Genomic DNA, 72,089 nt, shown 5'->3' with positions numbered 1-72,089 from the left:
GAAAACCCCTGGCACCTGGAACCAAGGAACATACAACCCCAAACACTCACCCCCTACTGTGGCTTATTGGAATTTTATCTGTCTAAAGATTGGGCAAGTTTACCTCATTATTTCTCCACTCTCTCATTGGTCACAAAGTTTGTAGCCCTTGATACATCTTTTCATGGAGCCATTAAGTGAAACAGCCAGTAATGAGTGTCTTCATAATGACTCATTTAGTTCCTTCCACTGGAAGCGATGCATATTACTTCTGCAACACTTCACCTACTCCATTCAAGAAGCCAGCAGCCCTGGTTAGTTCCCATTACAAACTTAACTTCTCTTGAAATTTTCTGGTGCTACAAAACGTTCTTTTAACATCCCATAATCTTGATTTTTAATATATGCTATATCTTGTTTATTGTGAAAGCAGTGAAGTGATTTTAGGGATCCCTATGGTTTTCATGTATTTATATTTATCCCAGACTCTTTCAACTGCCAATTGTTCATTTAAACTAAGTAAATTGGAGTCATTCATAAAGAAATAGAAGTACGTTAATGTTACACTACATCACTCTTACCAGGATATCATTGTGAAAATAACATATTTCAAAATAATTCTGAATTTCCAAATGATTGTTTAAAGACAAGCTTTCATTTATAACTACTGATCCTCTATGCCAATACCCACTTCTGCACCAGCAATAAATTCACACAGTGAAACTCTGAGGTTGGCATTTCTCATTTGCAATGCTATACTTCTGTTCCACTAACAAAATCGATTCCCTGAATTCAAAGAATTCTAGCAGACAAATGATTAGAAATACATAATTTTAGGTGACAACCATAGGCCCACAGTAGAATAATTTGATATTTGAATGGGACACATATCATAAGAAATATTATTGTGATGTGATTGGAACCACAGTAGGTACAAAAAAGAAGGGGGCTCATTCAAGACTCCCCAAAAACACTTTTTGCAGGACATGGGTAGTTTCAACTCTGTTTTGAACTATTACTATGGGATAAGCTTAAAATTAAAAAAAAGTTTCAAGTCACAGGTAAGGAATCTTTTCTGTCTTTCAACTGATAAATCTGTTTTAAGAGACCTTTTTTTTGAGAGGCACAGTGAGGAAGCGTGTACTCCCATCCACTGACTCACTCCCCAAATATCCACAATACCTCCTGTTTGAGTCTGAAGCTGGGAGCCAAGAACTCAATCCAGATCTTGCACATGGGTGACAGGAACTCAATCACTTCAGCCATAACTGCTGGCTCTAAGGGTCTGCATTAGCAGGACGCTGGAATCAGAGGTGGAGCTAGATTTGAACCCAGACATCTTGACCAGCATTTCAACTGCTAAGCCAAAACCTACCTGCTTGAAGACTTTTGATGGAAATAGTAAATTTATCCCCACATATATTAACATCTAATTTAATTTATGTAATTACTTTTCTTTCTGGAACCTCATCTAAAAAAAATTTATAGAGGAATTATGTATGTGCAAGTGGCAGGGGATTGCAGCATGTATTTTTTTTTTTTTTTTGACAGGCAGAGTGGACAGTGAGAGAGAGACAGAGAGAAAGGTCTTCCTTTGCCGTTGGTTCACCCCCTCAATGGCCGCTGCGGCCCGCGCACCGCGCTGATCCGATGGCAGGAGCCAGGTGCTTCTCCTGGTCTCCCATGCGGGTGCAGGGCCCAAGCACTTGGGCCATCCTCCACTGCACTCCCGGGCCATAGCAGAGAGCTGGACTGGAAGAGGGGCAACCGGGACAGAATTCAGCGCCCTGACCGGGACTAGAACCTGGGGTGCCGAGGATTAGCCTATTGAGCCGCGGCGCCGGCCGCAGCATGTATTTTTAATTTGGTCCATCTCCAGATGTCAGGAGCACTCTGAGGTTGAAGTAGGTATTCAGAATAATGCAACTTTCCTGGGATTCAGGGTCCCAAGAAACATCCTGTCTGCAACACTCACTAGGAGGGCAGAGGGATTTTCTTCTGATTCCTGACATAACTCTCACAGCTGATTACAAAAGAATGTCACCTGGTGTTTTGTTTGTCTGTCATTGGTGCCTATCCAAACATCTTCCAATGCCATGGAATATACCCTAAGGGGGACTCAGGGGCTGTATTTTTAAAATGGTTTGTCCTCAGCACAACTCATGTTCAGGGTTGGTGCCCAGTGCTATAGTTATTGAGAGTTGGTGAGGATATTGAGAGGAATTGATGTAATTCCCCACCTGGAGGTGAGAGTGGGTTGTTACACAGCATTCAGATCCCTTTCTCCATTCTTTCTTCAGCCCAGGCTGTTGCGCTTTTACATTCCCTACATAAACTGACGCAGCATAAGGCTTTCACCTGAAGCTAAGTAGATGCCGGCGCCATGCTCTTCTATTCACTGGGCTCCAGAACCATGAGCCCAGGTCAACTTCTTTTCTTTATAAATTACCCAGTCTCAGAGATTTTGTTTTAACAATAGAAAACAAGATACAGGATACAAAGCACGTGCTGAGTTAGGAGACCTGGGCACTTGCCTTGTTTCTCGTCTGTGAAATATGCAATTTTCTACAAATAACAACCTTGTCCCTCCAGTCCCATTTGCACCATAGTGTCCCTGAGTGTTCTTCCATCTCCATATATTTCCTATATGGCTTTGGTAGTCTTCCCCTTGCTGGGGTTATTTATCTTGAAATAATGTCACATGGCAACCAAGAGTATAGAATTTAGGCAAAAAGGGGCCCTGGATCGCAGGCAAAGATGGAGAACCTAAATGGCTTGTAAGTACATACTCTCTTGAGCTTGTCTTTCAAGGATTTTCTAGGAACACTTATCTTACAACATTGTACTCAGAGAGGGTCAGATTCATTCACCTGTAAAGAACCGACATCCTGGACATGTCCCTAACATTTGCTATAAAAGTGCTGGTGAATTTCTTCTCCAGGAGGCAGTTTTTTTTTTTTTTTTTTTTTTTTTTTTAGGGAATTTTACCTTCCCATTGTCCCCTTAACTTGTCACAGGAAAATAAAGCTTTCCTCTGTGCAATATATTCTTTTTTTTTTTTTTGGTTCTGCCTTTTTAAAATTCTTTTCATTATTTAATAAATGTGAATTTACAAAGTGCAACTTTTGTATTGTTGTGGCTAATTTTCTGGTGACACCCTAGGTGTCCAACTCATTGTTTCTGCTAACAAAATTGGCAAACCCAGCTGGTGCTGCATGTTGCCTAGGATTGGGGTGCTCAAGAACTGAGAATGGGGCAAGTGACAGAGGCAGCACCTCCAGAGCTTACCTGCTGTAGTGTACAATTACTGTTCCATTGGCAAGGAAGGTTTTGCTTGGTGCCTGGCGATCCCGAGTTCCTCACCTGAAGATCCCAAAGGGTAAAGTTGTCCCCTGGACCCTGTTTATTTCCAGCAGCTTCTTGTGGAACTTAGAGGCAACTTACTCTAGTAAGTGTCTTACAGTTGCTAAAAGTGAAAGCCAGGACAGAAGGTGCACTACCAGGAAAGAATTAGGAACTGGAGAGGGACAGCCGTCTGGGGACACCAGAATGCAAGTGCCAGGTTTTGCCCTGGGATCTTGAGGACTGCGAAATGAATGGTCAGAGAAATTCCTGAGCCAAGTTTGTCTGTTGGTCTGGGTTAGTCTTCCCCATCCCACAGATGTAGTGCTTTTTATATCCAGTCGTGGAAATATATATGAAGCAAGTAGAAAAGGACAATTTCATCTTTTAGATGATTTGAGTTTTGCCTAATTATTTTTTTAAGGTTTATTTTATTTATTTGAAAGACAGAGTTACATAGAGAGGTAGAGAAAGAGAGAGAGGTCTTCCATCCACTGGGTCACTCCCCAGATGGCTGCAACAGCTGGAGCTGCACCAATCTGAAGCCAGGAGCCAGGAGCTTCTCCAGGTCTCCCACGTGGGTGCTGGAGCCCAAGGACTTGGGCCATCTTCTACTGCTTTCCTAGGCCATAGCAGAGAGCTGGACCAGAAGAGGAGCAACAAGGACTAGAACCAGTGCTCACATGGGATGCTGGCGCCTTAGGCCAGGGCTTTAACCCACTGAGCAACAGCGCCTGCCCTGAGTTTTGCTTAATTATTCAAACTTCCTAGAAGAGAGGAATTCTACTGGGAGTGATACTGGTGCTATTGGTAAGCCAAAGAGTGTATCCATAACCCACCACTGAGTCCCCCTTAGGGTATATTCCATGGCATTGGAAGATGTTTGGATAGGCACCAATGACAGACAAACAAAACACCAGGTGACATTCTTTTGTAATCAGCTGTGAGAGTTATATCAGGAATCAGAAGAAAATCCCTCTGCCCTCCTAGTGAGTGTTGCAGACAGGATGTTTCTTGGGACCCTGAATCCCAGGAAAGTTGCATTATTCTGAATACCTACTTCAACCTCAGAGTGCTCCTAACATCTGGAGATGGACCAATTCCCCTCAGCTGGTGGAGATTGTCATTAAGACTGTTAGCAACTGAGACATGGCAAAAGATGAGGAACAGGGGAAAAGACAGCTTTGTTGGCTGTTGCACTCCAGTCTGCTCCTGGTAACCCAGGAGGATGAGGGAAGCCATGGTGGATGAGCAACTCTGTTCCCCAGTGTGGAACCACCAATGGGTTACCAGCCAGGTTAAAGACTAACCAGTGTGCATGCTGCCCACAGGAGGGCTGGTGGTAGCAGGAGTGGCCAAGCTGCCCCTGGAGAAGGGGACTCAGGGAAAATCTGATTCCTTTCATTCCCTGTCAAGAGCAGAAGATGATTGAGAATGACAGGGGCTTCGTGATAAACCTCAGCTCTCTCCTGAGGCTCCATGAGTCATATTAGCAGTATAAGGGGGAGAAGTTGAATTTTGTTGACGTTGGAACAACAAAGTCTATGTTGACTATTAAAAAGAGTTAGTGGTTAGGATTCGGCGCTCTCACTGCTGCTGCCCGGGTTTCGATTCCTGGTCAGGGAAGCCTTTCTTCTAGGCCGGTGCCGCGGCTCACTAGGCTAATCCTCCACCTGTGGCGCCGGCATCCAGGGTTCTAGTCCCAGTTGGGGTGCCGGTTCTGTCCTGGTTGCTGCTCTTCCAGGCCAGCTCTCTGCTGTGGCCCAGGAAGGCAGTGGAGGGTGGCCCAAGTGCTTGGGTGCTGCACCCGCATGGGAGACCAGGAGGAAGCACCTGGCTCCTGGCTTCGGATCGGCACAGCACGCCGGCCATAGCAGCCATTTGGGGGGTGAACCAATGGAAAAAGGAAGACCTTTCTCTGTCTCTCTAACTCTGCCTATCAAAAAAAAAGGGGGGGGGGCTGTTTTACTAAAAGAGATTATGGTATAAAATGAATATCAGGGAAATGAAGGGATTTCTGAAGCCATTTACTTGTGACGTAGGTTTTGAAGTCCTTATTCACTTGTCCCCATATCCTTGGGAATGCCCCATCCCACCCTTAGGAGTGGATCTTCCAGATAATCTAGGCTCTACAATGCATGTAAGCCAAGGCCAAGCAGAAGTGGATATCTCAAAGAGCCAAGGAGTAGAATTCTTGGTTTTCTTCCATGAAGTATTTAGGAATCATGAAACCATTCTAGAAGGTATTTTAGCCTAAGTTAACCCAGGGGTATATGCTCATGGTTAGATGGGATAGGCTATCAACACATAATCTTTAAAAATGATACTACAACAGACTCATTGCTGGTCCAGGGCCAAGCAATATCTACTGAAACTGGAAGCTGAAATCTTACCAGTTTTAAACATAGTCCCTTCATTTAAGATTAACCAAGCCCTGTAGGTCTCCTCATAACATCTTTTTACTATCAGTTAAAAAGCCCAGGTATGATGAAAACAGATTTATATAGGGCTTGGGAGGCCATGAATGAAGCAGGTTAGGACATACATCCCAGAGCACCCAATCCCTAGGCTCTGTTCACCATTTTTCCAAGAGAAACAAATATTCTTTTACATTCTTTGGACCCTGAGTCTCAAAAGCTATTTGCCTTTGACTGGGAAACCAATCCCTCAGAGGAAGCATCTGATAAAAATACCATTCAAACCCTGAATTATCTGGCAGGGAGAAGATATAAAGTATCAAAAGAAAATATCCCAGGAAAAGCAGAGTCTACTCCAAGACCACGAATTGGCAATTTGTAACTTGGCTCTGCCAAGGACCAGAAAACAATTACAGGGAATCCTGGAAATGACTGGCTTCTGTTGCATTTGGATACCCAACTTTGTCTGGGAAACAAAATTGACCTGTTTAATTGGATGAACGATGTGTCCAGCCTTTTAAACTGTCTCGGGACTGCCTGATCCAGAAAATCTCTTTGTCCTGTATATACTTGGAAGACAAGGAATCGTGGTGGAGATCCTGACCCCAGGTTGTGGGTCACTAAAATGAGTGATGTCTTCTTTATCTAAACAGTTAGATGCAGCATCCTGGGATGCAGCACAGTGAAGTGTGGGACAACCCCTGTGTGGACCCCACACTGGGTAGCAAAGGTTCTGGCAACAAAAGCGCAGCATGGGTTGACTGGTGGCTGGAGGGCGCAGTATCAAGCTTTAATGCTGTTTTCTCTGAAAACTCTGCCAGACTCTGAACCCTGCCCACTCAGGGCCAGTGTCTCAGGATCCCCAACACATGAGCTCTCTGAGTGACAAACCTGAAGAGGTAAAATCTCAGAAGTGAATCTATGCCTTCATGTGAAGAAATACAGTTTGCAGATAGTAGCGGTGTTATGGGAAATAGTCATGGCAGGGCAGGATATGCAGTTGTGCCTTTACCTGGAACTGTTGAAGTTGAGTCTCTCTCTGGAGACATATGTACAAAAGGACGAAACAGCAGCCCTGCCAAGGGCACTGGAGCTGGGAACAGGAGAGAACTTTAACAGACTGTAGTGACTCCATCAGTGTCTTCTCAGTGGCCCATGCTCACAGGGCCATCTGGAAAGAAGGCTCCTAAATGCTAACCACAAAGAAATTAATTATGGTAAAGGGATTCTCAGGCTGCTTCAGGCTGTAGAGAAACATAAAGAAATAGCTGTGTGCACTGCAGAGGACATCACAAGGGCGATTCTGCAGTAACACGAGGGAATAAGGTAGCTGCTCTTGCTGCCAAGCAGATAGCCCCTGAGGAAACCCTCCTTGCCCCTTTAGAAGCCTCAGCCTGCCACTGTCTCCCGGGGGTAGGTGGTAGATGAAACAGCCAAAGTGTGAATACACAGGAATGAGGCTGGGTTGTTAGCAAGCACTCACGTGATTCCACCTAGTATGGCCAGGCAGCAATGTCTAATTGCCCGCAGAATCAGAAATGAAGAACCAGATAGCTAAACAATGCACCTGCTGGCTTAAAAATAATAGGCAGCCCAAACTTCCTGTACCTATACCAGCCATAGCAGTATGGAGAAAGGATATCATGGCCAGCGGAGATTAAAAAAAGTTCCAAGATTTGGAATGTCTAGGACTCTTAAAAGTGACAATGGTCAGCTTTTATTTCAAAGATGGTGGCAGTGGTGTTCCAAGGTTTAGGGGATAAGATGGAAAGGATATGCCGCCTTGAGACCCCTTTCATCTGGAAAGACTAAAAACAAAATCTGGCCCTAAGAGTAGCCTCAGTGGATGCTTTCAAATGCCCTGCTGTGTTGCTGATAACCTTGAAGGCTGATCCTGGTGACCCTAAATTTCTTTTAATCTTGCAGGATTTTCACTCCTCTAGTCTCAGGGATGTGGGAACCCCTGTTCAGCAGGAAGTGGTTATGAAAAAGTGACACTTCTTTCTGAGTGTTCAAGAACTAGTGGGATTTAGGCCAAAGGTGGTCAACTGGAACACAGAGTGTCTGAACGTTGATTCTCTTAAGCTTGCTTTTTAGGGGACAGTCTAGAAAATCATCTATTGCAACTTTGTACTCAGAGGTAGTCAGACCACCACAAACAAGGATTGAGCATCATGGACAATCCCTTAACTCTTTGTAGAAAAACCCTAGCAAAGTGCTTCTCTGGGAGGCAGTTTCCTTAAAGAATTCTTCCTTCCAATTGTCTCCCCATGCGTCACAAGTGGATAAACCTTTTGTGGGAGCAGCTCCTACTTGAGGCTGTTTGTCAACACACCAAGCAAATGGACCCTTTCCATCTACCAGCATCACCCTCAGCACATTCAGTTCCCATTCTGGGTCCTGGGAACATAGTTGTCCTCATCAACACCTACAACCATGACTGAAGCATTCGCACCACTCTGGAACCTTTGGGCTCATCCATGTCCCTCTAATCTGTGAAGTTGGATGACACATGATTCCAGACAGCCCTGAGAATGAATGCTTGTGAGAAGAAATGGGGGACATTCTCAAGGCACTTGATGCTGGGGTGTACCTCAATCAGCATCTGCCAGGCTGTCTGATACAGAACTTCAGAGTGTGGCCCCTGCCAGTTATCTGGGTGGCACCCAGAGCAGAGCTTTTAGGGTGAGCCACGTGTAACCCAAGATGGAGCTGGAGGTGCAGAACTGGGGGGGGGGGGTACCTTCATTCCAGATGTGCAGCGCCTTGCATTATCCAGCTTTGAAAGAGACAAAGGCTATTGTGTACTTATGGCTTATTTTCCTCTAAGAGAAAAACTTAGTAAGCATTTTTGACACATGGACTAAGTATGTCTGTGTAGCAGCTGGAATGACACAATGGACCCTAATAGCTTTTTTTCAGGTTTTTTCATATGATTTCGCATACTGCAATTCCCCTCATCCCCCAGAAGATTTGTTTACAAATCACCTCCCTGGGTAACACTTGGATTTGGGTATTTATTAAGCGAAATGGAAGACCCAGGCAACTTCTACAGGTCCATCCCGTAGAAGAGAGACTTTGTTCTTTGCACATATTTTTTTTCTTCTGAGAGTCTAAATGCTGCATACATGGGAAGCACTTTTGCATTTTGATTGATGAAATAATTTAGGGTGCAGAGATACCACATCTCTGAAGTCTGTATTTGTACATCAAGTTTGTACCCTACCAGGTGAATGCCCCTATGTGAGCTGCCAAGGTGGTGATTTTTAGCAAGAGGGGCTGCCTGGCTGTGATTATGAATGAATTAACACATCAGCATTATGAAACTTTGAGGAAAACACATTTTTCCCTGTTGTGTATTTGTGGCTTGTAAGTTTGTAAATGGAAGAGATGAAACAATGACACACTCTCTCCTCTATGTCTCCTTGAATATTTGCTGCTTTATTTGCTGTGTTTTGGACACGGGGATATGAAAGACAGGTAGGAATGTATGTGTAGATGTTTATCATTTATAAATAGAGTGTAAATTGAACATGCCATTTCTCCATCAGCCGTGATATAAATGCTTGATGTTAGAATCCGTTTCTTCTCAAGTGATTGTCTTTGTGGCTTTTGTTCATGCCATCTTTTTTGCTTTTAGTACTGGTAGGGGGAGTGGTAGGGGGTGAGAAGAGAAAACCTGGTGTGAAATTGGAGAACTGCAGTGTTCTGATGGCAACTTTCTTTCTCTATCAAATTCTAGCAACAAGCCACAGGAACATTACTTAAAATAGATCCCTAACAAAGAGTTAAAAAAAAACACACATTAGCTCTTTTTGTTCTTCTGTGGCAAAATAACAACTTGAGCTTGTGTTTCAAGAGGCGTATTTGCTCTGTGGGTTCTGCAGACTTAAAAGTAAGGTTGAAATCAATCTCAGATGGATTATCTGTGTGATACAAACATGTGGGCATGAAATGTATAGAGACTACATATGGCAGCCCCATCTGATATAAACAAGTGGGGCTGAGAAATATACATCCCTGCCTTGATTGATTTGTTAACCGGCTATGTAAATGGAACTGAAAGCCCATTTTCAAGCATGACCTGCGATAAGCAAACGCATATAAATACACAATAAACCGAGATAACACAAGAATAACATCAATTAAAACAATTAGGACAACTTTCTAGTCATCAGGAGGTATTGTTTCAGTTCCATCTTAAAAACAGGAAAAGCTTCCAATTGTTCTTAAATTCACTAGTAACTGATTCCACATTTGTAGGGGCTTGACACAAAAGGGTCTTTGTCCCTTGTTTGTATTCATCTGAGGACATGTGAGTTCCAAAGCCTGAGAAGGGAAGTTTTGTATGGCTCTCTGTCAGACAGGGACAGGTTGAAGTGCAACCTACCCAGCAGTCTCTCCTCTTATTTCCTTACAGAAAATCTGCACTTTATATTTCCTTACCAAACCCAAAGGCAAATGTGTCTGCACTGGCATTTTTAACAACTGCCTTAATATTTACCAGCTAAAGAATGTGAAACCCACCATCTACACTTTAGTAAATCAATCTGCATTATTTGGTGACAGACTTTAGCAGGACATACAGTCACATATATTTAAATTTACAAAGGCAAAACTTACTAGAAATTCATAATGCCGAGACATGAAGTCACTGAGATGCAGGCAGGTGGGTAGGATAAAATCGATTCGGTTTGTGAGCTGGAAGACCACACCCCCTGTGTGATCTCATGCATACCTGACCCCATCTGTACGCCCACCTGCCAAATATGACCACGGAACCACTCCCTCTTTGGGAGTAAATATAAGGCCTGAAACATGGTAGGCCCCCCTTTGTTGCCCATGCCTTCTGGGCGCAGCCTTCTGGCCACTGCTCTCTTGCACTAAGCTACCTGTGGCTGCTCATAAATGTATGCTTGCTCCACGTGGCTCGCTCCTGGCCTGCTCTCTGCCTGGTATGGACCCAACATAGCTTCTAGACTTCTCTTTCTCCCCCTAAATAAAGCCCTTGCTCTCCTGCACATTTTTCTCACTGAATAAAATCCTTAAAAACCTACCATGTTGTCTGGTCTATTTGAGCCAGTATTCAGAATTCTTCTCTGAATAAGTGACAAGAGCCCACAGGTTTATTAATATTGAAAACTGTTAATAAGCAGTCCGACATCAATTGTGTTCCTGTGCCCAGATGCACATTTCTTCTAAAGACGCAAGTGTTACTGCCACATCCCCGGGGCTTCAGGACTCACAGTTTCAGGTGTATGTATTTGGTTCTTTGTGGGCACTTCCCTTCCAACTTCACCTGTTTTCCACCACCCTTTGAGAGACAGTTAAAACACCTTCTTTATAAAGTCCCAATGCCTTCCCACGGTAGAGTGGATTGCTTGTTCTTTCAGCCTCTCATCCGCTGCAGGGCTCCTGGCTGTGGCTGTCACCACTAGCCCTTGTCAATCACAGGTTAGAGATGACCCAGGATATAGATCTCACTCCCTCTTGAAGCTGTGAACTTGGGGAGAGGCAAATTTCTTATGGGTCTTCTTGGACCCATTTTTCATAATATGTGATATTGAAGCTTTTCAACAAGCAGAGACTGAATGGCATAAATCATTTTAGAATCTACAAATACTTGTCTTTGAATTTCAGACATCTAGGGGCCAGCATTGTGGCACTGCAGGTTAAATCAGGCATCCCACATGGGCTCTGGTCCAAGTCCTGGCTGCTCCACTTCTGATCCAACTCATTGCTAATATGCCTGGGAAAGCAGAGGAAGAGAGTTCAAGTCTTTGGGTCCCTGCACCCATGTGAGAGACCCAGAAGAAATTCGTGGCTTCTGGATTCAGCCTGGCCCAGCCCCAGCCAGTCATTTGGGGGAGTGAACCAGCAGATGAAAGATCTCTCTTTTTCATTCTCTCTGTAATTCTGCCTTTTGAATACATAAGTAAATCTTTACCAAAAAAAAAAAAAGAATTTTAAACAGCTAGATAACAACAGCTGGTCCTTATAACATAAAACAAATATGGCCACTCGGCAGTTGTTACATCTATTAAAAGATCAGAGCCAAATAGCCCTGATCTGTAATGTGCTGTTGCGGCTGGTGCTTGGGTGAGCAGTTAATATGCCTGTTAGGACCTGTATCTCACGTTGGAATACATGAGTTCCATATTTGTCTGGGCTCTTGACTCCAGCTTCGTGGCACTGCAGACGCCAGGATGCAGTAGTGATGATTCAAGTAATTGAGCTTCTGCCAACCACACGGGAGACTTGGATTGAGTTCCTAGCTCCCAGCTCATGACTTCAATCCACAGGGATATTTGGGGATTGAGTCACTGAATGGAAGCCTTCCCTCTCTTTCTCTCTACCACTCAAAAAAAAAAAAAAATAGTGTCTGCTTTTATCCCCGCAAGACTCACCCATGTGACCTCTATAAGCACATACATGGCCATAAAGACTGATGCAGGAATGACCGTTCTCCTCTGAGCCCTGTCAAGCGTGCAGCTCCTCCAGCCACCTTCCACTCAGACATTACACTCCAGAGTCAGTGTCCACAGGTAACTGTCTTCTCTCTTCCACTTGATTTTAAATCCTTCCCAGGAAAAGAAAATTCATGTACGGATTCTGCCATCAAAATATCAGAGTGATTATCTTGAATCCTCTATTGACTTCATTTATGAGGGTCTGATTGAACGCCAATGTAAGATGTAATCCTGGGTGTAAGTCCTCTTAGTCATAGTTTTACCCATTTGCAAAATGAGGAGAGCTGATGTTAAAATTGAATTTCTGTATGAGACATGATTAAGCAATTTCTCCTGAAACCCACAGCTTTCGATACCAACACAACCAAATGGCACTGCTTAGCCTTCGGTACAGCTATGCTCATCTCGTGTGGAGACTGACCACGACAAGGTGAGTTTGAAGAAAAAACTACAGTAATCTCCAGTCCTTTGTTTTTATATGTTTCTTTTTCCAAGGCTTCAGTTCATATCACAATAAAAAATAAAGCAACTCGGGGGATCTCTTCATGCCTGAGTCTCCATTTCCTCAACAGCCAAACAGAAACTGGACCAGGGAATGCCTGTGTATGCTTACTTCAACCCTCAACAGCCCAGTTGGTTCTACTCAGTGCCACCAGGTAGACTACAGTTGCCTCCAGAGTCTAACTGTAGGAGGAGAATTCTCCATGGAATATGTCCTCTCTACAGGGAAAGGGGATGTCTTCAGGGTAGTTGGTCCTGAGAGGCCTGATCAAAGATCTTTATTTTTAAAAATAACATCTTGTGCAGGCATTTAACCTAGTGATCAAGATATGCATGTCTTGGCTGGCGCCTCAGCTCAATAGGCTAATCCTCCACCTGTGGCGTTGGCACACCGGGTTCTGTCCCGGTTGCTCCTCTTCCAGTCCAGCTCTCTGTTGTGGCCTGGGAGTACAGTGGAGGATGGCCCAAGTGCTTGGGCCCTGCACCCGCATGGGAGACCAGGAGAAGCACCTGGCTCCTGGCTTTGGATAAGTGCGGTGCGTCGGCTGCAGCAGCCATTGAGGGGTGAACCACTGGAAAAGGAAGACCTTTCTCTCTGTCTCTCTCTCTCACTGTCCACTCTGCCTGTCAAAAAAAAAAAAAAAAAAAAAAAAAAAAAAGATGTGCATGTCTTACTTCATAGCATCCAAGTTAGATACTTGGCACTGGCTCCTGACTCCAGCCTCTCGCTGGTGCAGATCCTTGGAGAAGCAGGTAATGGCTGAAGTAGTTGGATCCCTGCCACTCACATGGGAGATTTGAATTGCATTCCCAGCTCCAAGGTTTGTCCTGGCCTAGTCCCAGTCATTATAGGCATTTGAGGTGTGAACCAGATGATAGAAGTTCTCTCTCTCTCTCTTTCTCTCTTTGATTCTTAAATGAATAATAAATACTTTATGAAAAGCAACACCTACCCAGAGTTTATTATTATAAGTAAACTGTGATATTCGTGATCAATTTTAAAAGATTCTCAGCTCCTTGGATGAGGCAAATCTGAGGTTGTTACTCCTGCTCAAACAATTCTTAAGTAGAAGAAATGAATTCATTGCAGAATCTGAAAACAGACTAAATGTCTATGATGATCATTTTCCATGGAATCACCAGGAAGGACATCTTTGAGCACAAATAAATTAGATTCACTGTGAATTAAGGGGAACACGGATGATTGCATCATAAGGCAGATTAAACACTAGAGAGTGTAGGCGATGAATCTAGGCATACAAGTAGAGTTAGGGTTCAGTACGGTAACACATCATTCTCCCTGAGGCTGGTGAGCTCTCAGAGTATTATAAGCCAGGAGGGACACGATGAGGCTGTTGTGGTTTGGATATGATCAGAGTGCATTCCCCAGTGATCCATGTGCTGAATTCTTGGTCCTTTGTGAGGCAGTGTTGAGAGATAGTGGGTCTTTTATGAGTGGGGCCTGGTGGAAGGTGATTAAATCTTTGGGACACCACTCTTGGAAGGAATTAATGTAGTTCTCTCAGTGTTGGGTGAGATCTCAAGAGTGCAAGGTTGTTATGAACTGAGTCCTCCAACCCAAGTGCTTGGCCCCTTCTGCATTAAGTGGTTGCCCTTTCTACGTGTTCAGCAAGGTGACCTTTGCCAGACACAGAAGATAGCGCTGTGCTGCTTTCCAACCAAATAAACCCCCTTTCCTTAAACATTAAAACAAGCTAAGACACAGGCTCCCTGAACCCTTGGTGGCCACAGGGTGGATAGGCATTGGCACACAGTGTTGTTCTCCTGGCCAGCAGCATGAGATTCCAAGTTCCTACATGCAGAAGAGCTTTGCAAGGGGCACGGCTGGCCTGGTCAAATTGGAAAAGAGAAATGGGTACTAATTTTGCAGAGCTTCAGTGAAGTTGGATGCAAGTCTAATTTGTGCTGTGAATCAATAAGGAGAGTAAAAGGACTAGAAGCTCTATTGTGCAAAACTGAAAAGTGAATTCTGTCATTATTTCCAGGACAACTTGTACCTAAGCAAGCCTCCTTGTTTGGAGTTCAAAGAAGAGCCTACGTTTCTCAGAAATTCTTCTCAGACAGCTTCTCTGATGCCCAGGAGAGGAACAGGATGCAAACATGGAAACAAAAGGATGTGGTTCTGATGATTTCCACCAGTGTCCACAGCTTCCAATCACCTGGAACAAGCACAGGGATATCTGAGGTGGGAGTGTTGAGAAGCAGATGTGAGAGGAGGATTTGTGTGCAAATGATGCATGAAGAAAGCACTCTCAGGGGAAACTGGTAAGAGGATGGGGTGAACAAGCCAGGGAGAAGGCAGAAGACAAATGAGGGAGTCATTTTGCGTAAAGTCACAGCCTCAGTTTGATCCTGTAGGGAGCTCCCAAGTGTGAGCCAAACCTGAGCATGGACTGACTTGAAGTCAGATAGGTGAGTACACCAGGATCCCAAAGGCAGTTCTCTGCAAAGAGGCCTCTGTGCAGGCATAAGAAGTCAGGCACATACCAGAAGGTGAGGAATCGAGTTACCACAGCAGGATGCAAGGGAAGCTCAGCTAAGCAGTGTTTCCTACACATTTTGTTTCCTTGTTGAGATGATCAGAGTTCAGAATTTTACTCTTGTAAAGTGCAGATAATTGCATTGCCTCCCTATGGAACTGTGAGGTTTAAAGGACACAAGCTATCTTTGAAGGCAGTTCGAGTATTTCATGGAATTTGAATTAAAAATACTTATGCTGGTGTAAAAATTTGAAATCCACACATAGTTTTTTCACAATATGCATTTTCTATAACTGAAGACCCTTTGAGTGGTAATCAACTAGGTATCTAAATGTAGTAAATGATTAATAAATGTTAGCAAAAATGAATATTTGGCTTCTTATGCTTCAATAGTCATTGGTGACCAAGTGGTAAATCAGAAAGCATGCAAATAGTGTGCATACAAGAAACTATAAGTACAAATTTGTTCTGATACTTGAGGGCAAACATACAATTTGGCTTGTTGAATTCAGATACTTCAGCTTCTTTTGATCTGAATTATTCAGGGAACCAATTCAACTTTCTGCCTAGTCCTGTTTTACTGAAGAAACACAAATTTTTCTAATATCATGATTTTTTCATTGCATATATCATTAAATCTCTTTGGACTCAAGTTTCTCATCTATAAATAAAAAAGTTTTTTAAAATGAACTCCAAATTTTCCTTCCGAAGTTCACTATGATTGTAAAATTTTGTGCATACCATTTTGGAGTGAGTTAATTATAGGAAAATAAACTTTTGATTATACTGAAGTTGCGAATGCCCAACCATTAAAATTAAAAATATTCCACTAAAATTGTAAGTTAGATGTCAGAAGTATGACAAAAGGGCCATGTTGTTTAGGTGCTGGTTTAGGTGTATTGTTATTTTGGATTTGAAATAGTGAGTATGAGAAGAGATGAAAGTAATTTTAGAAAGGACTCAAAGAGTTGTAATCATTTCTAAAGAAAATTTGCAGTCTGGAGGAACAATTGTCTGCCACATTTTGACCTGTATGAAGGACATGTTTAGAAGGATAAATCTTTTTACAACAGAGTTCTTATGTTGCTAGACATTTGACTACAACACTAGTTCTTGAGCTACAAGGTATATAATCTTCATAAGATATGTAGACTCTAAAGGAAGTTCTCAAGCTAAGATACAATTGTATTCTTTAAAAGAGTTTAAAAATAACTAGCAAACACTGTAACAAGGTATCATGATTTAAACACCTCTAGGAAAATTAGAGAGAATACGTACAAGAATATTTGAAAGCTTTGTTGAAAAATGGAATTAAAATCTAAGTTCACTTTGGTGCTGAAAATTTTTGAAATTCACGCAGTTTTTTTTCATGTTTTCATTTTCCCATAAACTGTTCGAAGATCTCTCAAATGCATGGATTTTAAAAACTTTCTGTATAAATATCTTTCAATTTCATTTCCATGGACTTTTTGAAATACCCCTGCAAATGCATATTACATTATAATTGATATAAGAATGTTCTTTTTGATCCTACTAGGAGATTTAATCAATTTATAGTACTTAGCTTTACATTTTAAAATCCTCTTATGGAGGGATATGAATTAAATAAGAATTTCTTCATGAATTTAAATACTAGGCTTAAAAATACAAAAACAAATCATATCTACATGCAGGTTATCAAACTCATATTCTTAGGTAGATGGCAGTAGATGAAAATGAGTTAATATCAGACACAGCACATTTGAGGACAAAAATGCATATGACAGAATCAAAATAGGCTTCTTCCCTCTTAAAAGGCAAAATCATGCAAGAAGATAATGCTTGTGAAAGTTTGTGGACAGAATTACATGATAACAAGTTATATAAATGAATGCTGTTGCAAACACAAGGGCCAATTGATTGATTTTCAACGGAAGTGAAAGATTTTGACATGCTCTTATGAGCTCTTAACACATAATAGGCACAAAATGTAGAGTAAAAAGAACTAAATCATGAAACTAATTTAATGTTACAGATTAGATATATGATCTATATATATGTTAAGAATATATGATTAAAGTATATGTGAATAAGTATATATGATTAAATGTGATTAAATAGTTACAAAGCAAATCTTAATACTTTCCATGGAACAAATTCTCTCACACATCCTCTAAAAACAGTGATAAATATTAAATATTAAAAAAACTCAAAAATTCTTATCTTTTTATAAATAAAAAGACACTTAAGACATGCCTGACAAAAGTGTAGGTGGAGTGGTGGTTATATTAATAACAATCACAATAAACTCACATATTACAAAACACACAAAGGGTTGCCACAATTCTAATTAGGGATGATTTTACAGTATTCATTTATAGTAAAAGTATAAAATTGTTTTGGAATTGAATAATACAAATTAATTATTAATAATTTAGCAAAATAAAAGCAAAACATACCAGGAGTTAAGGAAGCTGCTATAATAAAAGTCTGAGGGCTTCTTTTTTATGAGTGTTATTTACAAACTCTAGCAAGTCTCTCCTTTTTTCAAAAGATTTTTTTAAAATTTATTTTGAAAGACAGAGTCAGAAAGGAAGAGACACAGGGAGAGGGATCTTCCATCCACTGATTCACTCCATAAATGTCTAAAACAGCTAGTGTTGGTCCAGACCAAAGCCAGAAGCCAAAAGCTTCTTCTGCGTCTTCCATGTGGGTGCAGAGGCCTAAACACTCGGGCCATCCTCTGTTGCCTTCCCAGGCACATTAGGAGGGAGCTGCGTCAGAAGTGGAGCAGCCAGGACTCAAACGGGCTCCCATGCAGATGCCAGGGTGGCATCTTTACCCACTACACCAAAGTGCCAGCTCCTAGTATCCTTAAAAAAATGAGAAAAGATGTATATCCCCAGATTCAAAGGAAATTGAATTTATGGAAATAAATTATAATTCATATCCTATGTCCACTGTTTTGAAAATTTTAAATAAATAATTCTCCCCCAAATTAGGAAAAGCTTGATGTGTCTCATTAATGTTAGTAAATATGAGATGTTAGTACTAGGAGAAGCTGGGGGTGGAGTATATGGGAATTCTTTGGGCTACCTCACAATTTTTGCTTTTTTAAATTTAAAGCCATTGTTGAATAAAAAGTTTTTAAAAATAGTTTCCCTACTGCTTGGCAAAACAATTTCTGCAATCTATGAAATATTTATGCTTTACATTTTATTTTTATAATTTTATCCATTACCTTTAATCTGCCATCATCACAATGCTTTTTTAAAAGTTTTATTTATTTATTTTTATGTATTTGAGAGGCAGAGTGGCAAAGAAGAGAGAGACTGATTTTTGGTCTGCTGGGTTTAGGTCAAGCAGAAGCCAGTAGCCGCAAACCCAAATGAGTCTCCCACATGAGTGGCAGAGACCCAAATACTCTAGCCATCACCTTCCAGAATGCACATTAGCAGGAATTTGAAAGCAAAGTGGAGTCTTAAACTCAGACCTTCTGCTACAGGATACAGGCATCCCAAGCTGTATCTTAACTGCTGCACCAGACACTCACCCCTATATCTTTAATTTTAAAACTTTCAAAGATATTTAAGACATAACTTGCTATTTCTAATTTTTCTTAGCCTCGCTCATCCATTTCTGAATGTAGAATAATTTTATCCAGTTACACGTGTCATTAAAATTCTAATAAGTGTGTTATTTGATTTTGTAAAAATAAAATTTTTATAAATATTTTAATAAAAATGTGTTATATTCCTTTGATTTACTGGGTTTTATTTTTTCAGTATAGTTTTGAAAAAAAATATTAAGAATAGTAAGTACATTACCAGGGTGGACCACTTGGGATGCCTTTATGCCATGGCGGAGTGCCTGGATTCAAGTCTGGGCTCTGTTCACCCTCGATTCCGTTTTCATGCTGATGCGCACCACGTGAGGCAGCAAGAAATGGCTTTAGTAGTTGCGTCTCTCTGGTACCCTCATGAGAAGTGTGGACCGAATTCCCAGCTCATGGTTTTGGCCTGCCCCAACCCTAGATGTTGCAGGCATTTGGAAAATGAATAAACAGATAGAAGAGCTCTCTCTGTGTCTGATAAATAAATTATTAATGAGAAAATATATTGCTAAGTTTATCCTCAGAAATTTTATTTTTGGAGCTAGCACTGTGGTGTAGTGGGTTAAGGTGCCGTAAGAGGTGGTGGTTTGATTCCTGGCTGCTCCATTTCCAACCCAGCTCCCTGATAATGTGCCTGGGCAAGCAGCAGGAAAACGGTTCACGTGCTTGGGCCCCTGCACCCATGCGGGAGACCCAGAAGAAGCTCCTGGCTTTGGCCTGGATAATGCTGCTATTTGGTGAATGAACCAGTGGATGAAAGATCTTTCTCTCTGTCTCTCCCCCGCACCAACTTTGCCTTGAAAATAAAATTAATAAATCTTTTTAAAAAAATAAACATTTTGATATTGTGAACTTTATCTTTTCTTGTAAATTTTTGGTTGCGGGAAACTATTTCTAACTATATGTTTTATAATTAATTATATAGTTATTGATTATATTTATATTAGATATTTCTAGTCACAATTTGAAATATCTATTACTCACATAATGTTAATTTGTTTTTTTGGTTTTCTCGTAAGCCAATCAAATTATCTGAATGCAAGGATCAAATAACAAGCTTGTCTCTTCAGTTCCAGGTAGGGCCTTTTCTATTTATTTTATTCAATTTATTTTATTACTTTATTTTGGTTGCCTATTGTTTATTTTCTTGTATTATTTGCTGTATTTCCTGTTTGGGTGTGATGTCTGATATTGGCTACTTCAGAATATAGTTATTATGTTAAGAGAGTGACTTTTCAATTGCACATCACTAAAATATTTTTGTAGAGTAGCCACTAAGAAAACTATACGAAGACATATACTCAGAATTTCTAAAAATAAACCAAGACAGAATCCTGAAAAAAATGTACGAGTATCCCACAAGAAGCCAAGAAAAGTGAGAGGAGTGAAAAACAGAAAATAAATAAAAACAATAGAATTAGGCTGAAGGCCTATCATATCGACAACTACCTTAAAAGCCAATGATGTAAATATGCCAGTTAAAAGATAGAAATTGGCAGGGTGGATTAAAAACAGGATACACAATATGCTATTTGTCACTTTAAAGACAGTAACCTAAGTTGATTGAAAGTAATTGAATAAAAAAGTTGTACCATGTAAACATGATTTTATAAAAATAAGTGTGACTATAGTAGTAGAAGATAAAAGTAGACTTCAAAGCAAAGAACATTACATAGTGATAAGAGAGCCAATACACAAAGAAGACGCAATGAACCTAAAAGCAAGTGTGCCAATTACACGGAGCCTCGGGAAGCAGTAAAACTTAAAGAGAGCTAGGAGGAAAAATGGACACCACCACAATAGTAGTTGCTGAATTCCACAGCCCACTATTAGTAACTGAATAATCTCCTTATAGAGAGAAAATCATAAAGGATGTAGAAGAAGACAGCAAAATAAGGTAAAAGGAAAAATGCTAAGGATTCACAGAATATTCAGTAAGATTGGCCATATCCTGGTTTATAAAACAAAGCTCATGATTTTCAAAATTAAGTCTGATAGAGTATATTCTGTGAGCATCATGTAATCCTTCAGACACTTGGAAATTAAACAACACACTTACAAATAAAGAGAAAGTATAAAAGGAAATTAAGACAATGGAAAAATACAACATATCTAAATATCTAAATACAACATATATAAATATGTAGATACTGCTATGGCAGCATTGAGGAGAAAATTAATAGAATCAAAGGCTTACAAAGAAGGGTGGGCATGTGGGCAGGAGGGTGGGAGGGGTAGGAAGAACCACTATATTTCTACATTTGTGTATATGAAATGTATGGTTTGCATACCTTAAATAAAAGGTTTCTAGGTTAAAAAAGTCTCTAATGTATAATCTAAGTTTCTTCATGAAACTAGAAAATAATACAGAATATGTAATAAACAATAAGAAGAGAATAGCAAAAATAAGAGCATAATTCAAGAAATTAAAAATAAAAATAGATAAAAATTAAAATAAACAGTAATTTATTGGGATAAAGCTCTAGAAGACTGATAAAGATAAAATATTAAAAAAAGATGATAATAACATCAATATCAGGATTAAATAAGAGCTATTGTTACATATTCTACAGCCATTAAAAAGAAAGAATAGACTGAAGTTTTAACCTAGCAATTTAAGATGCCCATTAAGGGTACCTGGGTTCAACTCCTGGCTCCTACTTCTGATTCCAGAATCCTGCAAATACAGGATCTGCCTTAGGTAATTGAATCCCTGCCACCCACATGTCAGACATTGATTGTCTTCTGGGCTCCTGGCTTCAACTTGGCCCAGACCTGGCCGTAGTGGTCATTTAGGGAATGAACATGTGAGCATGTGGGAGCACTCTCTCTCTCTCTCTCTCTCTCTCTTTCTCTCTCTCTCTCTTTCTCTTCCTTTCCTCTTTCTCTTAAATAATTTTTTAGAAGTTTTAAATTATAAAAAAGTAAGAGAAATATTATACTGTATGTTTGTAATTTCAGCAATTTAGAAGACATGGATTAATTTCTTGAAACCATAAGCTACCTAAAATAAATGAAAATAAAATATACAATTTGAATAGAGATCAACTTGTAAATAAATTGAATTTGTTGGCAAAAAGCTCTTGGAAAAGAAATCTCCAAGCCCACATGGTTTCACTGTAGAATTCCATAAATAATTTAAAGGAGAAGTAATGCCAACTTCATATAATCTTTTTCAGAAGATAAAAGAGGAGGGAAACCCTTTCCTAAATATCTTATTACCAATAATGTACAAAAAGAATACACAAAAGAAAATTATAGACCCATATCTCTCATTAACTTGGTAATAAAAATCCTCAAACATATTATTAGGAAATTCAGAATTACATAAAAGGAACTATATACAATGGCCAAATGAGATTTCTTCCAGATGTTCAACTTTGAAAATTCAATCTATGTAATCCACCATATCAACAAGCTAAAATGAAAAGTGATATGATTATATCAATTAATGCAGAGAAACTCCAATGCCATTCATAATTAAAATTCTCAGAAAAAAAAGAGTAGAGGGCAATCTCTTGGGCTTAAAGAAGAACATTCACAAACTGACCTATAGCTATCGTCATACTTCGTGATCAAAGACTTAATTCTTCCCCCTAATACCAGAAACAAGGAAGGTGGTCTGGTTTCAACACTCTTTTTAAATATGGTGATAGAAGTTCTATCGGTTCCATAACAGAGGTACACATATCTTAACTAAAACAACAAAAAGCAGTCCTAATTTGGAGTTGACATTATTGTCTATGTATAAAATCCCAAAAAATCATAAGCACCTTTTATGGAATCAATAAATGGACTCACAAGAACACAAGACACAAGATCAACACAGAAAAATCAATAGTATTAGTTTTAGTTTTAGAAACTAGCAAGAAATTAGTAGAAACCAACTTTGAAAATAACATCAGCATATAGTTGCTACAAAGAAAATGAAATTATTGTAATTCTAGCATAATAATTATAAGATCCACCTGCTAAAATTTATGAACTGCTAATGAGTAAAATCAAAGACTTAACTAAATGAGGAAACATACAATGTTCATAAATTGGAAGAATCAAGATAATGAAGATATTATTAATTCTCCTCATTTTTCTTTATGGATTTAATGTAATCCTGTCAATCCCCAGCATATATTTTTGGAGATATAGACAGATTTAATTTATATGGAAAAAGCAGGCCCTAAAAGAGCATAAATCAATTCTGAAGAAAAATCAAAATTGTATGGCGATTCAAAGCAGAATTGTGTTCTTGGCTGAGGAATAGAAACAACACAGTGGAATAAAATACAGAACCTTGAAATAGTCCCAAACAAATATGCCCCAACCGATTTTCAAGAAAGGAGAAAAAGTAATTCAATGGATATAAGATAACCTTTAAATAACTGGTATTAGAACAATTGGACATTCATATGCAAAAAAATGAACATCTACCTGAACCTGCCACCTTATATGAAAATCATATGGCTCTGCAATCATAAAAATATTATAAAATATTTATTTATTAATTATTTGAGAGGCAGGGAGACAGGGACAGAGAGACAAGATGTATATAGATGGTGATAGACTGACGTAAATAGATTGAACTGATAGATGATAGATAAATGTGTGTGTGTGTACCTTTTGCTGGTTCACTCCTCAAATGCCCACAATTGCCTGGCCGGGCCAGGTCAAACCAACAGCCAGGAACTCAATCCAGGTCTGTTACATGAGTGGCAGGAAACCAATTACTTGAGCCATCATCACTGCCTCTCAAGATCTGCATTAGCAGGAAGCTGGAGTCAGGAGCCAGAGCTGGGTATTAAACTCAGTTATTCCATTGTGGGGCACCATGCATCTTAACCAGTGTTTTAACTTACAGGCTAAATGCCTGCCCAATATACTCTTTTTTTAAAAATTTATCCTTTGAACAACAGAAACTTATGTTCATGGATAAACTTGTCCTTAGATTTCCACGGAAGCATTATCTATAATAATTCCAAATTAGAAACAATCCATAAATCCCTCAACAGGTGAATGATTTAAGAAAATTTTGTGGCCCATTCATAGCACGAAATATCAGTGGGCAGGAAAAAAGAAACAAACTACTGATACACGCAACAATTTGGATGGCTCTCAAGGGAATTATGTTAAGTGGAAAAAAATATCAGAAAGGTTACATACTTGGTGATTCTGTGTACCTAATGTTCTTGAAAATTAAATGATAAAGTCAGAAATAGAGAAGAGTTTAGGTGCTGTCTGGAGAAGTGGCTGTGGCTATAGAAAGTGGCATCAGTGACCTTCAGGGTGCAACTGCTCTGTGTCTTTACTGTGGTTAGCAGCATGCGAATCTAAATTGTGATAAAATTCATAGATGAAACTGAGCACACATAATGTAAATGCAAAAAAAAAAGGTGAGTAGATTTTTTTCTTTTACTATGTATCTCCTGCTTGCACTATAGTTACACAAGATGTTTTCTGAGAAAACTAATACATCATTTCTGTATTACGATTCTGTACAATATCTTATAATTGTGTGTGAACTTACAATTATCTCAAAATTTAAATTTAAAAAATCAGATCTCTGGGGGCTATGTTTGGTAATCATATGGTTTGTTGCTATCAATTTAGTATTAACAGGTTTCCCATAATGAACCACCCATCACATTGTAGAGTTAAATCTATGGCATATGAATTTTTCTCTGTACCGATAGACTTTGTTGATTTGATCTTTCAGTATACTCTAGGATTTTTACATCCATATGCACAATTGAGATTAATCTGTAGTTTTGATTTTGAATGTTTTATTAGTTTTGCAAAAATAACTGGGAAGCTTTCCATCTTTTTATATGCTCTACTTAAGATTATATACCATGGAACTATTTTGAAGTTTTTGGAAGAATTCACCATAATGTTAGCTGGACCTACTGTATTTCATGGAGGTAATTCTTTGAAAACAGTTCCAATTTCTTCCATGCTTATTTTTATGTTCAGTTTTTCAGCTTTAGCCAATTTTATCATTTTACATATATTTTTGGAAACATGAATATTTCCAAGTATATTAGCATGGAGTTTATGTTTGATATTCTAATTTTTACATATTCTTATTCAAATGTGGTAATATGATGCTACTTCACATGTAAAATGGAATTAAAAGATGTTTATTTTGTTAAAAAATATTTGAAATCATGCATGTTTTTTCATCACATGCATTTCCATGAACTTCTTGAAGACCTCTATACAGCTCGTATCTCATTTGTACCACACTAAAACTTACATGTTCTCATTTTTTAAATCTTGGGTTTTCTGAGTAACTTTTAAAATCAATAGGAATTGTGGCTGGCATGGCAGTGCAGCAGATTAAGCAACTATCTGACATGCTAGCATTCTGTATGAGTACCAGTTTGAGTCTCATTGAACCACTTCCAATTTAGCTCCCTGAAATTGTGCCTGGAAAAGCAGAGGAAGATGGCCCAGGTACTACGTACTCCTGTGACCCATGTGGGAGACCTGTATGACATTCGGTCTCCTGCCTTGGGCCTGGCCCAGCCCTGGCCATAAGGGCCATTTGGGGAGTAAACCAGCAGATCAAGAACCATCTCTGTGTGTCTCTTCCTCTTTCTCTGTAACTGTCTTTCAAATAAATAAATCTCTATAAAACAAATCAGCAGAAATCATTTTTTATGTATGGATTCATGTAAGATATTAGATAACTAAATAATTAATTATGCTATTAACATACAGGTATGTGTGTATTATATATGTGTATGCATTTCATTGACTATCAAAATAAATTTCAATTAAATTAAAACATGGAAGAGGAAAGAATGATGAAGAAAAGGTCTGGATAAAATGTAATTTACTTGGTCTCCAATTGTAGAAGTTTGTTCTAAGAATAAAGGCAAAGGAGGAAACAAACAGATTGAAATATTTAACTGAGCCAAAAAATTTTTAACAATCTATATAATCAAATAATGTAGACCTTTCAATAAATGGTGCTAAAAGCAATTACATACCTATACCCAAATAAGTGAATTTTGATCCATATATCTCTTATGTGAAAGTATTAACTCAAAATGTGTCACAAACCCAAAATATAAAATCTGAAACTATATAACTTTTAGAACAGAGCACAAGTGAAAATCCCATGAATTCCTTGAGCAAAGATTTCTGATATGCAATAGCAAAATGACTATCCATAAAAGAAAAAAAAAAACATGCTGATAAATTGGAGTTCATCAAAATTTAAAAAATTCTGTCCTTGAAAGACACTACTAACTGAAAGATAGAACAAGTTACCCAGTGAGAGAAGATATTTTCTTTCCTTTAAAAGGTTTGTTTATTTATTTGAAAGTCAGAGCTACAGAAAGGAAAGGAGAAATAGAGATCTTCCATCCATTGGTTCACTCCCCAAATGGCTGCAACAACCATGGCTGGGCGAGGCTGAAGCCAGGAGCCAGGAGCTTTAGCCTTGTCTTCCACTGCAGGCCATAGCTTAACTAACTGCACCACGGTGCCATTCTCTAGAAAAATTATTTTTAAAACACATGTCTGTAAAAAGATTTTTGTCAAAAATATAAAGAAGAGACAAGCATTGTGGCGTAGCAGGTAAAGCTGTCAATCTGTGACAGCAGCATCCTATATAAGTGCCAGTTCATGACCTGGTTGCTCCACTTTCAATCCCTCACCCTGCTAATGGCCTGGTAAAAGCAATGGAGGATGGCCCAAGTGTTTGGGCCCATGCTAACCATGTGGGAGAGCCCAGTGACACTCCTGCCTCCTGGCTTCGATGTGACCTAGTGCTGGCCATTGCAGCCATCTGGGAAGTGAACCAGTGGATGAAAAATCTATCTGTCTGTCTGTCTCTCTCTCTCACTCCCTTAATTGTGACGTTTAAATAAATAAATAAATCTTTAAAAAAAAGTATATAGGGACTGGTCTTGTTTGTTAGGCTAAGTCTTCACCTATGGCACTGACATCCCATATGGACACAGGACCTGAGCATCCTCTGGTCTGTTTATCTTTGGAACATTCTGGATCCAATCCTGCCCCAGCCCCAGCTGTTGAGGTTGTTTGGAAATGAAGCAACAGATGGAAGACCTCTCTCTCTCTCTCTCTCTCTCTCTCTCTCAACTAACTCTGCCTTTCAAAAAAATTAATTAAGAAATGGATCCAGGATTATAATCCCGGACACTCCATTCCAACTGATGTTTTAACTGCTGTACTGAACACCAACCTTACACTTCTCGAATTCAAAGTCCTATGTTAATAAAAATCCAAATACCAAGGTAGAAATCAATTTTGCAATCCTTTCACAATCTAGCAATGCTTTATTTCTACCAAACTGTTTATTTTAATACTTAACAATCCCTCTGAACTGGATTATCCTTTCCATTCAAATCACTACCCGCCCCACCAGGCCCTGGTCCCCAAATATAATTTCTCTGTGTGTAGTGAGCTCTCTTTCTTCATCTTTAGCAAAGTAAATATCTTAGTGTCAACATCCTTCTTTGAAAAAATTTAAGTTTCAAAATCAAGCAGAATTCCCCTAAAATACTTTTTGTATATACACGTATGATTCTGGATTGAATTGTATTGATTTATCCCTGTTCCTTATACCATGTCTATTTTATTTCTTTATTCACAAACATTTAAAATATTGATACATGCCAGTCACTGTTTTTGGTTATAGGGATACAAAGTAACATAAAACATGCCCTAGTTCTGAAGCTGTAATGGTCTACCTCAGTTGAAACACAAACATAACACCAGTAGCCAGAGAGCAATGCAGATGATGTGCATATAGAACCGAAGGGTCCTTGACCCTCAAGTGTTCTACTTTTTAACCATTGCACACTATGAATGACCAACCAATACCAATGACCAAATACCCAGAATGTATTTCATAAATGGAATATAATAAATGTGAAAGTAAAAATAAACATCTGAAGTACAACATGGAATATAAAATTCAAAGACAGGATTAAGGCAACTTGAGTCTTTTAAAGTCTCACCATTGTCTTTCCTATGTTCTCTGCAACATGGTAACTGGCTGAGGGGTGCTAACAGGATACTTAGATTTCTGGTTCTGGTCATCTGGTTGACTTGATAACATGAATTCCTTCTGGTACAGACAACCCAAAGCTTAATAAAAATTCGTTTAAGCATGTGGCTGAGCTCAGGAGTGGAAACTCCTCAGGTGCCAGAATGAAAGACACTGGAATATCACCCTGAGTGTTCCTGGCAGAACATAGCTAGGCTGCCAGCACAGGATTTCAAACACAGATAAGTGGCCTCTTGAGACTAGAGTTGAAATTCAGACTCTGATAGACAAAGATTCAGATTGTTTACAATTCACAGGCGTCCTCAAAGAAGATTTACTTCAGCAATAAAAGTGTGAGCCCCAAAGAAAGCAGCAAGATGCAAAAGGGATTTACAAATCATGCAAAGGCAATATACCCATACAAATAATGATAGAGAGGAGAAAAATAGATAGCAAGGATTACTATAAAACTATATTTAACTTAATCATTGCAATACACATAGTAGATTAAAATAAATAAAATGCAAGAGTTCACAGATGCGTGTTTTTGTCTGTGCATGCATTTATATATATATATATGTGTGTGTGTGTGTGTACGTGTGAACGTATGCATGCACATGTATATGTAAAAATATTTTACACACAAAGGAGCTTGGAATAGTGAAACTATATCTAAGCTCGAAATGCCAAGTAAGGAGAAAAATTAAAAACTTGTTAATCAATGACTCTGGAACAACTGGAAGGGAAAGATACTGAAAAGACATCGTGTTGAATGAAATAAACTGGATACAGAAAGACAAATATCACTTGTTGTCCATTATAAAAGGGAGCTAAATTTTTTTAAAACTCTAAAAATGAAAACAAAAAAATACAAAGAAACGCCTATGTGTATTGGTTTTCCTACAAATATAGTGCTTTGTCAAAATTGTTTTAAATCTTTATCAGACAAATTGTTGAGAAATATATACTATTGCAGTTTTAATGATCTGTGACTATTCTAAGACTTATATATGTGAGTTAAATCAACATCTTTTCATTTGATTACAATTTACAGCCCTTGCCAATATTTCTGTTGAACTATGGTCTTTTTACTTTTTGTTTAATGAACTGTTTATTTAGTGGAGCAAAGAGCCTGTGACTGTGATGTAAATTAAGAATGTTATCTCAAAAATAAAAAAAGAAAATAGAATTAGATCCCTACCTCACACTTTTGCAAAAATATATTCCAGATGAAGTAGTGTTTTAAATATGAAAAGCAAAATTAGGCATTTAAATTTTCTTATTTGTATGGGTTTATTTGAAAGGTAAAGAGACAGAGAGTTAGTTATCTTTCACATAGTGATTCACTCCCCAAATGTCAGCAACTTCCTGGCCTGGAGGAGGCTCAAATCTGGAGCCTGAAATTCAATCCACTGCATTCCATGTGGGTGGCAGGGACTCAAGTACTTGAGCCGTCACTTGTTGCTTCCTAGAGTGTTCATTAATAGAAAGCCTGATTGGAAGTAGAGACAGAACTGGAACCCAAGTACTCTGATCTTGAATTGGACATCCTAAGCAATGCCTGAAGCCCTGAGCTAAATATCCATCTCCAAACTAAACACTTTAGAAGAAAATAGAAGAGAACATATTTTAGATAACAAGCTTTAGGGTGATATTTTTTAAATGGCAAAAAAAGAACATTCTATAAGAAAAGATTCATTTGTCTTCAATTGAAAAACATCCATGAAACACAAGTTTAAAAAAAACTTAAGTCATATAATCAAAACATTTGGCATTCTCAGTATGTAAAGAATATCTTCAATTAAAAAATATAAACCTTAAAATTAAGTAGGTATGTGAAACCAAAGCCATTGTCATGAGTAAATGAAGAAAAGGTGAGCTTGATTCAGTAGGAAGAATGTGAGTTTAGGGTCAGGCCAACTTGCAAATGACACCATTTTTATTGTGTCACCTACTTGTGACAAAATGGGTCTTCCAAGCTTGGATTCTCTTATAGACAAAATAGTGAGTGTGGTACTTAACTCCCCTAAATTTCTTGTGAGCAGATATATCAGCTTATTTATATTTTATTCATTTAATCAACCCTTCCATAGAGCTTTCCATGAACCAGGAAGATAAATACTGGCAATTGTTCTCTCTTTCAGGGATAATGAAACAGAGGCACAGAGAGGCTAAGGAGCCTGTCCAAGTTCACACCTAGTAAATGGCAGGGCTTGGATTCCAACCCAGAGTTCTGACTGGGCTTCAGAGCAGTGCTCCTAACAAAGTCTCAATTGCACAGAAGCATATCTCTGTATACACAGTAGTTCTCTTTCATCCGCAATTTCCCATTCTGCACTTCTAGCTACTTGCAGTAGACAGTGGTCTGCAAATGCTAAATGGAAAATTCCAGGAATAAGTAGTTTGTAAAATTTAAATTATGTGTTGTTTTAATAAAGTCTTACATCACCCAGCTTCACCCTACTGGGAACGTGGATCATCCCTTTCTCTGGCGTTTCAGAGCTAGATACGCTGCCCTCCCACTAGTCACTTAGTATCCTCCTTGCCGATCAGAAAATAACCCTTGTTTTACTTAATAAGTGCCCCAAAGCACAAGGAATAGTGGTACTAGTAATTTTATTATAGTATATTTTTATCACTCTCTTTAATTCCTCATTATTGTTGTTAATCTCTTTTTCTGCCTGATTCATAAACTTAACTTTATCATAGGTAGGTATGTATGTCTGAAAATCCTATAGGATTCAGTACTATCCATGGTTTCAAGACATCCCTCTGGTGTACTGGAATGTACTCCCAGCAGGTAACAGGGGACTGTGTACATAAACATATGTGTGGGAGGATATGTGCGTATATATGTACAGACACACACATCTATACCTATGATTACACTACCAAGTTTAGTGCAGGTTAGTGGAATAATTTGGATTTTGAAGTGGTATTTATTTAATTATATTTGTTTGAAAGGAGGACACACACACACACATACACAAGCACATATCCTATCCACTAGTTCACTTTCCCAAAGCCTTTAATAACTGGGGTGGGGCCTAGCCAAAGTCAGGAGGCAGGAAGTCAAACTGGGTCTCCCATGTGCCTGTCAGGGTCCCAACTCTTTGAGCGACAGTTTCTACTTCTCAGGTTGTGCAGTAGCAGCAAGTTGGAATTAGGAATAGAGACGGGACTCAGACCTAGGCCCTCTGAGATGGGATGTGACTGTCTCAATCAATGTGTTAACCACTAGTCCAATTGCCTGAGAATATTTTTTTAATTGGAAGATTCTGGAGATTTGCCATTTGATATACTATGTATTTTTAATTTGTAATATGATTCTCTTGAAGTAACTTTGGGGTATGCTGTGGGATTCTCAAATGTTTTCTCTCAGGAATAATTTGTCTCCAAAATACTATCAAGAAACAGCCGGTAAGAGTTCAGTCTTTAAGAGCAGATTATTTTTGTCCTGAAAGAAGGAAGTTGGCAGTTTATCTTAATAGTTAGGCTGGGAAAAAATTCTATTTCCTTAAAACCAAAGAGCATACTTTTCAACTTTTTCCTTTTCAACCATTTTTGCAACAGGGCTAAGTTCAGTCAACAGCTTCAGTTCCCCACAGCCTGGAGAAATTTCTTTTCCTAGCCCTTGGCCTCCCCAGCCAAGGGCAGCCTGATCTCCCTGCCCTTCCCCCCGATTGACATGCCCCTTGGTGGTACTTGCCTTCCTCTCCCTCCCCACTTGCCTGAACCTGGAAAGTAAGTTTGGGTCTTTAACTCGGACTTTAAATACACTGTTTACAGTAACTGATTTGTAGGCTGAATGCCATTCTCTCCCATTTTGGTCTTGTCAAGGAAATTTAGGCAGTTTTCAGATGATGAAGCATAAGCATACGGGGACCTATTGGAGACTCTGTCACTCTGGAAACACTATTTGGAGTGTGTGTTAGGAGGTGGGGAGGGGGCAGGACGCCTGTCTTCGGAAAGAGCAGAACTTGTCAGCTCTCGCCCTTCCCTGCTGTGAACAGAATCCCTCTCCTTTTCCCCCAAGAGGCCAGGACGTCAGGGATTTGGTGTCCACATCTCTGAGGTCACAAATCTCCTGCGGCTCAGCCACAGGGCCAGGCTCTGGGGCTCAGGCAGCTTCGGCAGGAGCAGAGCGAGGGCCAGGGCGATCCTGTGTTCCCTCTTTGCAGGCACTGCGGCCCCACTGCGGGTAAGACAGGAGCAGGGAGCGGGGCGGAACACCACTGGCGCAGAGGCTCCTGGAGATGCTGGGGAGTGACTGAGAAGACAAACCCAGACTCTATTTATAGCTCTTTCTGTGAGCAGCTTTCATTCTTCCTAATTACCTTGCAGCGCCATAATGAGCATATACCGTGCGGCCCAGTGTGCCAGGTTAAAAGTTGGGGCGTTCTTTCTGTCTTGAGTGGCAAGCAGGATGTGGGTGATGGCGCTCGGTCCTTTCGCACTTGCCTGTCCCCTCATGGGTCAGTGAGCAGAGGTCAAAATTATGAGACAGTGCAGTTGTTATGAACACGTGCTGGGAGTCAGAACGATTCGAGTTTGCATTGCACTCCATCTCATAGTGTGTGACACTGGAAAATTACAAAACCCAGCCTTAGTTTTCTCAGCTTCAAAATAGGGCTAATAATAAGCATCTGCGACATTGCTGGAAGAATTCACTGGGACAGTGTGAGTCTAAGTGTGCAGAGATTGTTGTCAGTGCTATCAGGAGTGTAGGCTCGGAACTCCCTCTCCCTGACACCACCAAGCTTTCGGGAAGGCTTATTCTCATATTTAGTAAGGCATTCTGACATCTCAAAATGGAATGCTCATTTAAGTCAGGATGTGATTAAAAAAAAAAAAAAAAAAGATCAGTCTGGCTTGGAAGATCAAAACCAGCAAAGATTTTGTTCACCTTATGTCAACCAGGAGCTAGCAATCAAAAATTTGATCCCTGAAAAGACAACACCAATTTTTAACTGAAGTCTGTTACAGCATTGTGATCAGTGATAATTCATGTGCTTTGAGCTTATACCGCCTGTCCTTTTTGTTCCAACCTCACAAAAATGGAGTTTCTAAACTAAAAAATGTTCATTGGGAAGGAAACAATAGGGTCAAAATAAATCGCCAATCAAATAAATCTGCAACTTGAATTCACAAATACAAGGAGTCTTCAAAAAGTTCATGGAAAATGCATATTATGAAAAACCCTCTGCATGGCTTTCAAGAATTTCTGCACCAAAATAAACTTATTTTAACTCTATTTTTCCATGAACTTTTGGAAATATCCTTGCACCATGCCTCGTGGTTAGAGGGAATCCATTATTCATGGATTAATTGTTTGGAACAAAGTTTTGGCACTGCAAGTTTCCCTCATAACCGCCCATATGAACTACTGTGCATTTTTTTCCTCCCTAAAATTCACACTGCAAAACGGAGGCATGGGAGGGACAGGTAAAGGTGAAGCTGCTGTTGCACTGACGCTTTTGCTTCAGAAGTAAAAAGAACAGAGATTTCTGTAGCTTGTTTGAAAAGCTAGAACTTTCAGCTCTCTGCCAGCAACCACAGCTGAAACTGACAAGGCCTGACATCTCCTTGCTTTTCCTGCTCCCATTTTCTGTGAAAATACTGTAGACGCTGGATCAGGAAAGACAGTGGAGCCTTAAAATAATCACTCTTTCAATTTGCCCCGAGTTAGTTTCCACAGGAAACAAAAGTAGGAACTGTAGCCGGCAGCAAGCAACTGTCTTGTTAGAACCCTCCCTTGTCGGTTCAGCTGTGGCTGTTGGCTGGAATCTGAAAGTGGCATTTTTTCAAAAGGTCCTTTGGCTTCTCAGTCTATGGAGTTTTCACTTTGGAAAGCAATAAAAACGAATGGAAAAAAAGTGAAAATTACTTCCAACACCAAGTTTTCATATACCTCAGGATACTATTTTTCATGCAAAGAACTTTTCATTTCTCTACCTGGTAGTTTATGTATGAGCACTGAAACCCAATTTATAAAAGCGAAAAGATACATCAAAAAAATGAAACTGCATCTTTGCAAGGTTAAATCCTGGATCTTGTGTGCTACCTTCTCTGTAAACCTGATCGTGTGAAATTGCTTACATAAACATTCCATTTGGGGGGTAGCTCAGCTTCCACCCCCACACCTTCCTGGGTTCCTTTATATTTTTACAAACATGTTCCAAGTCACAAGTGCCGGACAGGCTTCCGCAGAAGAAACGTACAGAGGAGTTACGGAAAACACGGCCAGCTATGGCATTGAAATTGTTTGTTTAAAATGGACTCACGTGGGAAAGAATATTACCCGGAACTTCACAATTGAACAGGACTTCAAGCACTAATTCTGGTCCAAGTTTAACATAAAGGAGCCTCAATATCATCACTCTCTAGTGCAGGGATGATTTCACCGGGGAGAAAGCCTTTGACAAACATCACCATTATGAATTATAAAGTGTGGTAGTAATTCTATCCTGGGTGAAGGTAATATTAAAAAAAAAAAAACCTGCAGCTCAAGAAATATCACACAAAAGTAAGGCTAATTGATGTGGCATGAGCTCCCAGTTATTGTCATCAAATCTATAACACGTTCCTTTAAGGGGGGGGGGGGACCACTTTCCTGTAAAAGAAGAGTGGAAAATATAGAAGGAGGAGAAGAGTTCCTGTACATATTTACACAATTTAAGTGGAGAGTAATCCATCAGACACATGCTCACACCAAAGGGTAATCCATCAAATACACTTAAGCGTGTTATCTAATACATCTGTGAAACCCTGTGCACTTTCACTTTCCTTTTGATTTCCCACCTGCAGCATCAACAAACAAGAACCACAGCCAGAGGATGTGGCTCTGATTTATTTTTTTTAAACTCTGAAATAAAAGCACATTATAGTGTTCACATTACAATTTTTTTTATCATTTGAATATTTAGACCTAAAATAATGTCCTTTAACTTAGTTCCTACTCTCATCACCTGGGGGCATTCGTGCTCACATAGCTTCCTTTCTTGTTTTTTGTTTGTTTGTTTGTTTGTTTCATTTCAAATCAAAGATGAGGCCATTTTTGAAGTACACTTATGTATTTCTTTGTTACATGTAGATTTTTAGAGAATTTTTTTTAATATTCAAGTCTTAATGTTGGAATAAAACTAAACATCAGGATTGCCATGTGAGAAATATCTTGCAGATTGGAAGTTACAGATGAAAAGAGCCCAGACAGTTTTGAAGGGAAATTACTCTGCTTAAATACACCAGAACGCTGGTGTGTGTGTGTGTGTGTGTGTTTCTAAGGGATTGCTAAACAGCTCATGTGTAAGTAGGACTGTAATGATGGAAATCACGTTTGGCTTGCCTACTCTTCCTTCATAACTCATTAATGCCTTTGCCATGGATCCTTTATGGGGCATCCATTACAAGTGTACACTCATAATAGTTTAATCCCACTACTCCCAATTATATACCCCCTTCACGAGAGCTTGCTTCCCTTCCTCTCTCTACCTCTGAATTATGCCCAGTAAAAAAGAATATGCTAACGGAGAGGATTAAAAAGACACCAAACCTCTCCCCTTCAAACATTAAAAATTACAAACAGTAACTGTAGTGCAACAAAAATAGCCCGAGAGTGGGCAGAAGTGGATAATGATGGCAGAGGGAAGTACCAGCCCATCACCCCACCCCCTATCATTAATAACCCACACCTGACAAAGCAAAGGCACTGCCCGCTAGAACAGGACCACATAAACACCCAATATTTTATTAAACAACCCATTTTAGAACTCAGATCATTAAGCTGCCTCTCCATGGGCTCTTCAGAAAGACTGTCTGAGAAAAATAATGGATTGACTGCAAACTTTTATCTTAGCTATTGCCTCTAGAGTTGTGCTCTTTAATTATTGAAATGCAATCCTGGAAAGAACACTACTTTTATCATTGCACATGAAAGGCAAAAATTTAATATACGGAGTGTACTGTATACACATTACAAATGTATCTGCATCCACCTTCCAAATAGCAAGCACCCCCGCTTCCCCCTCCCCTCCTTTACAGCTGCTCAGTCTGCAAGAATGTGCAGAAGTAATTTATCTGAAATGGCCACTATTGTTCTTGATTCTGATTTGATTCCAAAAAAGCCAAATAATAGAAACCATTTTGAACATCTATTTTGTGCACCTGTTGTGCGGCATTATGATACTCTGCGATTTCCATTTACGTCAGATCTCTTGACATGCCTTTCATGCACCGTGCTGCTTTGCTCAACAAAAATCCAGGATGCTAGAAACCAGTTCCGTCCTTATTTTATTAACAAAATGGCAATGGCAAATGCTATTGAATGATAGCCCTGGGTGGAAACAGGGGCATATCAACCTCACTACCAGCCAGGGTGCATTTAACAATGTTAAGTCTATTCGAAATCACGGAGCAGCCTGGAGGAGCTCAATGAAAATGTAAGACATTAATATTGTTAATGATTCTGTTATTTGAGCAGAACCATAAGGCCTTGGGTGTTTCAGATTTTTTTTCTTGTTGCTCTGGTCTTTGAATCTAATGTGAACTGAGAATCTCAACAGTTTTGTGTTAGGCTATTTATGTGGGCTAGTGTTGATCAACCGCAGAAGTTTCTTTGGTGATTAACCCCAGAAGGTGTGGGATAGATACTACACCTGATATTTCTAAATCATGGGGCATCACTTTAATTTGCATCGCAATAATAGGGCTCCAAGGGTTTCAAAATATTTTATTAATAGTTTGTCTTAGCTTCTCCGTATGATGACACCACAATTAAATGAAGACTCATTGTGGCCAAAAACAATTGCTCCTGAGGCTTTGTCAGTTCTAAAAGTTAAGCTTTGTGTAGCACAGACTAATTGAACACCCAAGTCTTTGGCTGTTTTCAGGTCTATTGATAAAGCATCTCCCACGTTGAGTGGAGTTGTGCAAAGTTTCCTAACGTCCAGGCATGCAAGGTTACCTCTACTTGTGGAAAATGGTCATCCTGGTAAGATTTTGTGAAATTTTATTGTATATTTTTGAGGTGAAAGTGCCAAAAAAAATCTGGGGGAGGGGGAAGTTTGGCATTGCTGAATCCTGCAAAGTAGCCCTTCTCAAAAGTCCGAAGGTGATGAAAATAACCAGACGCTGGATGAGTAGGGCCTCTGTGGTCCAATCTGGCTTTGTCCTACTGTAGGGATCAATCCCTCCTCCGTTTAGGACACATGGTCTTCCAGGTCCAAGGCCAAACCCCTGCTTCCCAAAGCAATCAGCTCTGTGTGTAAGAAGCTCTATTAGGTAGTGTCCTTTCACGTTGTGCTGAAACCTGGGCTTTGAAGCAGAAGTAGATAATGGGAAGGGAAGACAATGCCCAGCATAGGGAGCAGGCCATCATGTAGGGTCCTGTGCTTGTTTGAGTCTCTGCTGTCACTATCCTGAAACTCTGAATCATTGTGGTACAAGGGGTCTCACATTCTCATTGGACACTGTGCCCACAAACTATGCAGATGATCTTGACTTTGGCTATGATTTCAGATGGAGGACTGTTAAGAAAAATCTTATACAATGTGTTCTGTTAGGGACTTCTAACGCTATATTATTTTCTCATATCTTGCTAGAAAAATCACCTAATCCCTTTTGCACTTACTGAAAAAGCAATTTTTAACTAGCAGATTATACATACTTCCATCCTCACATCTACCCCGAATCTACTTCATTCAATGCAGTGCCAGGATCGGGTAGGAATACAAACCTTGACTAAGGTGTAGTCTCTGACTTCTAGTGTTATAAAATGTCTCCCTTGCTTTTGAAATACTAACTCAAATCATCTGTGGTAATCACAACTAACAGGGTGGGTCTTGGCCAAGTGAATCAGAGTCTAGAATAACAAGCAGAATGACCTCAAAACACTTGGATTGAATGCTGATTCATGCTTCTGACTGGGGCTGGGCCTCTAGGAATGATACTTTACCTGAAAGCCTCCCTTTTCTTATCTGTAAAGTGGGATACCTGCACCTGGCCTGCCCACCTCCCAGGGCCTCAGCAAAGTTTGAATGAAACAGCAGGAATCCTGAGCAGGCCCAGGGACATTGTGAACCTCAGTGCAGGGTTTCTGGGGCCCTTCCTGTTGCTCTATCTCCTCCATCCCTCTCTGTTTCTGAGAACACAGGAAAGCATCTTTGAGCCATCTGATAGAGGCACTAACAGTGAATTTTGCATTCTTTGTTCTGCTGGCTCGGTCCTATGATTTTGGCCTCACAGTCATATGGAAGACATTTTGCAAAGTCCTCAGGGAAAAGCCAAGCCACTGGAACATTGGTAGAACCCGACAATTGAGTTTTGAGTTCATGAGTGAGTTCTTTAAAGTTTTAACCGTTCATCCTGGGGAAATGATCCTATGGAGATAAAGCACAATCTATCCCTCTTTTAGCCAGGATTGTTTATGTAAGGTAGAAGTCAGAATCATATGAGGGCACTCGTGGAAAATGGAATTAAAATATAAGTTTATTTTGCTGCAAAAGTAAATTGAAATTCACACATATAAGGGGTCTCCAAAAAGTTCATAGAAAATTCATATTGTCAAAAAACCATACAAAGATTTTACAAAGTTCTCACCAACATAAACTTATCTTTTAATTCAATTTTGTCACAGATTTTTTGAAGTTCTTCATACACAAGCCATTGGGAGGAGTCAGAAATCCGGTAAGAATGACTGAAACATAAGTCAAATCCTGAAAAACAAAATCTAAATGCCCTGCTGCTGTGTAAGACAAACAGTGCTGGGTGATCTCTAGTCTCCAGTCCCAAAGAGGACTTCTCAGTTTTTACGAGGTATGAAAACTGTGCTCTCATTAGAAAGCCTACTTCAGCAAATATTATGGAAAATATATCAAGTGGACATCATTTTTTAAAAACATATGATTTGTGCTAGGCATTTAGCCTAACAATTACCAATTTGATTCCTACATGGAGTGCCTGGGTTTGAAACCTGTCTTTGCTCCTGACTCCAGGTTTCTGCTCCTGCATTACCTGGAAGGCCATAGCGATGATTCAAATAATTGAGTTCCTGTAACCCAGTTGGGAGACCTGAACTGAATTGCAGGCTCCTTCCTCTGGCCCCAGACTAGCCTGGGCCATTGGAGACATTGAGGGAGTGAGCTAGCAGGTAGCAGGTCTCTCTGTCTCTCTGCCTCTTAAATCATAATAGAAACAATTAGAAAGCCCCTTTTTGGCCAGCGCTGTGGCTCACTAGGCTAATCCTCCACCTTGCGGCACCGGCACACCAGGTTCTAGTCCCGGTCGGGGCGCCGGATTCTGTCCTGGTTGCCCCTCTTCCAGGCCAGCTCTCTGCTATGGCCCAAGAGTACAGTGGAGGATGGCCCAAGTGCTTGGACCCTGTACCCCATGGGAGACCAGGAGAAGCACCTGGCTCCTGCCATCGGCTCAGCGCGGTGCGCCGGCTGGAGTGCGCTACTGCGGCGGCCATTGGAGGGTGAACCAACGGCAAAATGAAGACCTTTCTTTCTGTCTCTCTCTCACTGTCCACTCTGCCTGTCAAAAAAAAAAAAAAGAAAAAGAAAAAAGAGAAAAAAAATGGAAAATACTAAAATTATAGAAAATACTAAAATTATAAAATATAAATATAAGTATATAAATATATGTTATATATAAATTTATAACTATATAATGTAACTATAAAAATAAAGCTATTATTATGGCCAAGTCCATGATTAAATGTGATCTAAATAATTAAATCAACTTTGCGATGCAGAGTTTCTTTTTTAAAATAAATGTTTATTTATTTGAAAGGTAGAATGACAGAGAGAGAGAGAGAGTGAAGCACATGAGAAAAGAGAAACCTTCCACCTGCTGGTCCACTCTGCAAATGCTAGCAACAGCCGGGGCTGGGCCAGACAGGAGCCAGGAACTCCATCTGGGATTTCCATGTGGGTGGCAGGAATCCAAGTACTTGGGAAGTCATCTGATGCCTCCTAGGGTGCACAGTAGCAGGAAGGCTGGATTGGAAGTGGAGGTGCTGGCACTCCAGATTAGCGATGTGGGTGTCCCAAATGGGGGTTTAACAATGCCTAGTTTTGGTGCATAGTTTCAACTCTGCTTTTCTTTGCCAGCTGGTTAAATAAGCTATAATTGACTTTCTTTTTGTAATATAACTTGAATATTTATTAAAAGGTAAAATGAAATAGCATACATGAAAATGCCTTGACATTATGTTCACCTAGGAAGTAGCCTCATCTTAGAAAGGAATGTTCAAGTCTAGGGGAAAAGTTAGTCCCTTAACTGAACGTAAGTGGTAAGCAGGTAAATATTTTATTCAGTACCCTATTTTCTAGGTAAATGTGAAATACCTTGATATACTTTCAGAGTGGCTTTTTTTTTTTTTTTTTACTGTGAATCTTCCTGGCTTTTATTTCTGATAAATAGCAGTACTCAGATACCATATCTGACTTTAAGATTCCAAGATTGTTGATCTTGGATTTCTCCAAACATGAGCACACACAGATTCTTTGGGTAGCTACAACCTTGACCAAAAATAATTACTTTCATGAAAGCAAGTCATTTACTTCTTCATCTAAAAAATTTATTAATTTGTCAACTAAGCCAATTTCTCTGTCAGCTCAGCCAATAATGGAAAAGGAAAACAGAGGTGAGGCCTTTGAACTTCCTCTCCAGTGTGGTCTCCAGCTCTGACTTCTGCTCTAGAAACTGTGTTGCACACCTTGGCAATCTCAGTGGATGGGTGAAGACCCCAGGACGATTTTCCCACTGTTGGCTACAGCGTAAAGGTCTGGACACGTTGGCAGTCACAGAGCGCCTTGAGCTCACAGCAAAGGTCACAGGTTATCTCAAACTATCTTCCCTGACACACATGCAGTATGTGGTCCTTGTTTCCCACAGCAACTTGAAGCAATGGGTTGCATGGAAGTGTCTAAACACTGAAGCATACATTTCCTTGTATACAACCACAGGTTTCTGAAGAAATGTTTCCCCTACGAGGGGAAAAAAACGATATTTTTTTCTCCTCTGGAAAATATTCATTTCATGTGTGAAACCAGTTGGTAGGAGTGAGATATTTTTATTGATTGACTTAGACTACAGAGATGTTGTAATCAAGAAAAACATTAAACTCATAAAAACAGAAGGAATTCATCACAAGGCAGAAATGGGAAATGAGAATAGCACATGTAATATGTAAGACACAATTTTAATCTCTTAACTCGTCTCCCCCTACCGCTTGATGCATACACACTTTTCAGAAGGGAAATTGAAACCTTCCATTGCCTTATCTTCTGCCCCTAATTATCTTCCCTCTACACCAAGGTTTACCTTGCACCCACTGGCTATGAGAAAGGTAAAGCTGAAGGCGGAGAGGAGCCAGGTGGCGTTCTGTTTGCTTGAGAAGACTGGTTTTACTTAAGTCAGATTTCCACGACACAAGCTCCTGCCACCCTTGCCTCCTCATGACAGTGAGACTTTGAGATTGCAACTGAAAATGAAGAACATTGGGCTCTGGGTGCCTGATTTTTGTACTCCCACACCATCCAGCTACTGGAGCCCAAAAGTGTATGTACAGGTGTCCATTAGCTTACATTTTACTTCTGCCTGGCTCTCATGACACTGGGAATGCTAACTTAATCTAGAATCAGGAAGCATTCTGAAAAGAGACCAATCTAATTCCTCAGGGTCTAACATTGTTTCTTATTTTGTTATGATGGGCAAAAGCCCCATCAAAGAAAGAGCCCAAAACAAGGCTTCATTAACATCAGAAATCTACATTTGCTCTAACACATTAATTTCTAGCCCGTCAAGTAAAATATGCTTTGGTGAGACTGGCTTCCAGGTACTGAGATGGGCTCCCAGGGACCCGAGGAAGATACTCAATTTTCATACATTCACTGATATCTCCCTTGTTGGTACCTGGAACATGGCAGAATATTTGTTGACTGCTAATCAGGCCTGCTTCCTCTTGATTTCTTTCTTTCTTTTTTTAAAAGATGTATTTATCTATTTGAAAAATAGAGTGCCAGAGAGGAAGAGTTAGAGAAAGAGATCTTCCATCCATTGGTTCCTCCCCAAATGGCTGCAATGGTCAGGGCCAGGACAGGATGAAGCCAGGAACCTAGCACTACCTCTGTATCTCCCCTGTGAGTGGTAGTGGCCCGAGTACTTGGGATATCTTCCACTGTATTCCCAGGTGCATTAGCAGGGAACTGGATCAGAAGCAGTGCAGCCAGGGCTTCAACCGGTGCGCATATGGGATGACAATGTCACAGGCAGCAGCTTAACCCACTGTGTCACAACACCAGCCCATTCTCTTAATTTCTAACTCTTTGTCTCATCTCCCCTTCCCTCCATCTCCTTGTCTTTCAGGACGGAGAGAACACAAGGACATAAATGCCATGGTAGCCATGTTATTGAACTGTCACTGCCTGGTATTTACTTCACTGAAGGGCAGAATGCCACATGACACAAGATGATGATTTCTTTAAGTCTCCTGGGCTTCTACCAAAGCGTTCAGAAGACTGCTTCATGAGCCAACGAGAAGAAGCAGATTTAAACAATTCCCCAATATCACTTGGGCAAAGCTGGGTCTGTGTGGGGCAGACCAGATGGCTTCTCTTTTCTCTGCTCAGGATGCAGTGATACTTGAGCCTGTAAAGGCAACCAAGGTGAACTTGCTCATTGCACACAACAGGGTGGGTCGTTCACCACGGGGAGCTCTTGAGAGCACTCTGTCCACTTTCATTTTAAACATGCAAGCCACGGGAGTCCTGCCACTTTCCTTGCAAGATTACCCTACAGTCTAATAGACCTCAGCATTAAGAAGATTTTCAATTGGTAATTGGTAATCAACCTAAATTTCCCTTCTCTTAATTTCATCCCATTATGCCAAACGCTATCCCCTGTTCCACCTAGTTCCTCACCTTCATTAGTGTTTACACTCTCCAAATACTAATAGATAGCTGGAAAAAAATGCTTGTGGTCATCAGTGGCTCTACCAAAGACAGCTACCACTTTGAAAAAGAAGTCAGTTCCTGCATGTATCGTTTTCCTTACAACTTATCTTTCATAGTAAGAGACTCAGGTATTTTTTAATGGGAAAAATAAGTCCTTAGGTAAAAGGCCCAGTAGTGTGTAATGGCCTTGCAGGTAATAGATACATCCTTAATGTGGGTGAGCCATAACAAGACAACTAGATTCGCCTCTCTTTGCCCTGCACGCACTGATATAGAATCAACACTTGAAACAATTGGATAAAACTTTTCCCCTTGAAGTAGTTTATTTATATGGTCATTCTTATATTAGGAATGTTTATCTCATCACTTCTCACTAATATTATATAGCATACATCATATTTACCATATTATTTAGATCATAACTATATATGTAAGGTCTTCAGATAGTTCATGGATACTAGGTATCATGCAAAAACTATGCATAGAATTCTAATTTTTTTGGCACCACCCAAAATAAATTTACCTTTTAACTCCATGCTTCCACATACTCTTTGAAGTACTCTTGTATATAATAGTACTAACAATTTGTGTCAATAAATAAGTACATGAAATATTTTAAAGTGGTCTTACACCTGATAACCAAGCTTCATTTGTGCCTCGTTCATGATACTACACTTCTTCATGTTTAGACCATATCACTGATTTTATTTAAAGTCAAAAGATCGTGTTTTAGTAGCAAACATTCAAAACAGTATGTTCTGAATATTGAGATTTTCATTCAGTCTTCCAAAACTCTCTACCTGGTCTCAGTTTAAGCAATAATTAGCTCTCTATGGTATCTAGTCCCCTATAGTAGTGGCTTGGTTCTGTTTTTATCGTTTACTACTGTGATGCTTCTTGATTCTTTTAAGTATTATCTTGAATTTGAAATGAGTTTTCTGCTTACATTCAACCTGATGCATGTTTTATATGAATAAACAAGCCAATGGAACAAAAAATGTTGTGTAATTTTTGGAGTTATTCTATGGAAAATGCCCTGGAACACTTAATTCTGTAAGATGGCAGCCTTTTGCTACAAACTATTGGCTTCTTGAAGACATTTATGTGCCTTTCTGAAAAATTTCTCTTGAAATTATGAACATGTCCAGCCATTACCAAATTCAGTATGTGGGCACAAGTTCAAGAACCAATTCTGTTCTTCCTCCTTTAGACTACATGATGGAAAATCCAGAGTATTGCATTAATTTCTAAGAATTTCTTGTTAACATTTTTTTGGCAGCAAGTTGAAAGAATACTCTTGCAACTTGAAAAAAAAAAAAACAGAAATAAACCCTGGTAAACTTAAAGAGAAGGGAAGGAACTGGTTGAGGTAACACTGTGACATTTCAAGAAGCTCAACATGAGTAGACCACCCATGTATGTGGAAGGAGTAGTGGGTATCAGCTTCTAGGTCTTTTGGAAAGGGCAGAACAGTTCACGTGACTTCCACCATTCCAGTGTTAATGTACTCTGTCCCAACAACTTCCAGGAAGTACAATTCCATGTTTCAGATTCTAAATTCCTGGGAGACAGAAACGGGTTTTCCCTTGAGCCTGATCTGTGAACGAACTAGGCAAGAAACTTAGACTTGAGATAGTGGAAGTATGAATGGGGCCCGCTCTTGTACATAAAATATTCCTTCCAGAGATGGGGAAATTGCATAAAAAATCCATACAGAAGAGACAGTCAATCCTCTGGAGTTAAAGTTATATTGCATACCAGGTACAGAAGACTAATTTGACCTATTGCAACCAGTACTTGGTCAATGTTCCTTCCCCTCTTTTTCTGAGGTTGACATATAAAGTTTCTAACATTTCCTTGGGACACTGAAGTTAGCTACCTATGCAAAAATCTAAGATCTTAGGTGTAACTGGACTGCAAAATTTCAATCGCAATATAACTTATATACAAAATGCAAATATAATTTATTTTCTTATCTTGGTTGCAGTTCATCTGGGCCTCTTCCTGAGCTTTCAGTTGGTAGTGAGTGAGGGTACAGGAGAGAAATTAATTAAATGTCCAGTCAAGTTTGGAGCTGTCAGGCCTGATAACTTAAGCTGTCTTTCTCAGATGGTGCCTATTCTTCCATTTGGATAAAATGCCCAGTCTCTTATGTGTTCACCCATCCCACTATTTCTGCCCCTATGATGATATCCAGGTATGTGAGGGAAAGGTAAGTACAATTTCTGGGTCCTGCTAGCCTTAGGAGTAAGTTGGAATTCTCAGATACCCGGGGTGCCTTTGTGTTCTCTGATCCTCTCCCTGCTGAACTCCTGTTTCTCAGATTGCTAGATGTCTGCTGAAATTCCTGGTAGGAGCCTGGATCTGGTGAACTTGTGGTCTTGTATTTTGGCAAAGGCCAACAGGGAAAGAGCACATGAACATGGCCTTAGTTCAGCTTACTCTGTAGATCCCCAAGCTCCACCTTGTGCTCAATGCAGCACTCTGGCCATGCAGTGCATTCCTGGTGGCTGCCGTAACCAAGAGGATCCAGCACTGTTCAACCAGAGCTTTTTATCAAGCAGATAAGGGCAGTGGCCATTTTGATGTGTGCTTTACAAGAATATTTGAGCCAATTTTTCCATTTTTTTGAGGATGAACATTGTTTGGAAGACATCTATATATAATCATACTTCCAGGGCCTGTTTATCCTGGACTTTAAAATTTGCTGGGCATATCTATGTGATAAAATATTGAGGTTTAAGATGATTTCCACGTGCACAAAACTTGTAGTTTACACCACTTTTCTGACCATACAATTTTTAATCTGATAGGTCAAGCAGAAGTTGCCTCTCCAATAGTAAATTTAGTTTTCCAACTGGGGCCCAGCACTGTGGCATAGCTAGTAAACCCATCTGCAGTGTCGGAATCCAATATGGGTGCTGATTCCAGTCCTGGCCATTTCACTTCCTATCCAGTGCCCTGCTAATGCACCTGGGAATGCAGTGGAAAATGGCCCAAGTCCTGCACCAATGTGGGAGACCTGATTGAAGCTCCTGGCTCCTAGCTTAGGCCTGGCTCAGCTCTGGCCATTGTGGCCATTTGGGGAGTAAACCAGCAGATGGAAGACCTCTCTCACTCTCTCTCTCTCTCTCTCTCTCTGTCTCTTGCTCTCCCTTTGTAACTCTGACTTTCAAATAAAATAAAATAAATACATACATACATAAATAATTTTTTTAAATGAAATAAATTGTTCAAGGCCTCACCTTACCTGAATCTCTGCCCTTACTTGTTAAGCTCTAAGGATTTTGCATAAGTTTCAAGAAAAAAATATGAATGATTTCAGACTTGATTCAGTTTCTGGAGCTACAGTATCCTTAATTATTTTCATAGACCCCTAAACAGCAGGGTTTTATTTTTTTCAGATTGGTACAATAAATGACCATTCCATCAAACATAATATTTGTTTGAAAACAATATGAGTTGTTTCATCCAAGTCCCATGTGATATTTTACAAATGAACTCCAAAGATGGGTTTTCAGTCATACCTTCCCAGAACCCAGGATCTGAATTCTGGCTAGCATTCTTCTTAGTGTTTCTAGTTTTCAACTACCTGGCTTACAGAACTATAAAATGAACTTTCCAGCATATATTGTTGTTTTAAAAAGAAATACTGTTGGGGGCCGGTGCTGTGGCTCAGCAGGTTAATGACCTGGACTGAAGCTCTGGCAACCCATATGAGCGCCAGTTCGAGACCCGGCTGCTCCACTTCCAATCCAGCTCTCTGCTGTGGCCTGGGAAAGCAGTAGAAGATGGCCCAAGTCATTGGGCCCCTGCACCCACATGGGAGACCTGTAAGAAGCTCCTGGCTCCTGGCTTCGAATCAGCACAGCTTCGGCCATTGCAGCCGATCGGGGAGTGAACCATCAGATGGAAGACTCCCCCCCACCCCCGCCTGTCCTCTCTCTGTGTAACTCTGACTTTCAAATAAATAAATAATTTTTTTAAAAAAGAAATACTGCTTCTCTTTAGTCTATGTATATTACATGCAATTAAATTGAATGCCTTTTTTCTTTTTATACTGACTTTTCAGAGAAACATAATTCTCTTTTCCTTGCCACTCATGACTGCTTTCTGGCCAGATTTGACTTTCTAAAAACTCATAGATTCTTAGGATTTGGGAGTTCTACTTAGTCTGGGTTGTATGTGTCATTTCTTTAGAAAAACACACTTGTACTTTCAGTGGATTTACAGGCCAACAGTTTCAGGGGACCCAGGGTGAGAACCCATGCTTTTCAAGTCTCTTCCCTCTCCTCATGAGCAAGGATCGCTAGGAGCAAATGCTCCTGCTCCTCCTTCCCCATGCTTATTCTCAGCACCGTTCATTCCCTCAACAGAGAATCTTCCAGAATCCTCACAGTTTCCGTGAGTGAGGAGAGGACAGCACACAGCAGAAATCACTGTCTTTTCCACAATTTGTATTGAACTACAGTTAGTGTCCTTTTTTTTTTTTTTTTTGACAGGCAGAGTGGATAGTGAGAGAGAGAGACAGAGAGAAAGGTCTTCCTTTTTGCCGTTGGTTCACCCTCCAATGGCCGCTGCGGCCAGTGCATCGCGCTGATCCGAAGCCAGGAGCCAGGTGCTTCTCCTGGTCTCCCATGGGGTGCAGGGCCCAAGGACTTGGGCCATCCTCCACTGCACTCCCGGGCCATAGCAGAGAGCTGGCCTGGAAGAGGGGCAACCAGGATAGAATCCGGCGCCCCGACCGGGACTAGAACCCGGTGTGCCGGCGCCACAAAGCGGAGGATTAGCCTGTTAAGCCACGGCGCCGGCCTAGTGTTCTCTTACTTGTAGGGGAACCCAGATAATAAAGTATGAGATCAGATCCCAGTCATCACAACATAGCAAACACAATGTACAGAAATTAACCCCATGCCGATAGCCACCATTACAGTCCTGGTTTTCAATATCTCCATCAAATCATTATCCTTCATGCTTACAGAGACATCGAGTTCTTATGTTTATGAAGTACATGATCAAGAACATAGAGGGCAACATGCATCAGGCAAGGCAGACACCAGAAAGGCAGGGATGTGGGACAGGCGTTTGACCAGGTGATTAAGATGCCAACATCCCATGTTGGAGTGCTTGGTTTGATGTCAGACTCTGGCTTCTGACTCCAGCTTCCTGCTAGAGTAGACCCTAGGACACAGCAACTGGGTTCCTGCTACACAAATGGAAGACTTGGTTAGAGTTCCTGGACCCAGTTGAGGTTTTAACTCAGCAGTGGCCAGCATAGGCATCTGGGAGGAAACAGCAGGTGGGAACATTTCTCTCTCTCTCTCTGTATAAATCTCTCTCTCTTCATATGAATCTCTCTCTGTGTGTGTCTGTGTGTGTGTCTGCCTCTGCCTCTCTCTCTCTGCCTCTCAAATAAATAAAAAATTTAAAAGATAAACCTACAAAACCTATGCTAAGGCAAACAGTGTTCTTGTTTGAGGCCCCTGTCTCTAAACCCATGATAGGCTAAGTCATATTATAATAATTTGACTCCTGTATGTAGAGTCTAAGATAAATGGATCAATTAATAAAAATATCATATTGTTTACTGTTAACTTCTGGTGTATACTACATGTACATGAGCACTCAAATCATAGTTTAGAATGTTGTCTGGTAGATATATTTAATGGTTCTTATACTCAATGTAAGTGCTGTGCCTCTTTTTGAGTAATGTTTATTTTTATTTATTGGAAAGGCAGAGCAACAGAGAAGGAGATGGATACAGAGACAGAGAGATGGATCTTCCATCTGGTGGTTCAGTCCCCAAATGGTGGCAGGATTGAATCAGGCCAAAGTCAGGAGCCAAGAACTCCAGCTAGGTGTGAGTGGCAGGTCCCCGAGAATTTGAACAATTGTCTGCTGCTTTCCCAGGGTGTGTGCTAGGAAGAAGCTGTATTGGAAGCAGAGTGCAGACCTAGATTCAGTTCTGATACAAAATGCAAATATTCCAAATGCAAGCATCCCAAGTGGTATCTCAACTGCTGTGCTCACAATGCCCACCACGACTCTGTAACAGTGTCATTGATTCAGTCTCACTCTGTGTGTGCATGACTACATATAAAATGTAGAGTTGCATGTATTTATACATACATATGCACCCACAATGCAGATATATTTGCCTATATATTTTATGTATAAAGTAATCGTTTTCAAGTACTTTATGTTTTTACTCTAGTTTTCAAATAAGTATTTGGTTTTTGCTAAATAATTTTATTTAAAAACCTTTATATTGCAACATAGAAGAATTTACTTCTTAAAACATTTTTAATAGCCAAAAGAAGTTCTTAAAATTCCAATGAGTTGCCCCTGTATGAACTTACAAACTGTGCAAAAAAACAAATTTTGGCTTTTTAAGATCAGTGACAAACAGCTATGAAACATAAATCAAAATGCCCTGATAAGAAGACTACAGCAGGGGCTGGTGCTGTGGCATAGCAGGTAAAGCTGCCGCCTGAAAGGCCAGCCTTTCATATGGGCGCCGGTTCGATTCTCAGCTTCTCCACTTCCAATTCAGTTCCCTGCTAGTATGCTTAGAAAGGTAGCAGAGGATGGCCAAAGTCCTTGGATCCCTCCACCCGTAAAGGAGACCCACAGGAGGCTCCTGGCTCCTAATTCGGCGAGCCCAGCTCCAGAAATTGCAGCCATTTGGGAAGTGAGCCAGCAGATGGAAGATCTCTCTCTCTCTCTCTGTAACTCTGACTTTCAAATAAATAAATAATTCTTTAAAAAAAAAACAAAGACTACAGCAAAGACTTATGATTGGTTGACACCAAAACTCATACATCTGTGGATCCAATCCCTGCCAGGTGTGCCCAACTCTACCATTTTTCTCTTCCTTAGTTAAGATCATGGCATCTTTATGACATTTGGTGTTGTTTTCACACTAGTGTTCCTTCAGTGTTTTCTTTAAGTTCCAATTTGTTCTTTAATATGTTGTACAAGGTAAGCAAGAAGCCTTTCAATAAATTACTAAAGGGTTTCAAAACTCTCCTCTCCAAAGGCTCTTGGCAAATGGAGGCAAATTAGTGACCTTAGAGAATTCATGGTTAAAGGATAACTTATTGTAATGGCACACAGCTCACTAACTGAATTTCAGGAATGGCATCAGGAAGTACCTCTGCAAGACCGCTGACCTCAAAACACCGAGAATGTTGCAATGTGGATTTACAAAAGTTTATTTCGGACTGTGCAAAATTGTATACTTGACTTATTCTCTGTTTGCTTTGGAGTAGGGGAAGGTTGGAGGAGGCCCTTATGAAGCTAAGTAGTATTTTTTTTATCTACTAATCTATATTATTGGTGGTATTACTTATGCAGAACTCTGAGTAAGAGTGAAGTCACTCCCTGCTCTTCTCATAAACAATTTTTTGTTAATTTCTTGTATATCCATCTTTACCAGTCTGTGATGGTCCAATTTAGATGAAGGATATGCCAGTATGTAAGCCAGGGAGAAAAACCTGTTTCCCTTATGTCACCTTATGAATTTGTCAAGGGCAAAGACAGTTCCAAGGGAGAAATTTGGGCTTGAAAACTGAGTTCCCACCAGTGTTGTTCCCCTGGCACTTGGCCACTGGAAGGAACATCACAGCAGGTTGTCCCCCTGATCACCAATGTGTCCTCCCAAAGGTGAGACAAGTGTGAGAGAGCATTTGACACAACCCAGTCTCTCAAGAGATGACTCCAAAGCAAGGTTACCATTTAAAACCAGAGCCATGGTTAGCTGCTCGCAGGCAAACACCACAGCACATTTATAAAACAGATCCAGGTGACTAAACAGTGACGCCCCATCAGAAGCGAGTCTTTATTTTTGTATTTTCCCTCTTCTCTAACATGGGCGATTGCTTTGCTGCCAAAGCAGTTCCAAAGGGTCCTGAAAAGCTAAAGTCCTTCAAAGCTGTTCAGTGCGTCTTCAAATTTACAATAAAATTCAGCATGACAAATCTCCCAGCAAACCCTCTGGAGCACCAGAGCAGCACTTACACAATTTTCCTTTTCAGTCAGTGTTTTAGTATTCAGCACCTTGAGAAACCGGGGGAGAGCCAGTGTGGGCGAGGGAAACAAAACAAAACAAAACCCAAAATAGGGAAAAGACAACAACAACACCCAACAACAACAAAGACAGTGGGGGAAAAATGCAAACAGCCAGGCAAGCTATTAAACATATGCCAAAGTAAACAATCGGTGCAGGTTTGCCGTGGCTGTGCCCTGCAGGTAGACGCAGGCAGCAGGGGAGCCAAAGGAAGGGGAAAGAGAAAGACAGGCAGCAAGTGGAGATGTTGCTGTCGGCCTGCCGCGGGAGCAGGAGCAGGACCGCCTGCCTGGGGGCCACAAGACACACCATCAGCCATGCAAAACAGGACATACCTTTCTGGCTTGCTGGTTCTGTCGGCTGAGACAAAGCAGTCCCATTCGCAGCGGGAGGCCAAATCAAAATGAAATTTTATTTAGTCTGCACTGCCCTCAGATTGGGTTTCAGAATGACTGTTTTAGGAGATAGCATGGATGTGGCTGATGCATGCTTTGCATATGAAACTGCAGTAGGAAAAGAAATCTACATAATCAAAAAAATCTGTGCTGTGTATCTGTGACAAAAACCCTGGACTCCAGTGATATTGCTGCCGTGTGTGTTTCAGGCAGGCCTTTTTTGGGGGTGAAATACATTTTTTTTAAAAAAATTGAAACAATATTATTAACAAATACTAATAAACCTATAGTACTCTAGTTTATGAAAATATATACAGTATCCTAGTTACAACTCTGCCACATTGAAATACTTGTGATTCCTGTATATTTATGAGTGCACCAGAAATTTGTGTTAGAAAATAAACTGAATTTTAAAACGTGCACAGGCTATTTTTTGGGGAGGGGCATTGTCTGACAATTACTAGAGCTTCCTAATCTTTGCTAAAATAAATTGAAAGCGTAAGTTTAATGCAATACTGAATAACTGACTTTTCCCTAACTCATTCATATTGAAGCTATTTTGTTTAAAAAAAATAGGAAGAAAGCCTTTCAAAACACTGTTTAGACATTGGAAATTATATTTCTAAAATTAAGAAAAAGGACAGAAAATATATATATAGAATGCATATCAGAGAGCCATTGAATATGCTTGTAACACACACACACATGCACACACACACACTCACCCCATACACTGTGATCATAATACAGGTTTACCACCTGCATGGGCTGGGAAAGGGCAGAGTGATGCAAAGGGGCAGAGTTGAGACTATTGGTAAATATATATTATTTCTCCAAGAAATACTTATCCCAGCTTGGTTTTGGTAGCTCATTTCCTTGTGGTTGTGGGCCACCAATCATTTTCTTCAAAGCGGATATGAAAAGAAAGCAAAAAAGAAATTGAAAGACAGAAAACCTACCTGTATAAAATGGTAGAGAAAAAAAAGAAAGGAAGAAAAAGAATAAGGCAAGACAGCCTCTCCCACTGCACAGTTCTCTGAAAAACATGGACAGTCCTCAGCCTGCATTCCCAAGGACGGGAGGAACATTAAATCTGCACAGTTAGGCTCTGAACGGGTCGTCTCCAAGCCAAGACCCGGGGAGCAGGAAAACTTCTCCCAATAGTGAGATACAAATAGCTCACACAATGTGCCTCCCCACACCGCCCCAGCAGCAATCACCAACAGCCCAGGCTCACTCTGTGATTCAGGTTTGGACCTCATTTTCTTAGAAAAGCATTACCCTGCTCCAACTTGCACTGGTAGTCTGTCAATAATAATATTTACAAATGTAAAGGTCTACTTCATTTGATAATTTTATATTAGACTGAAGGAGTGAGCGAGCCACAGCATAAGCGAAACCTAAAATCCAAAGAGAGCGAATGGATTTGTTTCCTTTATGCTCCCGAAGCATTGCATCCAGGTCTCCCTTGTAACAAGGGCAGTGTGTTGGCTTCTCTGCTGCTTGCAAGTAAGGCCTTCTTTTGCCTTGTGTTTCTGCTAATTTTCTAAATTATTTAGATATTCATTAAGCATGAGTTTTGCTTGCATCTTATTTTTAGTGACAGGACACTCCTTTTCTGAGGATCGGAAAGATGTGACTTCTTAACAAACCCTCTATCCCCCAAATTCAGTGCACCTGGCATTCACTTTCTACCTAATAAGCATCCGTGAATATGCAAATGTTCAGTGTCTCAGTAACCTCATTAATTTATTCCTCAGGCAATCATGGAATGTGAACCAGTCCTGTGCCACTAGTATTGGAACTGGTGCCGACCTGGGCTCCGAGAATCTGCTGAAATGCACTCAGGCTGCCTATTGAAATACTGTTTCATCTTCATTCCATCCTTTGGCACTCTAATTCAAACAAAGACTCTTACCTTCCTCTACTTAGCTGACAGCCAAAAGCAAAAGTGGGGGTAAAAAAGCCTAGGGTTAATAATTAAGATCTTCCTTCCACCGCCAAATACAAACCAGAGGTGATTCATGGTTTGAGCAAAATCTCCACAGCAAAACAGTTTTCCAACTGCCCAAGTTGTCTTGTTTTGTTATTTATTGGGGGTTGGGTGGGGAGGGGGAGCAGAGGGCGACCTGCTTTCCATACTGCAATGCAGTTGAATCATCTTTCGCTTTGCCCACATTAAAAGCCCTGAATAATGTTTATGAAATGTTAGGGAATCCCGGTAGGTTTCCTATTTAACAAGCCATGTATGACAAATCACAGTGTAATGCACTACGTTCTTAATCTTTAATTAGAATGTGAATATCTGCTAGAGAACGCAGTTAACTTTGACACGTTAAATCTTCTGGTTAAAGTGCCTTACAGGAAGAGCAAAGATGAAACACAGTAACAATCTCCCGCTTCTCTCCATTCACCCAGACAGTTGGGGAAGGATGATAACATCTTGTAATACCTGCTCTGTAGTAATTAATCGCTGTGGTATTTAGGACCATTCAAGTAGACAAATATGACAGAGACAGGGACAATTAGAAACCTTGTTCAAGCTACATTAACTTTTCCAGCTATTACAACACAGCAGCTCAAGTTTGCTTGTAAAAGCTGCAGAGGGATTGCTATGCATTAGCCGTGCGATTATTAATGAAAGAAAAGGAGAATTGTGTTTATTGTAGTTTGAAAATTGCAAATAAATTTCAATTATCTGCTATGTCATTTTGTTAAACATGCACTCTGGAAATGCCTTTGTACTCTAAATCATGAGCTACTTAGAGCAAACTAATACCAGAACCCCTCAGGGACATAGGAAGTCAATATTTTTGTGGAACTGGACTTTTTTATTTTGGTAAGTGAAATCGGGGATGGGCGAATTCCCCAGTAAGGACTGTTGAGGGAACAGCCTCTGCAGCATCTTGGCATGTATGTGGCTGCTGCGTACCAAGGGTCAGGTGTCCTGGGCAGGCATCAGGGCTAAAAACCACATTGGTAAAGGAAACCACAGACACTCTCCCTCCTCTGGGGGCGTCCTCAAAACAATTATAAGAAATCAGTTATGGTAAATAAATAAAGGCTTCCATCTTGCTTCTTTCTAGTAGCAAAGCCAGTCTTGGGGAAAGAAGAGAAGGCCTAGAGGAGGCTCTAGTCAATTGTAGAGGTGACGGGAAATGAACAGAGGACTCCTGTCTACTACCTTTCATGAGGATAACTGCCAATCACTTTGAATGCAAACTTGATCTTCAAACACACACACACACACAAAACAGGGATAAATCCATTTCTCTGCTCTTTTGTGAGATTATTCATTTTTTAGAGTATGCAGACTAATACATCCAGCATCAAACCTCTCTTAATGTGTCTCCCACCTAAACCACACCAAAGAGCCACTTCTGAGGGGCTGGAGAGATGCACATCCCACGGCCCAGAAAAGATCCTACATCCAAACATCCTATCCACTCTCTGCTGCCTTCCCACCAAGGTCTCGCTCATGATCCCTTTGCCCCTAGTTTATCCTCCAAAGTTTCTGCCCATCAGAAACTGAGCAGGCACAAATAACTGGCGTGCCCTGGAGCTGGGAACCTGATCCGATTGTCTTCTGTAAATCAAAGAAAGACCAGCTTAGCATGGCACAAATCTGCATCCCCACCCCAGAATCTGTTGTCACACACACACAAAAAAACCGGCTCAGTACTCAGGAACAATCTCCTCTCTCAGCCGGGCTGCGATGATGTCAGCTTTCTGATTACAAACTGCTTATTTATGCTTCAACAGCTGCCAAGAGCAGCGAATAAGTGGCTAAAAGAGTGTCTAGACCAGGCTTTCAGGCATCTATTGTTTGGGGGTTGTTACCTGGTTGACAGCGATGGGTCCAGCTGCCTGGTGTGAAAGGGAGCAGGGATGGGGAGGCGCTGATTGACAGAAGGGCCCTCTGGGTCAGCCCGATGGCCCCACGTCTTTATATTCCCAGCTCCAAAGGGAAAGCCAGGGCCCTGCCCAGGGGTTGGAGGTGAAAGGAAATGTTGGAGGGTAATGAAAAAATCTTTTGGCCAAATTTGCGATCATGAACACTTACCCCAGGGAATCAAAGGCAGTCCAAGTGGCCATGGAGTAGCCAGAAATGGCTACCTTAAGGACAGCAGTGAACCTTTTCTGATAATCCACACAGGCCCCAGGAGGAGTGGGGAGGACCCACAGGCACACACAATCCACATTTTTTACCCCTGTTGCTTTTCTATTGCTTTTTTCCCCCATTTTGTTCCCTGATGCAGGATAGTGAGGCACAAGCAAATGCATTTGTGGCCACCTTTTTCACTCACCATCCGGAGACTTCCATGAGCGTTTCAGAAACTTTCCTTTTGAGTGCATTCAATGGAAAGCTGACAGAACATGAAACACTCCAACATTTGGGAGAAATAAAGAGCTTTGCAAGCCGACGTAAATGTCTAATTAGAATTTCTGCCACCACCACTTGCAACCTTTGAATCTTCCCTCCTTATTTGTTCCCAGCCATGCTCTCCATTGGAACACTTCGCAGGGTAGATTTGAATGTACCAAATCGCTGCCTTGCCTTCATCCCCCACTGTTACAGTTCACCACAGTTGATTGACACATATGTGGCCTCAGCCTCACTCCTCCCCTCAACCCCCAAGTTTTACAGTTTGGGGTAGACTGCTCAATAGTGATTATTGAAAGACACTTATTTGAATATAACGATCATGATGAAGTAACTTCCCGTCCATAGGACACTTCCTGGTGATTGCTACTCAAAGACCATGCTTCTTTTAGGAATTGTCACATTATTATTTAGACACTTTTGTTCCTATATGGACGATCAATAAAGTGCAGCTCCCAGGGGAGCAGCTGCTACTGACCATACTTTCACAATCTTATTTACTTTGTCCCAAGCATCAAAACCAGCATTTCTTCCAAATGCTGGCTATGACCAAGGATGCAAATTGTATAGACCTGATGAATCCATAGCATTTAAAAATGGTTGCATTTAAAAGAACTGAAAAGGGGAGGAGCAAGATTTTACCGCGTGAACAAATAAATTCCATTTAAAATTGTGGCAATCCTCAGAAACTGCCAGACTTGAATGAAATGCAACAAAGCACCTGAGGAGTCAAAGCTTAATTTGTGTATACAGTTGGCTTTCTCCATAATATCTGATTCAGACTCTGGAACGAAAATGAAATCATGTTAAATTAACTGTAAAAAATAAGTTGATTTAATTAAGCACAGAAAGACTTAATAGATATAATAAAATGTTAAAAAGTCAAATGATGTGCAGTTACATTTCAGTTAACACTGCTCAACAAACGTACTAAATTTATTCCTTTCAATAATGATGTGTTTTGAACATTTAATTAGATAAATAATGTCTAATCACTTCAGCAAATCTGAACTGGAAGAGTCTCTTGTCATCAAAGGTGACTCATGCTTGCTACCTTGACCTTGAAAGGGAAGACGATGCTGGTGAACTTCCACTCTTTGCAAGGAGGTGAGCGGGAACCAAGGTAAAGTCTGTCTTTCAAGCCTCATTAAGATGCAGGGTTTGCCAAACAAACTATTGTTTACAGTAAGAACAGTGTTATTCGGAACAGACTTCTACTTGTTTGCCTTTTTGAAGCATCAGAAACTATAAGCAGCTGATAAGAAAAGGTATGCAGTGTTAGATGTCCTATAATTCATCATATTACTGTTTCCTTTAATAACTACTTTGCTCAAGTGATTGGCATGATTACAAGAAAATTACTTCAAATTATTCATCTCTTATCTTTCCTCTAAGATGTCCTAAGTTGGATGATAGTTAGCATAATGGGGCTCTATTAATTACTAATGTAGAAAGTCCTTCACAATTTGGATAGAGTTTGTAGCCCAAATAAAGAAAATAGTGCCAAATGCAAACTTGTATCATCTGCTCCTTAAGATGGTGCCACCCACTGTCTATTAAATGGAATGTCAAGGACATTTATTTTTTCGTTTGGAATTTGTGAGGATGAACCCAGCCTGTATGTAAAAAAGCAGGCACACAAATCGCATCTATACATGTATACACACACGAGTGCACACACACTCACACACACACAAGAGCACATACCCAATGCACAAAAGTATTGATGCACTGTGAAATGTAGAAGATGATTAACATAAAATTACCATTTCAAGCTTATGGTGTTAATTCATCCATATCTTTCAGGAAAAAAAATTCTTGGTAGAGACTCTTCATTTCTAATATTTCCTTGAATAATTTGCTTTGAGAAATTTACCTATAAGTCTATTCAATTCATTCCAAGTTAGAACACAGTATGAAGTTCTGTTTAACCCTAAAAGTTTTGAATTTATGGTTCAATCATTGTTACAAACACCTTTGATTTTTTCCTGTACTTTGAGGAAGCACAGATTCATAAATAGAGTCCAAACATGCAAACTCAGAATTTGCATTCACATTCATTCAGATAATAATTTTGTTTTGGGGCTGTCATTGTGGCACAGCTATTGGTCGGCTGCCTGTAGCCCTGGCATCCCACATGAGCACTGGTTCCAGTCACTGCTGCTCCACTTCTGACCCAGCTCCCTGGTAATGCATCTGGGGAAGTAGTAGAAGACGGCCCAGGTACTTGGGCCCTTGCATATGCATGGCACACTGGAAAGAAGCTCCTGGCTCTTGGCTTCAGCCTGGCCCAGCCCTGGTCATTGCAGCCATTTGAGGAGTGAACCAGTAGATGTGAGACATCACTCTCTCTCTCTCTCTCTCTGTCCCTCTCTCTGTAGTTCTGCCCTTCAAATTAAAAAAAAAAAGACTGAAAAAAAAAGACTTCTAACTATCCTTTAATATCTGTGCTCCCTGTGTTCTTTAGAGAACCTTCAAGTAAAAAATATTCATCTCGTTTTAAGTTATGTTTCTTCCTACACAACATTTGAGCAGTATTTGAAAAATCTTTTTGTCATTATATGGTATTTATAAACCAACTCTGAGAATCCAGCATCATGTAAAGTCAAACCCAGCAAGGTTAGCAGTGGAAATCTAAAGGTTATTGTGTGTATACATAATGGCACAGCTATTAGGGGGTAATTTATCTTCTTCTTGTACTGTTGGCAACTAAACAAGTCTTGAAACTTTTTACCTTTTTAATGTTTACTTAAACATTCAAAGTTGTTTTCCTTTGGATTTGTAATACATACACAAGCTTACCCATGTGCATGTAGAGCTCAGCTTTGCAATAAAAAAAGTCACCAACATCCACCAAAAACTAGAAAGCAAAACTATTGTGTCTGCCTCTATTTACTGCATGTAAGTGCTTTACATGCAATAAACAAAATTTCATTTCTTTAGGTTAGAGATCACTTGCAGTTGGGGTTAAAATAGTCTCTTCTGTTTCAAACTCTGTTTATGACTGTTGGGCCAGGACATTCCCTGATTATCCCTTCCAGGTAGGAGAGAGAAAAGTCACAGGGCAGCAGCATCTGGCCTAAGATCAGACTTGCTTTGTGTGAGACCCTTCCTTTGTCGTCCTGTAGTTCTCTTTGCTCACCTTGACGGAGGACCTTCATTAATTGCAACCAGCCACTTATCCTGTTAGAATGTTGTACATATTTTGGCCCTGCCACGGAAACCTAGAGAATTTAAAATGTCCTTTGGTGTACAAATATATAGTGATCAAATATACTACATGGCAAAATATTTGGAGCACTGTAACGTAAGATGCAAATATAAGCTCTCATTATGATTTGTTCAGATCTCTGTCGTTTCAGAAATATTTTTTCTAAGAATCGTGGGTGAGTAGGCAGTTTCAAAATATTAATGATTGAACTTAAACCATTCACAAGGAGAATATTCATGCTTAATTATACCTCAATTATGTATTGGTAATGCAGACCATGAAATGTGTATGCAAGTAAAAATATTTTTATTTTACCCTGTTATGCACAAAGTATCCCACAACATAATTTTAATGCTGTAAAAAAGGTGAGCTTTTGTTCTCATTTTGTTCATCAATCGTCCCTTTATTTGTCTATTTGTGTGCATATATTGTAGGATTTTACAGAGTAAAATTTGGAATTTTGTGCTTACTTGCAGGCAATGTAAGACTTCTATTTAAAATTCAGGAAAGTAGTCTTGTTTGGGTTGCCTTTTCATGTGTAAGTTGCATCGTCTGGAACTTGGCCCTTCTCTGGAATAAATTAACTTCCAAAGTCCAAGTGAGCTAATGCTTAGTCATGAATGTCCCTGAGCAAATTGCTTAGTCACCCTCTGCCTCAGTTTCTTCATTTTCAAGGGGGAATATCTGATTCATCTTAGAAAACACTATTTTTAAAACTTATACTTAGGAAAGAGTCACAGTGCCTTGTGAAAAAAAGACAGTGTGTATTGCTAAAGCCAGCTGTTTTAAAAACACAAAAACCTGGGGGGTGGGGAGGAGATGAAAGGCAAAAGGAAAGAAAGAACTGGGTCTTATCTCTTCTTTGGATGGGCATATCTAAACTTCCTAGAGTTTCTGTCCATGTTCTGAATGAATTAAAACATCAACAAATATAGCCAGAAATTACTTAGGGGGAAAATGTTGGGCTGGGAACAAGAACTCAGCAGATTCTGCTCCGACACGAATGGCTGGAATTGCCCTTCAGGCATCTTGTTCTCTGCCTACTAAGTCTGCTGCTCCAGGATAGGTTTCTGAATTAGAAACCAGATCCCATATAGCACAAGTGTGTGAAACTACAGAACTTTTAACAAGAGAAGGTAATCAGTTCAAATATTACTGTTTTTGCTGCACAAAATTGAGCAAGGACAAAACGAAAACCTGCTGCTGAAATCAAGAAGAGAGGTCAAATGAACCAGAATGGTTGCGATTCTTATAGAATATGTTCATAGTACTTTGCTATTCTATTTAAAGAATCATGGCATGAGCAGGACAACATTTACTGCATATGAGAGCCTTTTCCAGGCACTTCACCTGGGAGATTTGGAGCCACTGTTATGCCTAACAGGTATGATTCCATGGAAATATTTTGGGTAGAGAACACCCAGTGAGAAACTGTGCCTCTTTCCAACAAAGAATTCACAGCACCTTCTTCCTTGTGGGGAGCCTACGGCAGCCCCTGAAATCATCCCAGAGTGTTATCTGAATGTTATTTTTATAACCATGAAAACAAGTTTCCTCAAGTTCTTCCCTAACATATCCATTTGCTTCAGTTCCAGGAACAAACAACTTTATGATAAAATCATATATTACAAAATTACAATTTGACTTTTAATGAGTATGTTTTATTTCAAATTGGAATATTTCACTAATTTGTTAATTAACTTCTTGCTACCTGTTGTAGAGGTGTTTATTAGCCCATTTTTCCATAGCTATAACCAAATACATCTGGCTGGGTAATGGACAATGAATAAAACTTACCTCTCAATTCTGGAGATTCAAGGACATGGGTCAACATTGGCTCATGTCTTATAAGGATATCTTGGTGGAATGCACCATAATGGTGGGAACAGATGAGGGAGGGAGAGATCACTTTGTGAGACTGGAAGCCAGGGAGCCCAGAGGAGCTGGTCTTGCTCTTTTAGAGCAATTCAGTCTTACAGGAGCTAGCTGGAGTCCAACAAGAACTATGTGAATCTTTTTCATGGGCAGTACTCCCTGGGACACAATTACCTTCCCAACATTGCCACAAAGGGGAATAAGATTCCAGCACAAGAACCCACGAGGTTCTGAGATCACATCCAAACCATGGCAGGTGGCGAGCCAGTGAGAGGATGTCTACATATATTTGTTTGTCATAGATATAGCACACTGATGTTACTACATGCTATTTAGTTAAGTTCAAAGTGAGCACAGTGCATAAGGTTCCAATAAACGTTAGTAACAAGTTAAGAAATGAAGTTCAGGGGACAGTGCTGCGGCACAGTGGGCTAAGCTTCTGCCTGTGAGGTTGGCATCCCATACAGGTAGGTACCGGTTCATGTCCTGGTTGCTTCTCTTCCAATCCAGCTCTCTGCTATGGCCTGGGAAATCAGTGGAAGATGGCCCAAGTGCTTGCACCTACTTGGGAGACCTGGAAGAAGCTCTTGGCTCTTGCCTTCCAATTGGCCTATAGATGGCCATTGTGGCCACTTGGGGAGTAAACCAGCAGATGGAAGACCTTTGCCTCTATCTCTCCCTCTCTTTGTAGCTCTACTTCTGAAATAGAAATAAGTAAATCTTATAAAAAAAAAGAAATGAAATTCAAAATTTATATCAATAAAGCACTCATATATCTAACTTAAATACTATTATCCAAAATTAGCCAAAGCAATAAATCTAATTTAAACCTACTTTTATTTGTATGTTTGAGGAGCTATCTGTATATCTTAGGTGAGGGAATTATATAAAGTCCGTGAATCAGGCAATCTAGTTTTCACTCATTCATTCAGCAAACATGTATTGAACACCCACAGTTAATAGTGTCTTGTGTATTCCTGGGACTAGAAGTAGAACTTTCAATTTTCTACAGCTTCAACAAATTGGTGTGATGGATAATTAGATCCACAATGGAGGGACATTCTTGTCTCTATGAGAACAGAGCAGAACTCTCTGAAGAAGGCTCTGTGTTTGAAGGTGAGAGGAAAGAGTCTGCTGGCGGGAATAGAGAAAAAAGAGACTCCAGACAGATGTCGAGTTCTATGTATCACAGGGATACATAGACCTAAGAAAGCCATCCCCAGGGTCCCAGATGTCTATTTGCAAATATCATCCTGGTTAAGAGAGTGGTATGGAAGCGTGGGACATTCATGCTTGAGGGATAAGGCAACAGGAGCTAAAATCTAGTGAGGAGACTAGATGGGGGCTGTTTGGGAAGACTGCACCTTGATCCTACTCTAGAGAACTCCACATGCTATTCTATACTCTCAGTGTACCACATGCCTTCACTCATGGAAGCCCTACTAGATTATGTCTGCTGGAGCCTCTTTACCTATGGCAACCCCTTTTCTAGGGTGGTGACTGCTGACATCTGGCCCAGAACACCACTGTACTGGTTGAAATGGATCTTGCTTCAATATGACTGTAACCCCGCAAACTGAATTGTGCGTTGTCCCCTGCTATTGCTGGTGGTGCAATTGGTGTCATTACCCAGAGACTCTGGGTTATGCCACACCCGCAGGATTAAAACCTCAGTTCTCTGAGCCATCGTGATATTAGGATATAGATATCTACTCATAGGCATCTCTATGGATGGATCTACATACAACTGGGCCTCATTAAATCTGCTTCCTTTCCTCTCCTGGAAGTGCATGAAGGAAACAAGGGAGAAATACCCTCTGAAGATCAACTGATGTGGAGATGGGGCAGGAGGAAGCATAAAGGCAAACGGGGGAAGCAGAACCTGGAGGCTGTTTGTGGACAGGGAGAAGAAAACTGTGATCATTAGCTCCCATCCAGTGCCAACTTCCGGTCCCCAGGATGCTGTTCTAGGTAAAAATCTTGAAAACAGATTAAGCTCTAGTAGAGCCAAGGGGGCATTCTGTCTAGCTGCTCTGTGTTGAAGTTGGTCAAGACCTCTGTGAGTCAGGATTGAGGGATCCCTGCTGTAGGCTTCCTGTGTATGGGAGATGCTTGCTTTCTGCCTTCTCTAAGTGTCAAAAGATTGGGGGAACAGGGTGCAAAAGACATTTCTGACTATCCAATGACTTTTAAGGGGACAATGCAGTACAAAGGAGAAGAGATAAAATTGATAATGAAGTGTGATTTCTCCAAGGACCTATGTCATTATTTCATTTAGGTAATCTGGGGGAGGGGAGCATTGAAGATATTGTTTTCCATCCAAGTTAAATCTTTGTCCATGGCCATCAAAGGTGGAGTATGTATCTTTGTTCTGTTGACTGTGACTCATAGCTGTTAATGTAACTGAGTCACGTCATCAGAAAGGCACACCACATATAAAGAATATGAAAAAAATGATGTATGGGGCCGGCACTGTGTCGTAGCAGGTAAAGCTGCCGCTTGCAGTACCAACATCCCAAATGGGTGTCGGTTTGAGTCCCTGCTGCTCCACTTCCAATCCAGCTCTCCGCTATGGCCTGGGAAAGCAGTAGAAGATGGCCCAAAACCTTGGACCCTTGCACCTGTGTGGGAGACCCAGAGGAGGCTCCTGGCTCCTGGCTTCTTGGACTGGCACAGCTCCGGCCAACTGGGGAGTGAACCAGCAGATGGAAGATCTCTCTCCCTCTCTCTCTTTCTGAATTTCAAATAAACAAATACATCTTTAAAATGATGTCAGCAAAACTACTTTGTCAATTTCTTGAAATGATGAAACATTTAAAACATTCAGTTTTTGAAGAATAATACTGGCTGTGAGTTTTTAAAACATCTGTTAAAAGCAAATGGAGGATTTGACTTCAAGGCATAATGAGTCAAGCTACATAGCCCTGTCAGGGTGATCTGCTGCATCCTGGCTCCTCCACTTTGATCCTGCTCCCTGCAAATGCTTTTGGGAAGGCAGCTGAGGATGGCCCAAGTGCTTTAGTCCCTGCCACCCATGTGGGAGACCTGGATGGAGTTCCTGGCTCCTGACAACAGCCTGACCCAGACCTAGCTATTGTGGCCATTTGTGAAATGAATATCAGTGGATGGAAGATCTATCTCTCTCTCTTGTCTCTCTGTCTCTGTCTCTATGCCACTTTGCATTTCAAATAAATGAATAAGTAAATCTTAAACAAACACATAAACAAGATAAAAACAAATGGAGATAAAGAGATTAATGGATCATAGCAATACATTCTCCATTTAGACAGTGTTTTGGAATAAAATATATTTCTTCCTGTTTAAATTCTCTGCTTTAAAAATGACCAGTATTGTGGTGTGTGCATGTGTGTGTGTGTTTGTGTGTATGTTGGGAAGGAAGAGATATTAGAAAAAAGAGGTAAATATTTGCATCTTCACTGTTTTGTTCCACTAGCCTATATTACATTATTGAAACAATTCAATGTAGTGTGTTACCTATAATAAGTCAAGGGCATACAGAACGTTGCATTAAAAATATAATGTGTACCTATAAACTAAAATGCAGTATCTGAATGTTGGTAGAGTGGATCATTCTATGTTTTTGTTTTTTGGCAGTTCCAGTTGGTTAACTTTGTATGAACTTAGAAAAGAATAAATGAGAAAAGTATGGTGTAGGCTTGAAGTAAGACAGATTGCCCAATGAATTGCCAAGTGAGGAAGATCTCCTAGGGACTTTTGCAATACTTTGATGTCATCTATTGCTGATCATGTCTCCTCGGATAGCATGAATGATGGCTACTGAGTAACTTCCAAAAATCCCCCAAGTTACATTCCTACTTATTAGAACCTGTGATTTATAATAAAGCCTGATGTTTGGGGATGGATTGAGATGGCTTATAGAGTTTGCAGCAGATACAGAAATAGGATATTCCTCAAGGTATTGTTGTTAATTTGCAGAATGGCTTAGCAGACACTGAGGCAGGTTTCTGATAAGCCGTCCATTGCTCTCTTCCTTGTTTTCCATTTAGTGTCTCATGGTGCTTAGAATTGTTGGGAATCATGTCAGTTTGTTTCCAGACCACTTTTGCTTTGCATCTGAGCCGTGCAGAGGCAGATCTGGAAATAGCCAATACCACTCATGCCACATCAGAATGCATTTTATGGTCTTGCACAGGCCTTTTGATGCCTCAGCCTCAATCCCCTTCTCGATCCTCCAATAGTGAATAGGTTTCAATGTAGCCCTCTGTGGCTGCAAGGCTCTGCAAAGGCTTCTGGCTGAGGGCATGAGTAGGAGTTGAAATCCTGCCCTACTCCTGTCTGCCAACTCTGAGGACGGTCCTAATCTACCAAAAGCCTCCTTGCAGACTCTAGGGGTTCCTGTCCAGACTACCATGGTGCTCTATAAACATGCCTTTCAAACCTCAAGCCAGGGCCAGTGGAAGTATAAGCATATTGTATAAGATAGAAAATACCAGAAGACTTCACAGGTGGTAAAGGTTTATTGTTTTGTTAAACTTTTGTATCAGCTCTGCTTATACAATTGTGTCTTCTTACAAACATAAAATCATTTATTTCTGTAGATCATGGTCAAAATTGGCCTGTCTATCCTAGCATTTTAGTCATTAATAGGCTAATAATAATAAAAAGTGGTGGTGGTAATATCTCAGCAGAGTATATTCCAAAATAGGATATTTTTAAAAGGTTTGTGGAAAATGGGATTAAAAGGTATACTTAGGTTAGCACAAGTTTTTTTTTAAAGCTGTGCATATTAAGGGTCTTCCAGAAGTTCATGGAAAATGTAAATAATAATGCATGGATTTCAAATCTTTTTGCACCCAAAGAAACTTATAATTTAATCCAATTTTCCAAGAGTGTTTGGAATATCCTTGTATTTAAAAGTATCTACATGTTGTTGCACTTGGAAATCAGAATCCTGAGTTCACTGGAAACATCGCCCTCACTTGGCACTCATGGGAAGAAACAGTCAGATGAGAAAGCGGTTTGCTGGTACATTCTCAACCAAACCCAGGGCCGAGATGGATAAAGAAAGGCAGCTGGAACTTCACACTGCAAAATTCATTGTTTTATCTGTGAGTGGCCTTGGATTATTCTGAAAGTTTAACTGGAGGTGTTAACTTATCTTCCTCTGATAAGACATAGGTCTGAGAGTTTTCTGAGAGGAGGTGAGACTACAAAAGAAAAAAAAAAAAAAAAACCACTCAAGTCCACAATGTTCAGAGGCGGGGCAGAGTCAAAGATGGTGGCAGCATCCACCTTCTCCCCTCACATGGAGTTCTGACGGTACCCTGAGCTAAGGCGAGAGCAGTAGGCCAGCAGGTGGTTTGGAAAAGGAAGTTTCTATCTAACGGAAAAGGGAATAGCAGGAAGGGAAAACATAAAGGAATCAAGTAAGATACAATAGGACTGAACTGCTTTCACTAAGCTGCTATCATCTCATCCTAGTCCCAGGAACACAGTCACAAGGTCAGAAAGTACAACATTAAATGGGAAAAAATGCCACGTGAGAAAAACACAACAGAACACGGTAACAACGATAACAAAATATAATTATAACCAATGCAGCTACACATGCTTCTATCCCAGTGGTTTATGTTTGTTTGTTTGTTTGTTTTAAGGGGGATGGGGAATATGGGTCAGAATCTTTGTCCATTCTAAGTCCTTGGAATACCCTGGCACCCATTGTGACAATTTCCTGAATGTTCCATAGCAACTTGAAGAGTTAGGATAGAGGGAGCCCAGCACCCAGGGAGCATACCCTGGGGAGATGGAGCAGCAAAACTATACAATGAGCTGGAAGAAGAAAACTTGTTCTTGCCTTTTAGTGAGTAGATGGTTTCTACATCATGTGAAGACTAGAAATCTCATTACAGATAAGTTAGCGGGCTCTCCTTATTTTACCCAGGAGCAAATTGAGACCTGGGTGTCCACAGGCTGCAGGTCACACACCTGTGAACAGGAGCCAGGGCCTTTCCGTGGGCTTGACCATCTCTCTTCGCTTTCCTAACACCTGCTTGTACTCCTCAAAGGAAGGCAAAGATCTAGAGCCTCTTTCAAAGCTGAGCCCTGTCTGAAAGGTAGCCTGTGGCAGATTCAGTGATGCCTTAGACCTCAACAGAGTGTGGTCCCCCAGATCAGCATTGCAGGGATGTTCGACATTTTCCTCCAGATATAAGTCTTTGGATTGCGCAGCTCCACTGGAATCAGTGCACTGTGCACATGTCTCACCTCTGGAGCCCTCCCAGAAGACGGCAGGAAATACAAGGAACCCTCAGAGGGATAACGTCACCCATGAAGCGGACTCTGCTGCATAGTGTTTTCATAATACGTATTTTCCATATTTTTGAAGACCTCTCGTGCAAGAAATAGACTTATCTTTTAATTGCGTTTCTCATAAGTTTTTTTGACATACACTTGGGTACTGTACTACATGCCTGTAGTCAAGTTTTATAGTAATCAATTTATTAATTACGATTTAAAATTATATAATTATAATACAGATATTAACACCAGTGACCAAATAAAACAGAACAATTATAACAAAATAATGTAATGAAATCATCAACACTCTTGCTTTGGGAACATTATTACATAAAATAAGAATTAGTTGAACATAAACACAGGGCTACTGTGACAGTTGATCTGATCACCGGGACAGCCACTAAGCAACTGAGGGGTGGCTAGCACATACGTTGTGGATACACTGGACAAGGGGTGATGTACTTCCAGGGCAAGGTAGACCTGGAGAACATGAGCTCTCACCATAATACTTAGAACAGTGCAAAATTTAAAACTTACAAATTGTTTATTGCTGGAATTTTCCACCCAATGTTTTCAAATCACAGTTGACAGCAGATAACTGAAAAAGAAAAAGGCAAAACCGCAGATCAAAGGGCACTACTGTACCAAGGAAGACATGTGTGTGTGTGCATCTATATGTATATGTGTGTGTCTGTGTATGCTATATATATATGTGTGTGTGCATAATTTTCACCCCCCAAATGATCATAATGGCTAAGACTAGGTCAAGCCAAAGTCAGGAGCCAGGAACTCCATCAGGCTCCATTCCACTATAGAACGCTGGCCTCGAAAATGACAGTTTAGCCCACTGTGTCACAAAACTGGCCCAATATTTTGTATACTTGGAATTATGGAATGGAAAAAATAAGATTGAAAAAACCTTATGGTTTTGAGACAAATTATAGTTCAATTCAGCTAGAAGTAAATTTTGTAAACTTTTAGAAAAATGTTTCAGATGATCACTTGCCAACATCAAAATTGTTATTTTCTAACAACCTGTTAAAATTCTCCCTTTTGGTAATGATTATGATATTGTGACTATGTCAGCATAGGCTTAATCTCTTTTAGAATGGGGGGAATTTCAACGACTTAAGATATTAATTTTTGCTGTTGAAAATATTGATTTTTTTCCCAGTTCTCCATGTTCTTTAAGATAAATGAACTTAGTAATAATTAAGAGAAAAATAAACAAGCCAGGAAAGTAGCAAAACCCAAGCCATGGGTGTCCTATTGCACATATTAAAAAGCATTCAGGCTTTTTAAGGCTGAAAAGGACGTCTGTGGCTCTCTGAGCCTCTGAACACACTTGACAGGTGGACTTTCTCACATTATTTTGTTCCAAAGAAGGTCACTTTTTACATAACATCCCAGTATCAAATTCATACCACTAGAGAGCCAAAAGTGAGGCTTAAAAATTAACACATGATTAGAGAAACAGCTACCGCTCTTATTTATAAAGTACGTATCCCCATCTACAAGTTTTCTATTACAGGGATGCCCACGGTGAGCCCTCTCCCCCTCCCCCACTCCTTCTTCCCAGTTAGAAAGAAAAGCCGGCGGCCCACCCACCCGTCATGGCGGGGAACTGGCAGGAGGCTAGGGCAGGCACGCCTGGCCTGCAGCCTTCACCAAGGATGATAAGCCTGCATGAATTTTACGAGTCTCAGTATCAAGGTTGCCCTCGCCCAGGGGATTTAAGAATCAGGGGGGGTGGGGGAGGAAAAGGCAGATGTATGAATAACTGGCATTGTAAATCTTCACCGTGGCAACCTACAGCTCGAAAAAGTCTGTGATGGGTTCATGACTGGAGAAGAAAGCGACACAGCAGAATGTGAATGGATTTTCTTCAGCTACTTAATACACTGCTTAGAGCAGCTTAAGGGGGTGCGTGTGAGTGTGAGCATGGGGAAGTGTGTGAGAGAGGAGAGAGCGTGGGTGTGTAAGAGGACGAGCTCTCTGGAAATTCGTTAGAAGGAATTACTAGTGTTAGACAGCTCACCAGCTTTGGGGGCAAAAAAGAATATCGTTTAGCCTCAGAATATAAATGACTGGATTTTGCTTGGGGGGAAAAAAAAAGAGGCTGTGGGGGAGGGGCATAGGATTATGCAAGCGAGTAACAATGAGCAAATTGGACCCTCCGCTATGCAGCACAAGGTCACGGCGAAAGTCGCCGTGTTGGCTGGTGGAGGTGGTTGATAGAAGAAAATGGCTCATGATAAATCGCTTCCCATTTTGCAAAATCTGGCAGTTAATGCAAGTAAGATGCATTTGAGTAGTCTATAGGAACACCTGATTTCTTCCTTCCCTCTGCCTCGCCTCCTCTCCACACACAGACACACACGGGCACGCACACGCAGGGCCTGCTGATGTATGAAAGCAAAGCCTTGGCTCTAATTGTGCAATTATAAAACGGAAATGATGCAGGTTTGGCAACACAGGGAAAGAAGGCAGCTCAATAACATTGTTTAATAACAAGCAAATAAAGCTCAGAGGTAAAGAGGTGACTATTTCTGCTTTAGACTCATTAAGGAGCCTGAAACATATTGTAAAAGAGTGATATTTAATTATGGGCTGGACTGATAACAGAGAGCAGGGCCTCACTGGGAGAAAGAGACCCGGTGCTCCTAGGAGCTCACAGCTCCAAACATCAATTACCATGATTATCTACCCGGTGCTTACAAAATGCACCGTCTCCATGTTCCATCAGCGACCCGTAAACAGGCATCGCATAGGCAAATTTATGGGCACAGGCAGCCAGGGCCAGGTGGGAAAGCCAGCCTCCCATTGGTGCTTCCCGGCAAAGAAGGAAAGGAGCAAAGAAACGAAAAATCCCTTTTCTGCACCGCTGAAAGAACAATTTATTACCGAGCATTTGCAGCAGAGAGCCTTTGCTGCCCTGCTGCTCGCCACCCCCCCCCCCCCTTCTCTGTTGCCTGTCTGGATGAGGAATGGGAGTATATTAACCAACTCCTGGTCACAGGGGACCACTTGACATGGTCCCATCAAACTTGGTGGTGCTCCGGAGGCCACCAGTCCAAATGCACCAGGAATTGGGAGTGGAATGCCTGGCTCTCTTTTTAAACTCCGCTGCAGAGAATGCCAGGACAACCTGTTTGTGTGCTGATCAGAATTGGGTAGCAACCACCCGGCAGTGAGCAGGATAGTGTTCTGGTTTACATGCATTAGGAAGGATTTTTGTTAACTTTCTCCTTCCTTCCTCCCTCCCTCCCTCCCTCCCTCCCTCCCTCCCTCCCTCCCTCCCTCCCTCCCTCCCTTCTTTCTTTCTTTCTTTCTTTCTTTCTTTCTTTCTTTCTTTCTTTCTTTCTTTCTTTCTTTCTTTCTTTCTTTGCTTCTAGAGTAGATTGTGGAGTTTCAGGATTTAAAAAAAAAATGCTTGGACCCATGTTGCAAAAAGCCACCTCTCAACAACATGGGCATCTCATATGGGTGCAGATTCACGTCTTGCCTGCTCCCATTTCCAAACGAGCTCCTCGCTAATGCACCTGGGAAAACACTGGAAGATGGCCCAATTCCTTGGGTCCCTGCTACCCACATGGGAGATCCAGATGAAGCTCCAGGCTCCTGGTTTTGGATCTGCCCAGCTCCAGCTATTGCGGCCAACTTGGGAGTGAACCAGAGAATGAAAAATCTCTCTGTCTCTCCTTCTCTATCTGTAATTCTGACTTTCAAATAAATAAATAAATAAATAAATCCTTTAAAAAATAAAGAAATAAAAAAGTACTTGGAGATTATTGCACTATCAAATCCGTTCCTACAGAAGCAATGAAATAGGCTATGTCCACTCTTACCAGTTCAACTTAAAAATCAGTCTCTTTCCCGTACACATCATTCCAACAACTGACTGAAATGTTGCCAAAAATGACCCAGATAAATACTGATGCTCTGGGTTTATGTTTATATTTCAAAACTTCAACCTTCACAGCAAACTGTTTGGAGGTGGTTGTTCCCTCCGTGGGCAAGTGCTCAGGTATAGGATATCTGAACTTTGTTCTTTTGTAATGGGTTTCCCTGAACAAAATTGCCCATCAACAATGCATGCTGCCCAGCAGACTTCAGGTGGTTGGGCAGGAGTCCCTGTGGGTTGACAGCAGGCAATGGTGCCTGGTCCGGCTCCTCTCTCATCATCTGCCTTGGGAGGTAGCACTTCTTGTGGCTCACAAATTGATAACTACTAAGAAATACTACTGAATACTACTGACTGTGAATGTTCCTGTCAACCCCATCCTGAAGAACAAAGGAAATTTGGGCTACTTTTTAATTCTACCCTCTCAGCTCATCAACACTTGCTTTGCATTAAAATGTAAGAACATTACACTCCACACTCTGCTAATAATCAGAAAGTACTGCTTTGAAGTTTCTCTATTTCTCAGCTACTACCCACGACAGATGTTTGCCAGGGAAAAACTCAGGGGGCATTTGCTTGCACGCATTTTGGCTGAGAACGGTAACCATAGTGCCACTTAATATTTCAGCAATCTCTTGAGTAATCGGGGAAGAGCAGTTACTTATTTATCTCACGTCTTGCTCCTTGCTGCCTTCCCACCACCACCAGCTCGACCTCTGAAGACACACATTAATTTCAGCCCAGTCTTTCTGTAGCATCAATTAATAAAAACTGACTATGTTTTCAACAAACGCACATGTCCTGATAAATGAGGGTCCTGACTTAATTGCTCCGTGAATTAAGAGCTCACCGTAGTGACAATAGAGAAGAGTTTTAATATTTAAAAACTCATTAAATTTGTGTACTTTGTGAATAATTAAAGTCACAGGACCACTTTAAGCAGCTAATTTAAGTTTCATTCTTAAATGTATATCACAGATGAGGGTAATTCACCTGCCCCCCCCCCAAAAAAAAAAAAAAAAACCCACCAAAGTTGGATAATGTTCTGAAGTAGTAAATTTGGTGACTTTCTGTCCTGATTAGTGATACTCTCTGGCTTATTCCTTATCGTTTTCTTTTCCTGGTGACAATAACTGAATTAAGATATTGTGGTCTGAGAGTTTAAAAATCAGTTATCTGTTTACCTAAAAGAGAAAGT

This window comes from Lepus europaeus, chromosome 13, assembly GCF_033115175.1.
Source record: "Lepus europaeus isolate LE1 chromosome 13, mLepTim1.pri, whole genome shotgun sequence".
NCBI lineage: Eukaryota > Metazoa > Chordata > Mammalia > Lagomorpha > Leporidae > Lepus > Lepus europaeus.
Note: the sequence above shows the minus strand (reverse complement) of the source record.